At 44.2% G+C, this 72089-nt stretch overlaps 1 long non-coding RNA gene across 1 annotated transcript; it reads left to right on the top strand.

The window, feature by feature from the left end:
- Positions 1-19823: 19823 nt before the first annotated feature.
- On the top strand, positions 19824-45770 carry LOC128094940 (uncharacterized). The gene is made up of 4 exons (XR_008213116.1): positions 19824-20142; positions 40687-40857; positions 41623-41801; positions 44935-45770. It is a non-coding gene; the product is annotated as an uncharacterized LOC128094940 (long non-coding RNA).
- Positions 45771-72089: the final 26319 nt, after the last annotated feature.

Genomic DNA, 72089 nt, shown 5'->3' with positions numbered 1-72089 from the left:
AGGGGCCATTTTTTGCATGTAAGTGTTTCAGAAAAATCGTGTAATTTGGATTCAGTCAGAACCTGAGGGTGGGGTCAGGGCAGCTGCACAGGTGGGGTTCTTGGCTGGGAAAGTTTAAACTTAAACTCTTAATGTATGACCAATTGATGGTGTGGAGAAAAAAAAAGAAAAGACTTTTGTATGTGTAAAACACTTCAAGAGAGCCGTTCTTGAGCTGAGTATCTGGAACGAGCCCCTCACGGCTGTAGCAGAATAGTCACACATCCTGCCCTTAGCAAGTGGCCTTGTTGGCGTCATTGCCTGGACAAAGGACTACCAGAGGACCATTTGGAGCAGCACCCCATCTAAAGACAGCTGGAAGTTAGCCACAAGGGGAACTATTTTTTGGCCTTTCCGACACATTTCAGGGGAACAGCTATTGGCATCACAGCCTACAGTACTCACATCCTTGAGATGGCAAAGGAGAAGGCAGGGGCGTGCTGCAGGGGTCAGCTGATGTGGCTAGCACAGCAGATTCCCAGTGTCTCTTCTCGTTCAAGGCCAGGCTCAGCCAGCACTGCCCAGGGGCTTGAGGAGCAATCTTGAAGGGTGGGGTCGGGGAGCATCATGCTGAAGTAGTTGGAGTGGATGGGAACAGCATCACAGCAATTCTGGAAGGGGAAGCTGTGCCCTTCGGCTCTGGTTAAGAAAGACAGGCTTGTGTAGAAGGAGCTGTGTAATTGGATAGCCCGCAGCCAACCTAGTTGATAAAGTCCTGTGAGATTGCCTGGGATTTTCTCTCCCCTCGTGCTGTTGAAATATTCTTGAATTCCAGTTGGGCGTTCCTTTCATCTGATTCAAACTTAGCCCTGGGGTACAGACGCAGCCTTGCATGTGGGCAACATTTAATATTTAATTCTCAGAAGGAAGGACTGTTCTTGTACAGAGATTCACTATTTTTGGAGTTAAGGAATGAAGTGTTGGGGAGGAGACCTGCTATTACCTGCCGTTCCTGAAGCAGAACACTTCTAATGGGCTCTGTTCCTGAAGGCAGCTCCGAGACCATGCCTTGGGAGCTTGGGTGTTTGTCTTCTTGGTTGCAATTTTTTGAAAGTGCTGGGCATCCTGACCCATTGCACAGGTTCACAAGTTTACACACACTGGAGAGGCCACTTAGACTTGAAGCCAACTCCACAATCTTGTAACCTTACCTGCAGTTTTTACAACAGATACAAACTAAGCTCCCACTAGGTGCCAGGCAGGAGGGTGAACCTGAGAGAAACAGTCTCTGTTGATGTGATACTTAGTTTGTGTTAGTCACCTTTTTACGCTGTGATAAAATACCAGAGACAGTCAGCTTAAAAGAAGGAAGAGTTTATCGGGTAATATGGTGGGACTTAGCTGCTTCCTTCATGGTGGCTGGGACAAACAGAGACAGAGGAAGAGACTGGGGTCCCAATATTCCTCTCAAGGGTCAGCTGCCAGTGACCTAACTTCTTCCCATGAGGGTCTACCTTCTGAAGGTTGGTTCTGCCACCTCCCCAAACTGCGATGGATCAGTGACCAGTCCTTTAGCATTCAAGCCTTTGGGGGACATGCCAGACCCAAACATAGTCTAATGAGATAGATTATATCCAAATATATTCACATTCTGGGGAATGTTTTGAGGAGCAAGGTACTCAGAAAGCGGAAAATGCTAAATATATTTTAGGAAGAAGAGGCAGGGATGGTCTCTCTGGAAGGGTCAACTTTAACATGAAGAGAAGCCTTTATAGCTTGGTATAAAGAGGAGATGGAATGCAATGCTCAAGGCAAAGCACTAGCCGATGCAAAGGTCCGGAGGCTCCCAATGACAAGAGTGTGGCATAGCAATGAGAGTGGCTGGGTGTAGCGGATAAGCCACAGGGTTGTGTAGGGCAAGGGAAGGCGGTCCAGCTTATCCAGAATTGGTGAAAAGCCCTGGAGGGCTGGAAATAGTGTGGCGCCTCCAGTGTTGAAGAAACCCTAGCTATGGTGGGGAGAATGGATAGGATGGAGATAACAGTGAAACTCTGAGAAACCTTTGGCGGGAGATGACAGGGGCTTGAATGGGGGAATGGCGGTCGCCTCAGTTCATGCTTGTTCTATCTTCCTCCGTGGACTGCCCTCCTGGGGACTGACACTTTTGACTTCTTCAAAATTCATGAAGTAGATTGTCCCCAGTGACTCTCTCCACATCCCTGGGAAGGAAGCGGGGAGTGTAGGATGTTTTCTCCATTTGTCCGACAGCAAAAAGATCTTTTTTGAGTTATTGGAACTTTCTGGCAGAGCCCAGTCTCTTGCACTCTGAACCTTAGGGTCAGATGCTCCATGAAACCTGCTCTGATGACATCTTGGCTTCTTGCTGTCACGTTGGATCCTAACTTTAGGGAAAAATAACTTTTGTAAGGCAAAAGTCTTGACTGAGGAAAAAATATAAAGGCCACACAGATGAAAGGTTTTTTCTTTGTTTTTTTTGTTTTGTTTTGTTTTTTTCGAGACAAGGTTTCTCTGTGCAGCTTTGCGCCTTTCCTGGAACTCACTCTGTAGCCCAGGCTGGCCTCGAACTCACAGATATCTGCCTGGCTCTGCCTCCTGAGTGCTGGGACTAAAGGCGTGCGCCACCACCACCTGGCTAAAGGTTTTATATTAGCTATTAATAATGAGAGAACCAGTAAGACGTCATACGGCTTTTTCTAAGACTAACAAGTCAGAATGCGGGTGATTAAATAAAAACATTAGGATAAGACTGTAGAGTTAGATATTAATGGGTTAACAGGCTGTACTTATTTTTCTAGGTAGAAACTTTATTTATATTGGCCACAAATTTGTGAGTTATGAAGTAACTCCACTGAGTCACACAGGGAGATGCATTGAGTACATTCTAGAACATTCTTGGATGGCCTTTGAAAAGTGTGTCATCACCTCTTTTTTCCCCTCTTTATTCCCAAGTTCTGGGTAATTTTAATGATATTGCTGCTAGTATTCCTATAACAAACATAGCTATTAGGAAACAAAAATGTTAAAGTATAATTCAGTTAGGTGTGGTGGTGTATGCCTATAATACTACTTGAGTACTTGAGACCCAGAGGCAGGAAATCTGGAGTTCAAGGCAGCCAGGGTTGCATAGTGAGTTCTAAGCCAGCCTGGCCTGCATAGCAAGACTCTGCTACAAACAAACAAACTTCCAATGCAACCTTCCCAAGATGAGCTGAAATCATTTACTAGACTCTATTGAGATCTGTTAGTTCTACCTATAGACATGAAGAATCCTCTTCTAGGCTATGGGAGCACAGAGCTTAATAGAAAACAGCTCCTGCCCTATGGACTTCACAGTCTAGACAGAGAGGCAGACATATAAATGGATACATTCCAATTCATGGTGATTATGGCTTAGCTGAAATGTGTGGGCTCCCAAGGAAGGAACTGTGCCCTTATCCAGAGAGAGAGAGAGAGAGAGAGAGAGAGAGAGAGAGAGAGAGAGAGAGAGAGAGACATGCCACAGAGCCGCTTTCAGCCATGCCTTAGGGGATGGCAAAAGGTGCCAGATTCAGAAGAGCTGGGCGAGGAGGGCCATTCAGACAGGATGCCAGTGACCGGCCTGAGAGCTAGTGTGATGTGTGGAAAGAGAGTTGACTGATCTCAGAGTCGTAATTTTCTCATCAATTCTCAGAGCTGGTTCCTGAACTCTGTAACTGAGAGTGGGGTGGGGTGCGGATGGAACAGGGAAGGAGAAATTGGAGTCTCTTGGGCAAGCTTGCAAATTTTACTTTAAATATTAGGTCAAATTCGCTATAAAAACTCTATTTAAAACTTTCTGAAGGACTTTGAAGTCCCAGAGAAGCAGGAAGTTAATTAGAGTGGCTTTGATATCTGAGGGTATGTTTTAACAGCTGCTTAAGACTTTAAACAATAAGATCTGCTGTGGTTTGGGATGTGTCTGGGACAGTCAGCGGTGGCCAGCGCGAGGTATCCCCACATCGCAGAACGAGAGCAATTGGCTTTAATTTTTCAAAGAGTTCAGGCAAAAAAGTTCCCTAAAACCCAAGAGAGAAACTTCTAAAGAGGAATATCATTCCTAAAGGATATGTTTTGGGGGTAAAAGATGAATTGGGCTGAGAACAAATGATCAGTACGTCATCCTTGGAGGAGCCCGGAACATGCCATGTCTGTTTCTGGACAATTCCCATGGGGTAGATTTAACCAAAGATATCTGTTAACAGCTGCTCTTTGTAAAGGGGTCCAAATGGACTGATGTCTGTGAGGGATTCTTTGGTGATCCAAAGATTGTCCAGCCACCTTAAATTTTCTGGGGATTGACACTGTGGTTAGATTAACACATGACTGGTTTTCCTGACCAACTCTCTCAGTCTTCCTAAGTACATAACGGACTTCCAACAATGTCTTCCTCAGTCCTTGTCCCTGGTTGGATATCCTCCATGTTGGATAAGAACATTGGAGAAATCTTAGAATGATGTCTGTGGAAAGTGGTTCCAGTGACTATAAGAGGGTCTGCTCTGGTGACCTCACGTTGCTGTCGGTGGTAGTGATGCTAGTGTGAGATCAGCTACATTGGAAGATACAATGTTTCTATTATAGGTGCGATGCTCATCACTTTATACCCATTTCCAAATGATAGCTGTTCTATTCCCATTTACAGATAAGAGAGCCAAGACTCAGGAGCTTCGGTGATGTGTCTTTGCATCCTGCTAGCCACAAGTCTCCCACCTTCTAGCTATTTATAAGAATACTACATTGTAACCCCCTTTTCCTCATATGCAAAAATTGAGTATAAACATCAAAGCAGTCTGGAGTGCTTTGCATAGTGGGCCAAGGAGTGACTGACAGGTGACTATACCATCCCCTTCAGCAGAGAAAAATTTATCTTCCTAAAATACTGCTTTGCCATGACATCCAATCTTTCAAAGACTTCCCATGTGCCACAGAAAAAAGGTCCAATTGTTCATCTTGGACAATACAGGCCAGGCCACCTGGATGGGGAAGACTAATTGCAGCTGGCTTGCTACTGGGACAGTGACTGTGAAGGTTGTTTCTTCTTTTAAAAACCTGAAAGAAAAGGAAAGAAAAAAGGAACAACCTTGCCAGCAGTACATCTTTTATGGAGAAATTCTTGTATTTATTATGAAAATAATACAAGACCATGCTCTAACAGGACCCATGCTCATACTGAATAGACCGAGAAAAGAGTAGCCTGGGTCCCTCCAAGGATATGCTGATTGTTTTTTTTACAAGGTCTATTTCTAATACAGAGGCTATATGAAGAAGAACTTGAAAGCATTTGTTTTATGGGTAGGGTGCATTTATTAATGAGAAAATGCCATAAAATGTCCAGACCACAGACAGGGCCTCAGAGCCAGAAGCCAAAGCTCCCTGGGTCATTTTGTTATAGGACACCTAGGAAACAGTCTGATGGGAATAGGGGAGGAGATTCTAGTTTAGGATTAGTGATAGGACTTCAGCTCATCCCAAACCACTGTCTCTTACGGACTGTGTAAACTTGAATGAGACTTTTCTTTTCAACTCTCAAATTTTGTTTCCTTGTTTAAAAAAAAAAATGAGGATAATAATTTTGGTTACCTCAAAAAGTTATCATATATTTTTGTAGCATTGTGGTTTTAAACCCAAGGTTTTGCATGTACTTTGCAAGCTCTCTGCCCTTGGGCTAACATCCCTAGTCATTTTTTTTAACACTATTTTGAGAGTGTTATCTGGGCTGTCTTCAATCTTGTGATCTTCCTGCCTCAGCGTTCTAAGTAGCTGGGATTACAGGTGTGTAAAACCCAGTTTTCCGTAGAGTTACCTCGAGGGTCAAATAGAACAGTATGTATAGAAAGCTCTGAGCAGCTCGAGTTCCACTTTTGGAGAGTGGAGTTATGAAGATGGATGGTGATGATAGGTGCTGAAATGTACATTTACTCTAATAAAAAAACTGCGGAGAGCTGTCAACAGAGATCTTAGAATACAGTGAACACTGAGCAAATATTAGCTATTTATATTATTACAGCTGAGTCAAGAGGTTGTGCAAATGGTTCTTAACATACTCTAAAGCTGTGTTCTTGGAAATATTAGAAGGGAAGTATGGTAAAGAAGGTAGTGGGATGTGGGGGTGAGATTGGTAAAACACTTGCCTTACTTGAGTGGACCTGGGTTTGATATCTAGAACCCAGGTAAAAATGTGTTGTGTGCATGTTATCCCAGTGCTAGGTAGACAGAGATAAGAGGACTTCTAGGATATGCTGGCCAACCAGGCTAGCCTAACTGGTGAACTTTCAGCCAATGAAAGACCTTATTTCAAAGGAAGGACGTGGATGGCCTGCCTAAGGGTGACATCATGGGTTGTCCTCTGGCCTCCACACACGTGCATGTGCCCACACATACATATGTATATGCATACATATATCGTTGCAAAAATAAGGGAGGAAGGAGACTTTAAACACTCTAGAGGACACAACTGTCCATCATCCTGGTCTGTGTTTGCACAATTTGGCATCCCGGTCATAGACAGAATGAAGGGTGGGTGGAAGGAGAGGAAGAATAACAAGAAAAACTGAAGAGAGACTCCTGCATTGTATGGTTAGAGATAGAAGAGGGTGCTTTTGCTGTCGGGGAACGGTTGACACATGGGAACTCTCCTTTAGGTTTTTTTTCTGTCAGTTGTTTGACTTGTCCCTATGAAAAAAAATGAACATAAACAATATGAACAACAAAAATCACTTTAGACAAAAACAAAACCAGAAAACCTCAAGCAATCCCTCCTGACTTAGGTTGTAAAGCTACTCCTAGTCCACCCCCATCGTGCTTTGCCATCAGGAACAGTGTTTTCAGAGACCAGAGTCATCAAGAGTTAAATACACTAGTGGTGAGGATTCAGACTCACAAGCATCAGCTTTCCCTGTGTAGAAAAGGATTCTCCAGGGTTTACCCTGATCAGAGATGGCAGAGCTCGGCCTTCCTGGAAGACGCCATTTCGGAGCCACCCTTACATTTCTGATATGTTAGCTACTAACTTGAAATCCAGCAAAGTGTGAAACCAGACGTGCCCAGAGCTGCTTCCTCAGACTACACCATGAACACTGCTTAGCTTTCCCCTTCTCTCATCAAGAGTCTAGTAAGAACCTCTGACTTCAGTCAGCTCTCACGGAGCCTCTCCTTCCCCAGAGCAGAAAGGCCCCTCTCCCAAAGGGAAGAGTCTGTTTACAGTGCCCTAACACATGGGGTGACTCTTGATCTGGGGCATGACTTCTGACTTGGTGCTTGTGTGATAAAAATGAATACCACAATAATAACAGACATTATGTGTGTGTGTCTATGGGCTAGGCAGGTCACTTGATACTTACTTTACATTCTTGCCTTTAATCCTTAAAACTGTTTAAAAACTGTTTAATCTCTAGTTTCAGACCAGGAAACAGGCTTGGAGATTAATGATTTGCAGTGGATGGTATACAGTTTTAAACCCATGTCTTTAAACCCATGACTTAAAGGCATTTGCCTTTAGATGCTAAATGATAGCTTAAATGAACTTGACCCCTTGCCTCAACTCCTTATGTTACAGAACTGGAGCTATAAGTAGATAAATGTAAAACCAGATCATTGCTCTTGGTGTCAGCTGCCCTGGTAACTTATGCTCAGTGCAGGTCTCTTTTGGTTCTGTCTCTAAGACAGGTATTAACTACTTATTCTTACCCGACATGTACCATGGTGGAAATGTTTGTCTGGAGTGTCTCATACATGCTTGTTGGCTGACAACCAACATTGTGGTTATTGGTTAAGCAATTGGCCCTGGAGTCAGACTCAAACTATAACCCCGCTACTTACTAGACTTGTGATCCTGGAAAAGAAAGTTAATTTATTCCAGATTTTGCATCTGTAGATGTAGATAATAACAGCCACTAACTTACAGGCTAGTATGAAATGGAATGAGCCAAAGTCTTAGACTAACAAATGGTTATGCGAGCAGCTACTTACAGTTAATCAAGTGTAGAAGAGTCCTCTAAATAGTACAGATAACAACAAGCTAAGAATTTACATACTGCTCACGATAATATTAAATTCCCTACCTTTGCTTTGACTCTTTAATATTCATGGAGCAGTCATTATGTCACACACTGCACATATGTAGATGTCATGGATGCTAAGAAGACTAAAACAACTGTTTCTTCTTTCAAGGAATATATGTTGGGCCTGGAGAGGTGGCTCAGAGTTTAGGAACACTTGCTGCTTTTGCAGAGGACCCAGGCTGGATTTCCAGTACCCACATGGCATCTCACAATCATCTGTAACTCCATTCCCAGGGAATCCTGTAGCTGGAAGTTTTTCCAGTGCTGCCTGGCCCTGTGGTTGGGACGAGTCTCTCCCACTGAATCTCTCCCACCTGTGCCCCTCAGCTGCTTGGTCCCAAGTAAACACACAGAGGCTTATATTACTTACAAACTGTACAGCCTATGGGTCAGGTTTCTTGCTAGCTGGCTCTTATAGCTTAACTCAACCCATTTCTATTAATCTGTATGTTGCCACATGGGTGTGGTGTTACTGGTCTGCAGGCATGTTGTTGCTCCTTGGGTGGCAGGCTGTCTCCTTTCTTTACCCATCTCTTCAGTTCAAATGTACTGCCTAAACTTATCCTGCCCTACCATAGGCCAATGCAGCTTTATTTATCAACCAATCAGAACAACACATATTCACAGTGTACAGAAAGACCTATAGGTTATCAGGAACCACTGAGGGAATTTTAGGGGCTACACTGTATTGTAGAAGGTGAGGTCAAGAGAGCTGAGGAGTGGTTAGGATTGAAGCAGGGAGACCAGATGGACTCCTGAGACACATAAAAACCCCAAACCTGTGAGGTCAAGGTATGATAGAGGGAAGAGACAAGCTGGGTAGTGTTCAGGAGGCAAGACTAGGAACCCTTTAGTTTGGATGGGGTAAGAAAGGAAGAGAGGAGTCTGCTTATTGCTCTTACTGTTTTAAGTCTTGATTGATATACATCTTTCCGGGAACTCTAATTTTATAAGTCAATTCTTGTTCCATGTTTTCAGAAGGATCAATTAGATGATTAGTTGCGAAGGAGATGGAGCCAGTTCTAAGCAGTTAACGGCACAGGCTGGGGTGGGGGCTCCCTCAGCACCCCGTGTCTCTGGCTCAGTTTTTTGTAAAAGCAGTTCTCTACTGGGTTGAAAGAGGACAAAATGAGACAAATCTCTTTTTCCTCTTGATTTATTTCTCTAAGGGACGATTTACTTCCTCCTAGGAGCTGCTGTTCTGGGAACCACTGCTTGCATGAAGAGGCAGTTCTTGTAACAGTGTCTGCCATGGAGCAAGTCCTCAAAACCAGGCGATCTGCATCCAGGATTATGACAGAATGTTTTACCTTTCATTGCTCCGTGTCATGGATCTAACCATCTAGGCTCAACTCTGAATTCTGTGTGAGACTGGAAACAAGACTTCCTCTCTTAAAGCATCAGGTTTCCTCCTGCAAGATAGGGATAAGCATAGAATCTCACAAAAAGAGGCTTCTGCATGCTAGGTTCATGTGTAGATGAGATGAAGGAATGGATTCCACATGTATAGCCCTGGCCGTAGCTCCCCACTTAGCATACTAGACTAGGAAAGGTAGGATGACTCTGTCTAGTTTGCTCACTTTGTCCCTGTACCTGAAACAATGCTTTGCATACAGTAGGTACTCAAATGGAGTCGAGTGAATGAATGTATGAATGACAGAATAAAGAGTAGAATGAAACTAGAGAGGTAGGCAGGGTGAGGTCATATAGGGCCTGTGGGTTATGATTGATGCCCGTGTTTTATTTTTCATATGGCAGGAAGTTCTAGGAATTTAACAGAAGAATGACAGGATCTCCTTTGCTTTTTCAAAACTACTCTGGCTTGTGAGCTGAGAAAGGACTAGCACGCAACGGTGCATCAAGTAGACATAGAGCTATTGCAGTGACTGGGTGAGAAGAATCATGGTGCTGGTGGCAGTGTCGATGCAGAGAAAGGGACGCATCTACAGTATGTTTTTGAGGGGAGTATAGTAGGACTTTACTGATGTAGATTTTGGGGCAGACACTCAGATTGATTTCCCAATATCTATTCTCCCTTTCTTCCTTACAAAGATAATGCTACATATAAATTATGTAACATCTATAATGTAAATATTTGGTGTGACCACAAGCTTAATTAAGTAAATCTCTATACTTTAAAGCTTCTCTAGGATTGGCTGTATGGTATACTTTTGGCTAATGAGATGTAAGGGGTGCTTGCTGGGCAGAGATTCTGGAAGAGCCCTTTAAAAGGAAGTGGCTTCAACTGCTAAATGAATCCCATCCTCCATTCATCTTTCTTTTGTTCTTGCTTGAATTCCAGAGCTAGTGTGGAGCAGCTGCCTTGAGGGCAAGAAGCAATAAGCACAGGGCAAAGTTACCCTCAAAGCACACAGAAAGTTAAGAGTCTCATTCCGGACTCACAGTGATGGCCCTCATTTATTTTCCTATCATTGTAATAAACTCCATGAGCAACATGAGGAGGAGGAAAAGGTTTATTCTGCTTACATGCCCCAACTACAGTCTATCACCAAGGAAAGTCAGGCAAGGAACTCAAGCAGGGCAGGAACCTGAAGGCAGGAACCAAAGCAAAGGCCAGGGAGGAACCCAGATCCCTGGCTTGCTCAGCCTTCTTTCTTGTACACTCCAGGACCACTTGCCCAGGGGTGGTTTGGCTCACAGGGGGCTGGGCCCTCCCACATCAATCTTTAATCAAGAAGATGCTCACAGGCTTGCCTACAGGCCAGTCTGATGGAACGGAGCACATTTCCCATTGGAAGTCCCCTCTTCCCAAACGACACTGGCTTATGCCAAATTGTCACACACAAAACAAATGAACCAAAGAAAGGAAGGAAGGAAGGAAGGAAGGAAGGAAGGAAGGAAGGAAGGAAGAAAAAGAAAACCAAAAAACTCCAACCCAGCAACCAACACAGCTGCCACCTCACCCAGAATATCTATCTGTGGACTTTATTACTGAGAAAACAAAACAAAACAAAACAAAACACCAACACAACACAACAGCAAAATCTACCTTCTTTAGTTCAATCACAGTGAGTTACATCTGCTCCCAGCTGCAGAGATCTACGATGATCTGTTTAATCACATTGAGGTTGGGCATAGATAGGTTTTGTGTGTATGGGACTTTTTGTTGTTTTTATATTTTTTTAATTTTTTTTTTATTTTTACAGAAGATGAAGACTCACATATGATAGCAAGTTGTAAACTCAATAAAGAAACTCATACTTCCAAGTCTAACTTCTGATGATGATGAGTCTCATTTCCTCTGGGAGAGATCATCATCATCATGAACTGGACGTGCGAGAACTGCTTTTCTTGTGAGCCCAGAAGGACGTTTGCTTCCCATATTTCCATCTTCGCATCCAAGCAACGGGTCTGCTGTCCTACTCCCCTGGAGCCTTGGGAAAATGCAGCACTTATATTTAATGAAGCACCAAGCCTATCGCAAGGAATACCACAGTAGATTTCAACTCCTGATGGTGTGCTGGGTTTGGAGTATATTCCATCATCCCTTCTGCACATGAGTCCCTCAGACAGGCACTATGAAAATTCAGTGTCTATTACTCCCCATTTTGCAGAAGGGAAACTATGCCTTTATGAGAGTTCTGGACACACATATGCCCCTGAACATGTGAACACATAAAACCACCCCATTCCCCCAAATCAATCAGCTAACCAAGCAAATAAATCAATAAAATAGAAAAAGTTGGTCTGGAAAAGTGGGGAAATTGGAAAGTGTACAATCCTATGTTCATGGGCTCACCAAGATTGAGACTTGCTAGGTGACCAGAAAAAGGCTTTTTAAGAATAATTTTGAGAGCTTATAGGTTAAAGAACCTAAGAAACGTCAGAGCTGAGAAAGAATGTGGTACAGAACCCAAGGTTTCCATCCAATGAGGCATCAGGCAGAGAGGGTAGCTCTGCCTAGAATTGTTAAAGGTTTATTTGGGAAACTGAGTAGGAGAGAATAATATGTTTTGGGGGTGAGCTCATGATGGCTGTGAGGTGAAATAAGAGGAAAGGACAGTGTGTTTCGGGGGGAGCTCATGATGGCTGTGAGGTGAAATAAGAGGAAAGGACAATGAAACCCTGCTGTGTGCTGATGCTCAGGCACAGCACAAGTTGATTCTTGAAATTTCCTATCGGGATCTTTGGCCTGGGGTGCTAATGTTCTATGATGGAGGTCTAGGTTATAGGAGAACAGTAAGTCCTGGGAGAGGAAGACAAACTCCTAATATTAATCAACTCATATATTTATTCATATTTGATATACAATCACCATGTACCAACTTTAATCAACTCATACTTTTATTCATATTTGATACACAATCACCGTATACCAAGTTCTAGGGATACAATGGTATAAAAATGAACAATAGACTGATATTATTACATGCGTACTCTAGTTAGTGGTTTATTCGTACATGAGGATAACTAGGGAAAAATTGATGGACAAGATAAATTTATGTAGTGACAAGTGGTACAAAAAGAGTCAGCTATGAGGGCCTGTCACAAGCTAAGGCAAGCTTGTGTTGGTAGCACTGGGGCACCAGTGGCCTTGCCAAAGCTGCAGAGTCTCAGGAGATACCCAGACCACTAGTCAGAGCCTCCATTTGAATGGATTCATTTGCAATCTTCATGATTCATTTGCAGCAGTCTCATGCTGAGAAGCACTGTGCTTGAAAATGCCCCCGAAGGGGTGTTAAGGCTATGTCTGAGCAGAGCCTGAAGGAAGACCGGGGAGGGGCCCATTCCAGGCACAGGGAACAGAAAGTGCAAGGGGATCGGGACAAAGCTTGGTGTGTTCAGAAAACAAAAAGAGCCGCCTTCTCTCTCCCTATCTGGCTAGTACCCAGCGGTCGGACTCCAGCCTAAGCCTTCCTCTTGGGGCCTTCCCTTCCTCCTAAATGCCCTTTCTGTAGGATCCATCCCACCCAATTCTAGTCCTTACGAGAGCCGTGGGAGTGCCCTTTGCCCAACACGACAAAGATGGTAGGACAGACCAGACACTCTATAACTTTGTTTAATGGCTATTCAAAGGCAAACAAGAAGCTCAGAAAGATGGCAGAGGTAGGCTATAGCAGTGGTTTATACTGCAGCTTGCTGAGGGCCAAAGCGAGTGATTTCTGAAAACATCTGGTCTTAGCTTGGTGGACACCCCCCCACCCCCACTCTTAGTGCTGTCCCTTCTCACACACTTCCTTCCTCCTCACCCTCACTGCTGTGCCATGTGTGGTCAGACTTCTTGAGTATTTCCTTTTGGCCACAGAGTCAGGGTCTACCAGAGGATATGTGCCGAGGCAAGTATGGACAATGTACTCAATGCAATGATGTCGCTGATGACAAACGGCCGTTGGAGCTTAGAGAGGTGCTGGACACAAGACTCTAGAAGGCTGTAGGCAGCTCCGGTTGAACTTCTCTGAAACAGGAAAACGTTTCTTTTCAAGTTTAAGGAGATGGTGGTAATTGGATAGTCAAGATGGTAGCAGTTGGTCATGATGGATTAAAAAAAATTGTGTGTTCACATGGGTGCATACGTGAGTATGCACATGCCTATGGTAGTTACATGCACATATAGGCTGGAGGTCAACCTCAGATATTATTCCATTTCAGTTTTTGAGACAAGGTCTCTCAATGTAACTGGGAGTTACTGATATGGCTAAGTTGACTGGCCAGAGAACATTAGGGACCCTTCTGTCTCTAACTCACCAACACTGGGATTACAAGTGCATACCACTGTGCCTTTTTTTTTTTTCCCCTGAGACAGGGTTTCTCTGTGTAGCTTTGGAGCCTGTCCTGGAACTTGCTCTGTAGACCAGGTTGGCCTTGAACTCACAGAGATCCACGTGCCTCTGCCTCCCGAGTGCTGGGATTAAAGGCGTGTGCCACCATTGCTTGGCCACTGTGCCTTTTTTTCTCTTTTGGCCTTGAAATAGTTGTGGTGGTACACAATGGTGACAGTAGTGGTGATTGTGGTTGTAATATTTATAGTAGAGGAGGGTGGTAGTGGTAAAATGGTGATAAAATGGTGGTGAGATGGCTGTAGTGATGGTAGTCTGTAGACGAAATTCGGAACAGTCTTATTAAATAAGAAACACAGAGCCAAATACAGAGTTAAAAGCCCAAGCGATCAGAGCACTAGTGAACAGCCTTTAGCTTACCACTCGGCTGCCATCCTTCCCCTGAGAGAGAGACCTTCTCCTGTGTGACCTGTCTTTCTATTGCCTTTCTGTTCTACCTTCTCATTGGCTCTAAACCCAACCTCATGATTTCCTCATCACTGCCTGTCTATACAGACCTCCAAGTCTCTATGGTTGGTACTGGGATTAAAGGTTTGGGTCACGCTTGACTGTGTCCTTGACCACACAGAGACTCTGCCTGCCATGTGATTGGATTAAGGGCGTGTGCCACCACTGCCGGACTTCTGCTAAATGGCTTGCTTTTAGCTCTGATCCCCAGGCAACTTTATTTATTAACATACAAATAAAATCACATTTCAGCACAAATAAAATATCATCATAGTAGTCGTCACAACAACTGTAGTCATAAAGCAGTCTACTCCAGACAGGGGCCACAGCACACCTGGGCACATGAAAGACCTTTTTATGTTTGAAATCTGGGGAAAGTTCACTTAGAAGGATGGTGGCAGAAGAGAGGGACAGTCAGGGCAGAAGTAGATGTAGGCTAATACACACTCCTGTCACTAGTTCTTTAAGTAGGTGACAGCCTTGGTCAGTTTTGGTTTGCAGGTTGTTCTGTAATGGGGAGGGAAGGGGACATCTCCTGTTGTATAATAATTGTCCAGTTTAGAGACCAACAGGGAAGAGCCAAGGGAGTGTATGAAATATATGCACATCCATTTTCCTTTGAATTACTTTCCCAGACATCAGAAGAACTTCCTTCATGGGGCATGTTAACACTGAAATTACCCAAAAAAGTTACTTTGTTATCTTATTCATGTCCTTCTACTTGATCATTCATTTTTTCCTTTTAGTTATTCAACATACAAGATGTACTTATTTATCCATAGGGTGTGATGACCAAAAAGAATTGTCTCAGTTACTGTTCTATTGCTGTGTGGAGACACCATGACCAAGGCAAGTTAAAGGGGAAGACATTTGATCAGGAGCTTGCTTACAGTTTTGAGGGTTAGTCCATGTCATCATGTGGTGAGAAGCAGACAGGCATGGCACTGGAGCAGTAGCTCAGAGTTTTACATCCTAATCTCTAGGCAGTAGGAGAGAGAGAGAGAGAGAGAGAGAGAGAGAGAGAGAGAGAGAGAGAGAGAGAGAGAGAGTCTGGTATGGGCTTTTGAAATCTTAAAGCTCATCCTTTGTGACATACCTTCAACAAGGCCACACCTCTTAAACCTTCCTAAACAGTCCACCAACTGAGAACCAAATAAGTATTCAAATATATGAACCTAAGGGGCCAGTCTCATTCAAACCACTGCAAGAACCATACATGACTTCTTTAGCTTTCGGGAAACTTGCAGTTTAGAGGGCCCCCTGGGGTAGACCTGGAAGCACAGGGACTTGAGAGGAAACCTGTGTATTGACCTTGACTTTGGAGCTCCTTAGTGTGTTCATTCATGTCCTAGAGTCCTTACTGTATTCATAGTATTGCATTCAAGAAGCGAGGATAAGCAGAATAGTTCTTGCCTTCACAACAAATAAATTTACATCTAGGCTTCTGAAGACCTCCTTATTGCTCATTTACTTTAACTGTGGTTTATGGGTGGGTGAGCAGGGAGATGTTGACCAGATGGTATGTAAGGTCCTCTACAAATTTAATGTTTTAGAACAAAAGGATTCAAGATTTTGGGGATGAGTTTCATTATAAATGAATCCAAGTTTCATTCTGATTCTTCGTTAACTTTGAGATCCTCTAAAAATTAATTACAGAAGTTCCCCATCTCCCACACCCATTACAGAATACATTATCTCAAATCTTGTCAAAAGATTACGGTGGCTTTGTTCTAGGGGCTGTCAGTCAGTTTTCAAACATTGGTACTATCCAAGGGGATTTCTGGACCTTGAAGGACGTGACATGGGACACTGTCATAGAATGAAAGAGCCGGTTGTCCATGCTAGGAATGCGGTTTGAGTGGCTGTGGGAACAAACTTTCTGTGTAACTGAGATCTCAGCCCCCAAGTGTGTCAAAGTGACTTTTCTGACACAGTCCATGTCGCTTGGCTCCCTCCTGACGTCTGTTTTTCTTGTTCTCAGGAGAAGAAATGGCCTAAACATCCTTGCAGGCCAACAGTTGAAAAAATATTTGTTTTGGTTTGTTGAGCACTTTCCCTATTAAAACATGAAGATTTTTTGAGGAGAAGGGAGATCACCATTGTGTGCGTTTGATTCATTTATGCTTAGCAAATCAATTGTTTCTAGGAGAGACATTATGTTCGAGAAGGCTATAGAAGGCTTTACTGCCCCTTTCCTTTCAAACAGGAAGTTGCATTTGGTCACAAGTAAACAAATGTGAACTCTGGAAGGTTTGTTTAGTTTCTAATGCTGACTTCAGGACCTGAGAACAGAGTCTGTACTTGGCAAAAAAAAAAAAAAAAAAAAAGCCTTCTCCAGGATCTATCTAGGCCAAAATATTCTGTGCTGAGGACCTGGCCTCTGTGCTCTGGTAAACATCCTCCTCTGACCAGCTCCCAGAAATCCACTGCCAAAGCTCCTCTGCAGCTTTGCTTGCTTATCGGGAACATTCTAATGCTTATGGCAACTTGGAAACACGCTTTTAGTGGGACAGAGCTTCCTGGAGGGTGGCCACTGGTGGAAAAAGCCTGAGGTTTGGAAATCTCAGGGAAGGGGAATGCAATTTTGGGTTCTTTGTACTGGGCATGGCTTAGCCCCTCTTTCCCACATGACTGCCTTGTGAAGAAACTCCTGGGAGACTGACTGTTACTACCCAACCGGTATAATGAGGTTCAGTCCTTCCTAAGACTGAGCTTATGAAATCCTCACACAAGCCCTAGGAGGAAGGTGCTACTAAGGCTTAGGAAGGGTAAGGGCCTTGCCTCCCATCGATATGACCTAGCCACAAAACAAAGCCCTCTCCTTTCTCAGCACCTGGTTTGGAGAGTTAAATGAGCTCAAGATCAGTGTTTGAACTCCAGCATGTTACAGAAATGTTTGGAGGAGACCCACACCATATCACATTAATGTATGATAATTTACTATTGTAGTTCAAAGCAGTGGGCATGTAAGATTTAGTTTGTAATGAATATGCTTAATATTAGATGTCTGGTTCTAGGAGCCATTTAAGAAAGCTGAGAGAAACCCAGGTTGAGTGTGAGTAGGAAGAGATGCCCTAAGAGAATATGGGGTGACTCTTGGGAAGCTACTTTGGTTGGGGTGCGAAGGAGTGAGAATTACATAAAGAACATTTCAGACTTGGGGAGTGAGAATCAGCTCTCTTTCTACAGAGGTTTCACTAGAAGACATATGAAGACATTCTAAGCATACACAGATCTTCCATGGACGATGACACTGTGCTCTCTGATTATTATAAACCTAAGAGTTATTTGAAGAACTTAAACATACAAAGAAACATCTGGCCTGGGTATAACCTTCACTGGGAGACACTGGTGAAATTAGTAAATACTGAACCCCAAATCCCGCTGTTTACTCTTCCCTCTCAGTCAGTTTCTAAGCATTTCCTCTAGTCTTACTATTCCTTCCACGTATCACTGCTTAGGGGCATCTGTCAACTCTGCTTACACACAGGCTTACTAACCTCCACTACTGCTCTGTTAGAGCACCTAGGTTAAGCCCATTTCATAGATAAGAACAATGATACTGTAGGTTAATTGCTTTAGCCAAATTATACAACACACTGGTAGAGAAAACCTGTCTCGTAGCCACTCCACCAAATAGCCCTTTAGAATAGAACAGGACTTCCCAAAGAGTTTTAAGCCAGTATTCTTGACTTGTTTAAAATCCTTACGACATGTTAACAGCTTTAAGTCCTGTGGTGATAAAGGAGACCTGAACACCTGGCTGCATTTCTTTTGTTCAGCCTAACAGGGACCCAGACCTCTGGCTTCCTTATGGAACCCTTCAGCCCCTGCTTTGAAGTGTCTCTGTTTTGCTCATTGAGGAGAAAAGATCAGCATCTCTCATGCAAGGCCTGGCTCTGGGCCCATCTCACTCTTGCAATGAATTTAGCAACATCTGCTTTGCCCATTAAAGTGATTTTTCTCTTCCTGGCCCCGAGCCTGTACGCTTGCTGCAATTGATTACTGGCAATTTCCTTCTCCAACCAGAGGATTCGGTGAACTCTAAATTGAATTGTTGCTCACTTGTCTCCTTTAGTCCAATGTATACGGCTAACGTGCAAAATGCTCAAGCCACTTAGTTCCTGAATCTATAGGCTGATGATTCTGGCTAAGCACAGGGGAGGGCCTGTCAAGTGACAGTTCCCATTTTTGAGCATAGCTGCCCAGGGCTGTGGTCACCTCTGGGTTTCTCAATTCACACCTAGGAAGGGGGAAGTAGGTGGGGGAGTCACCTTGCTTACAGCTAGGCTGCTGAAGTGTACAAACTCTCCCTTCTGAAGTCAGGTTGCAAGCACCATGGACTCAGGATAGTAGCTGACTGGTACCCTTACTAGGAGATACTTTAAAAATCAAAGTTTTAGTTCTAGAAGTACCTTCAGGAAGATGGGAGTGATTGTGCTCCTTTGAAAACAGCAGGGTCACCCTGTACGATTAAGTAATTTTCCTCTTTATCAAAGCAAAGCTGAAGGTGAATACCTGGCCCACGGCTCTATCACTTCTCTGATTGATTGGCAGGTTTCTAGTTTGCGATTTGGGTGGGCTGACTTCCAGAAAGCCCGCCTCTCTCTTTCACCTCTCTGTTCCTAACACTCCACACAGTGCCGACACAGTGAACATACACAGTTTGCCCCCCCCCCCCCCCCCCCCCCAGGGCAAGAATGGGTGAGTGGTGAGAAATGCAGCTTGGGAGACGGCATCTTGACATCTTCGGTCCCCAGAGCTTTGCTGATGTGTTCTCTCCTCCCTGGAGAGCTGAAATGGCTTCATATGAAGATGAAGATTTATTGGTTATTTAGAGAAGTGGCACTCACGAGTCTCCTCAACCACGCAGGAGGAAAAAAAAAAATCAAAGGAACTAACCAAATGACTGCTGTTCATTAGAGCGGTTAAAGTTAGGTGTCTAAAAATAAGTCAAAAGGCAGCGTGAATGATTAAGTCTAGTAACAGTGGGGATAGCTGGAGACCATTTGAGTCACTGCATTCTCTGTTTCTTTGAGAGCACAGCCCCCCTTTTTCACCACAGTGGCTCAGGGCAAACCCATGGTATGGGCAGACTCTTCTGAAACGGTGATTGACAATAAGGTTGCTCATTGCTAGACCAACATCGTCGGGATTAAGTTTGAGGCTCTGTGCCTCAACTTTCTGGAAGAGATCTCCCGTATTGAATTATGACCGTGAGAAATATTAGCAAAGGCAGAAAGAGCGGCTTGGCTTGAATCGGAGGGCCAGACCTCTTAACCGATTAGGCTGTGAGCTGAACTCCCAAAGTGAAAGTGTTAAGGATTCCTGGGGCTTTGGGGATTCTAGGAAGGTCTTATTTTTAATTTAATCTCTGAACATTGACAGGTGGCTCCTTAGGCCTACTGCTGAACCGGGCTGCTGAATCACGGGGCCGGGGTGGGGTGGGGTGGGGTGGGGGGGTGGGGGCACAGGATGACTTGCACTTAAGGAAGAGGCACCCCACACTTCCTCCAGCTGTGAGAACCTAGCAGAGAAAAGACTAGGAAACTGGCCCAGCTGTCTGCCCCGGGTTTTCACCATGCACTTACAGGTCTGAATACTCGGAGTGCTCTCCCCTCCCCCTCCCCGTGACGGAGTGAGACCTGGCGCTGCTGAGTCACGTTGTTTCGCTTCTGCTGCCCACCACCAGAGCAGCTGGGATGTGGAGTGCACTCTTCCCCTTTCCAGGGTTTCTGGCAGAAGTGGAACAGGACTTTTCCAGAGGACGGGATCACTCCGAGACTCAACTCTTCAGGTCGGGGCAAAGTCTAAAATTCCAGGTGCGATAAAGCTTTGGGGTTGGGCATTGCTCTACAGCTCACCCAGAGCTAACCCCACCTTTTCCCTTCAGAATGCTACCGCCAGTCACCAAAATGACAGTTTACCTTAAGCAAATGCTGACATACAGCAGGCCCTGTATAGGTGCGGCGCTAGATCCCCAGACAGCTTCATGAGGCAGGCTTTATATCTTTCTTTTACTAATGAAGAAACCAGCGCTCCTAAAATTGATTTTCTTCTAGGCAAGGATTATTGAGCATATTGGGCATTGTGTGGGCAATGCTGTGGATACAATGGGAAATGAGATAAACACAGCCCTTCCTGTAGGGAGCTGGCATTCGGCTACTAATTGTGGCAGCAGCGTCAAGACTGGAGCGTTGGTTGGCCTGACTCTATAGCTTATCTAGACTCTATGTACAATTCCTTATGATCTAAGATACCTCCTGGGGGCATGCTGGAAACTCAGCCTGCTCAGAACAAACACTCACTGAGTAGGTGGGAGATGAGCTAGGTTGACCCTTGAAATGTTAGACTCCTGTGAGAGGTAAACTCACACTGGCCGGCACTAGGGTTGTCTTCTGCCACACCCTCAGCTGTCCCCGAATAAGTCTGTGTTTGGATATCAGAGAACCAGCAGTCACATTCTGGTTTTCTTCTGCCCGAGAATGGTGTCCCCAGCCTCGCTGTGAAAGCACAGCGTGTACTGTGGTAGGCAGAGGAAGTCTCTGAGCTCTTTATATGTAGTGGCTTTAATTCTTTTCTCTCAATTTTCACACGCCCCTGCACTTCCTGCTCTTTCCTGAGCCTGGAAGCGGAAGTACTGAAGTCCTGAGACAAACTGTTCTTATGGTTTTTAGAGGCTGGCTGAAACCAGAAAGGCCAAGGCTTCAGAAAACCAAGCCTTTCTGGATTCTCTGTCCAGGAGACAGGGCTGGGGGCTGAGAGCCTTCACATTTCTACTCCTTTGGCTGGTCTGGGCTCAGCAAGGCCAATTTGATTGGAGCTTCAGCTTCTCTGTTCAACCACAGATAGATTACTGTCTTTCATTTCCTGTTTGTAACTGAATGGAGGGGTCACTAATGAGAGTCAGTACTGAGATTGAGTTCTTGATTAGCGTTTGATTGTACACTGATTTGCTCACTCAACAGATACTTATCAAACACCTATTATATCCTTCATGAAGAACCCATATGAAGCTTACATTTCCAAAGAGACAAGCCTGTGTGAAAAAAAAAAAATACGTTTCATGATAGAAGAGGAAATTTCTGTGGTGCTTTTGGTTGGATGGGGGAGACACTGCTGTTTCAACAGGATTGTCAGGAAGAAGGCCATGTTGAAGAGATCTGAAGGCGCTGAGGGAGCAAGCTGGTAGGTGGGAGGCAGAGGGTTCTAGGCAGAGAACACACCAAGTGCAAGTGTCCTGAGGCTGGAGCTCCAGTGTGCCTAGAACAGCAAGGCAGCCAGTGGGCTTGGAGCACAGTCAGCAAGGGTCAGGGAGGAAGGCGACCATCAGAGGGGAAATGGGGTCAGATGTGCCCTAAAGACTTGAGAACACAGGAAGTCTTTCGGGCTGTTCTGGGAGTGAACTGGGGAGCCTCTGGATGGTTTTGAGCTGAGGGGAGATGTGACCTGGTAGTCGCTAACTGCTTTAGCTATTTTTGCAGAAGCAGAAGGGACCTCCAACTGACCTGCCTACGCATGAGGAGCAAGGGATGATGGATGCCAGATGTGATGGCGCCCTCTTCCCATCCATGGCAAGGTGTTGCTCTCATTTATTTCAGCTGAGGCAGAGGGGGCTCTGACAGGGTTAGTGACTATCAGCCCAACAAGCTGCCAGAGGAGGAGGTAGCAGGCATAGTTCTAGAAAGTTCATGCAATGTTCCTTCTCCAGGTTCAAGGAAAGAATCTGTCCTTTGCTTTCCCCGGCATTCTGCAACTGCTTGCCCTTCTCATCTTCAAAGTCAGTAATAGCCTGTTTCTCTCACTCCTCTTCTCTTTGTCAGTCTCTCTCTCAGTTGGAGAGGAGTCTACTCTGAAAGGGTTCCTGTGGTCAAGTTGGACCTATCCAGATGGTCCAGAATGAACGCTTCTCAAAGTTCCTCTGTGCGTCAGGCAACATAGTCACAGGTTCTGGAACATGTATGCACCTTCAGAGGGATTATTATGCCTAACACAATTCTTGAGCACTCCATGATCACTTTAAGTAACATGACAACCTAAGGAGGAGAACATTGTTCTAGTTTTGGGCCCAAGATTAAATAGTGCCTATCAGAGAAGTTGGAAAAAGCCAGGACAGCTAAAGTTAAACCAGTCTTAGCTGGATTCAATGCAATGAATTAAGGACTATGTTAAGTCCTCAAAAAGTGTAGCTGTGGGAAGAGGCTAGGGAGTAGACTGCGCAGGTATTGAATATAGCACCTCATCTGTGCACGGTAAGGTCTTTCAATGGAATTTTGAGGATTTTCACAAATAATGTACTTTGACTCATGCTGGCCTTGACTCTAAGCCTTCCACAGAGTGAGTTTAACAGTTGCTTATCTTTAGACCTTGGAGTCCCAGCAAAGTGTCTCACCTACAATGAAGGCTAAAGAAATATTTCCACCATGAGCTGAATTTCTCCATTCTTCAGGCCTTACTTCAGGAGCTTTAAAACATTCTTGGTGCCCTTGTGATATTTGTTGTATCAGTTATGGATTTGGTTGTACATCATTCCTGTGCCTTGCTCGGATGGATGGAACACCCAGAACAATCCCTTATAATATTTCCAGGACTTGGCACAAGATAATATCGCTCTTAGAACTTGGCAATAACTCTATAAGGTAGGATTTATCAGCTCATACTATAACAAAGAATGAACCCAGAGAAACGTTAGCTCCTCTGATGTTATATGGCTGCTTCTGGTGGCATCTTAGTTGAAAAGTAGGGATTCAGAGAGAATTCCTACTTCCATTGGTTTCTTGGGGAAGTTAGGATACTTTACTACCAATCCACTGGTAGTAGTAGAAATTTGTTCAAGAGGCCCAAAGTCTGATACCAACTTCGAGAAGACATTCCCAAGTCCCTCTGGAGCCTTAGATGATGTTCATGCCTTGCCTCTTCCAGTTTCTGTTGGTTGCTGGTATCCATGTCTTATGGCTTAATAAGCTAAAAGCTATCTTCAAGGCCAGCATCTTCAGATCTCTTCAGGCTAGAGTTCTGGTTTCATCTTTGTTACTATGATAAACCATAGAGACTAAAGCAATTTAGGGGACAAAAAGGCTTATTTGACTTATACTTCACAGTCACCATCCATCCTTGAGAGAAATTAGGGCAGGGATTTGAGCAAGAACTTGAAGAATTAAATATGGAGGAATGCTGCTTGCTGTCTTGCTTGCAGGCTTGTGCTTAGCTGGTTTTCTTATATAGCCCAGGACCACCTGCCTAGGGATGGTGCTGCCCATAGTGGCCTGGGTCCTTCAACATCAATTACTAATCAGAACAACCCACCACAGATTTGTCCACAGGCTAATCTGATCTAGGCATTTCCTCAGCTGAAGCTTTTCCTTCAGATGACTCTAGGCTGTGTTTGCTGACAAATTAAAGCTAGCTAGAACAGCTAGGTTTTTGTATTGATTTTCCCCTATATCTCCTCAGCTTTGTTGGTGTCAAATGTTTCTTGAATAAGGACAAGCATGATGGCATTTAGGACTCACTTGAATAATCCAGGATAAACATCACATCTCAGTATTCTTAATGTGCCCACATTTGCAAAGATCCTTTTTGTCCAGAATAAGGTCATACCTATGAATTCCAGGAGTTATATGATCAGATATATTTTAGAGGCCATTTCTCAGGCTTCTGCAATGCGTAATGTTCTTAACAACAACAGTAACAACATAGCCTTCTATCTTGATGTTATGTCGCTGCTTATGGGAGTAATTTAAGTACCTATTATAAAGTTCCTTACTAAAAAACTCTTAATTGTACAATTGTACCATTGGTGTTTGGTATTGGTTTTTCTTCTGTCCCTAAATTTGCATGTGTAAATAACACAAGGATCATTCACCTGGCCACCTCTGGTCACTCCTGGTTTCCTCTTTGGGCCAAGTCTGGCCTTTGTGAGGCCAGTGTGGATGCCTAAGGCACGTTTTTGCATCACACTACTTGCAAGTGTTCCCTCTGCCCAGGAGCCTCAGCATGTCTGAGAAGCCAGAGAGCTGAAGTTATCTGCTTACCCTGGGAGTTTCCTGTCTCTCTCCCAGTCTAAATTAATTCCCAGGTCTTAAAGAATCTCCCCCCAGTGTAATCACTTTGATTCCCCAAATTTACACTTGTATTATACTTTCATTAGGGAGTCACAGTAACTAGGGCCTTGGTGGAGATAACCTTCACCTCATTTCCAGGCTCTAGTGCAGGCAGCTTCGCTCATCTTTTAAGCTCTTCATTGCCCCCCATCCCCCACTCCCCCACCCCCACCCCAACACCCTGCCATTTCCATTACTTTAAGTAGAATATATTCAGTCTGCTCTTTGGTGCTGGTAACATTATTGTTGCTGAATACCCGATTCTCGCTGGCACCCTCTGGGGTTTCTGGAGTTTTGTGTCCCCCCCGGGGGGGGGGGGTAATCAGACAAAGACATATGGCTAGTAGCAGAGCCAGAGCCAGTTTATTAAGAGTGTACTTGCAAGAGAGGAAGTAGGCCAGAGCTGGGAGAAAGGTTAGTGCTCAGCAGCGCACCTGCCTAGCACACCCTTTTCGTGTGCATGTGTTAGCTGTTCTATGTCGGCTGTGGAGGAGGAGGCTCAAGTGTTCTTCTCTGCTGCCAGGCTCCTCTTCTATGCTAATTTTGACCTCACTCTCTGCCTTACTCTCTGGCCACACTCTGAACTCCCTAATCATCTGCTTGAGCTGCCTTCTATGCCCCAGCTGAATCAACAGAAGGGACTCTCTCCCCTCTTGTCTCTTCCTGGTCCCTCTATCCTGTCGCTCAAGCACTCATCCCTCTCTGGAATGTTTCATATTCACCCCCGCTTTTGTGTCCTTGAAATTCTTCTCTTCTCCCCCAGCTTATCTCAAATGCCATCTCAAATCTCCATGAAGTCTTTTGTGACCTTTCCCCATAGGCGTGACTTATCCCTCCTTTGAGTCGCCTCTCTGGGGCTTTGTGCCCCTCCTCTTTGGGGCTTATCCCATTTTACAGTCATTTGTATGCCTGCCTTTTCTTTCCTAGTGAATTATGCTTTCCTCAGAGCAGGCACCAGATCCTGTTCCTGCTGAGGTCCCCCATGGCCTCCATGCACACATTGCCTTCCGAATGCTTGGCAAGAACATATGCGGTTGCTTGCAGTCAGTACCATAGCTGCTTTAGCTCCTTGCCTGCGTGGATGGGTGAGCAAACGTCCAATGAAGGATCAGCAGACCCACTACTATTGTCATGGACTACGTACACTTTAATTTTGGCATTTGTTATTTCAGTGAGCTGCAAACATTTTTTTTTGATGTTTTATAAATATTGCTGTTTCATTGTGCTACTAACATAATTTCCTTAGTATCACTTTGGATAGACTATTTTTACCTTGTCTTGTCTTAAGCTGTAAATCCCATAAAAGTAATAGGTTTGATATGATATACACGTTCAGTGATTACCAAATAAGCATCTTTACAATATAATAAATAGTACAAGATCTGTCCTTTGGAAAAGTGCTGACCTGAGACTCTAATGGGACCTAAACAGGCCCCTGGGATGTTCTCTCTCCACTAAGCAATATTGTACACCCTGATGGGTTAATTTAAGTGTAAGAGCTAGTCAGTAATAAGCCTGAGCTAATGGCCAAGCAGTTATAATTAATATAAGCCTCTGTGTTTACTTGGGGGACACCGCTGGCCAGCCAGCCGGGACACAGAAAAATTTCCAAGTACAAATGGTGCCCAGACATGGGGCAAAAATTTCCACCCCAAACCTGAGAAAGCTTTAAAAAAGGGTTCTAAAATGGAGCCAAGAGCAGCTTCCTAGTTGTGTCTCTCAGGAAAGCTGTGATACAGAGACACTGAGGCCTACGGGCTTGAGCTACAGTATGGTGGGTTTGTGGTGTGTGGGCTTGACCTACAGCATGGCAGATTACAGCCACAATACACAGTGGTGTCTCCAAGCTGTGCAGTGCACTCTGTGGTGAATTTAGCTTTTGCTAGTACAAAAAAAAAAAAAAAAAGGTTTTTGGGTTACATATTGTGGATGGAGGCATGGACCACTGCTTCCCAGAGTCAGTGATGAGCATAGTTCCCCCAGAGTTGGCAGTAGTTCCACCATGTTGGAAAGCTGAGGTGGGCAGAGCCAGCAGCCAAAGCTGCCATTTCAGTCCTAGTCATTCTATAGTTTAAAGCAATAGATTCAGAATAAGACAGATTCAGATTAAATAAACCTCTAAATGGTTTACAATGTGTATAAAAATATACATAGGCTTGAAAGAGAGAGGAAAAGGAATATAGACAGTTATATAAAGAAATAGAAAGTTTTAAAAGATAAAGTCTTTAAAGAGAAAATAAAAATAATATAAAAAATAACCCACATAAAGATGGAAATCACACAGAGAGTCTGGATTACATTGTCTTTGGAATTTTTAACTGCTGAAAGACATTTGATTGTAAAGGCTACTGAGTTAAATCAATATATATATATATATATATATATATATATATATATATATATATATATATATATATTTTAAAGTTATCTCGACTTCAAAATTTATGTCTAAGGATATGTTGCTTTGGAAAAGAGGTTCTGCTTTTGTTTCCATAGAATATGAGAACTTATGGATTTGTTCCAGATTAAGATGGATCAGATTTGATCAAGCCAGACCTCCTGAACCTTAACAGATGGTACCTATCAACAAAGGTTATAGCTGGTCTTCCTCGGACTTCCCAGGACATTATCCCAAATTTTCTCAGGATCCCCATAAGACTACCAGCACCCTATATCAGCAGAAAGTGATCTAGAAAACTATGCCCACATTCCCAAAAAATGGATTATGGATGTTTGTCTTTGTTTAGGTTGTTGGTTACAAATTGTTATTGGTCACAGTCAATCTCTTTCTAAAAGAAGAAAGGGGAAATATGATATAGAAATATAGGATATAGATATGATAGGATAAAAGGGTAGATTATTGAATCTACTTTTAAAGAGCAACAATTTGCTTAAAATGTTTTACATTGCTATGGATTTTAGTTTATTGATACAAATTTAAAGTTAATTTTGTTATACTATGTATATTTCTACTCTTGTTTAAGGTATTATGTTTATACAGCTCACTTAAAATTGTAATGTATAACTAAGAAATACAGATTAATAATTAGTCATCCATGATAATTAAACTTGTAGTCATATTAGGTATGTTTTCAAGGTCAAGTAGAGATATATTTTAGATAGACAGGTCATCTTCAAACACTTCAAAGACCTACAGAATATGGCATTTAAATGTTTTTAAAACTTAGACTTTTTTGGACAATGAAACACATATGCTCCTGGCAGCACCGATTACTTCAAGGAGAATGATGGGCATTAAATAAACTCATATGGAGTTTGCTTTCTTTGTGGTGAAAGTTAGCCACTGGGCAAAAAGTGCCCTTTCGTAAACTGATTGACAATATGTTATATAAGCTGGATATGCAGGACCCATAGGAAGGAGATCACTGAACTTTGCAAGGCAAGATGGTCCTTCAGGTTCTTGCTTTGCAGAAAATACTGCCAAACATTCTATAGGACACAGAGAGAAGTGACTGAGAGACTAGGCCTATAGGCTGAAGATGGATGCCCCAACGTTACAGAAGAACATTGGGTGACTGTTCAGGCAACCAGCTGTCTTTGTCATTCTAGATTTTTGGAAATTGCTTACAATGCTCTCCTGTTTACTTAGGTAATATTACATCCTTCTGGGGTCTTTGATGTAGTTGAAGACTAGAGAGTTATAATTATAATAGTTTTACTTAGTCATGATAAAAGATGAGTTAGATATGAAACCTTAGACTCACAAATACAGGATAAATAGAATACTTTTTTTGAATTTGTCAAATATAAGTAGACTAGATGTTGTAACTGTAATTCTTGCTTGATAACTGTTTTGTTATATATAATTTTACTATGTTAAAGTTAAAACTTGCCTTTTTAATTAAACAGAAAAGAGGAAATGCTTTGGGATAATGCTTTTGTACACTGATTTAATAAAACGTTGATTGGCCAGTAGCCAGGCAGGAAGTATAAGCAGGACAAGCAGACAAGAAGAATTCTGGGAAGAGGAAGGGCAGAGTTAGGAGTCACCAGCCAGACACAGAGGAAGCAAGATGACAAGGCAGAACTGAGAAAAGGTACCAAGCCACGTGGCTAAGCATAAATAAGAATTATGGGTTAATTTAAGTGTAAGAGCTAGTCAGTAATAAGCCTGACAGTTATAATTAATATAAAGCTCTGTGTGTTTACTTGGGGGATGCGAGTGGGAGAGATTTGCCACAGGAAAACTTCCAACTACACATCCTGCCTTCTGATGGGACTTAGGTATGAGACATACAGGGTCTGAGATGATACTGCACATCTCATCAAGCTAGGAACCACATTTGTCTTGCCTACCTCCATGTGGCAGGTACTGAGTGATAACATATTGAATTAATATCTGTCGAAAATATCTTTAGAACCTATAACCATTCATGCATATATTCAAGCTTCCATGTATATATTTTTAAATTATTTGAGAATTTCACACAATGGAATATGATCCTATGCATCCCCTATTTCTCCTCTCCAAATCCTCCTGTATTCTACCCAATATGACCTCCTACAAACTTCAGGTCTTCTTTTTGTGTGTATATGATAGCCCATTAAGTCCAGTTACTGTTGTCCCTATGGCCATGGGTGAGGGGTGATTCTCTGAAGCATGGGAAATCTATCAGTGGTCACACCCTCAAAGCGGGCAGAGTCTCTCTCCTCCAGCGGCCATCAGCTGTCAACAGCTCCTCATTAAAGGGTGGGGCCTGGAGAGCACACCTGGCACCTGGGCAGGACTTTGGCTGCCTTGATTTTGTATAGCTGCTGTGCAGGTAACCACAGCTGCTGTGAGTTCGTGAGTGCAGCAGTTCTGTCGTGTCCAGAAGACAGGGTTTCACAGCACTCTTTCCCATCCCCCAGCTCTTCCTTCCTCCTTCTTTCTCCTCTTCGATGTCCCCTGAACCTCGGTGGAAGGGGAGGAAGTTGGCAAAGATGTCTTACTTAGGGATGAGCACCCACAGCCTCTTATTCCCAGCACTTTGACCAGTTACATGTCTATGCACTGTTTCCTACTGCAAAAAGAAGCCTCTCTGATGAACGCTAAAAGTAACCCAGGCATCCGGGTATAAGCACACATGTTTAGAAGGCAATTTGGTGGTATGGCCAGTGAGCAAAATAGCATTAGCAGATTTTACCCTCTGACCTGCCTAGCCATGGCTTCTGACCAGGATTTATTTCAGTACCAGGCACCAAATTCCCTACTGAGGAGCAATCCTCAAATCTAATTGAGAATAGTCATATAGTGGTGCCTGCCTCTGTTGCACCACTGGGCACATCTGGCAGATCAGCATTGTAGCACACAGGGTCTAGAGCTGGGTAAGACCATTGTTGTCTTTCCCCCTAGTGATTGGCATAGCACCTTCTGGCAGTATGAAAGTCAGAGGGAGGGCGTGTCCTGGTTGGTTTGTGATTGATTTCTCTATGTCCTGCAGCCAGAGTGTGTGGTGTCTCCACCAGTCAGGTCTTACAGTGTAGTTATGGTGAATAACCAAGGACAATGGCAATAGCCTGCATTGTTTTGGAGCACTCTTGGGTCTTCCTGACAATAACTGATAGGGAGGTATCCCTTCTCTTCACTGTGATTTTTCACTTAGTAACCCATGCCTTCTGGGAGCAACATCGTCTACCCATGAAGGATACTTTCCTAATTCTTTTTCCAAAAGTTTTATTTAGAGATTCACTTACTAATAGTAGCTTTCTATAAGGCTTTAGCATAGATCCTGAGTTTTGGTTAAATTACCCACTCTTCCATCTTCTAACGTCTATTGCTATCTGATTCTTTAACCCCAGCATTCCTTACTCTTCTTTCATGTCATATTCTACTATCTTCCAATTCTATTTTATAACTGGGTTACGATAGAGTAGGTTTCCATATCCTTTTTTCATGTACCCTTCCTTTGAGTTAGCCCTCCTCCAGCCCTCTGGTTCCTCCCACGCTCCTGCACCCCTTCCTCTTGACCCTTCCCACCCTGAGCATTTCACTCCTCTGCTTTCATTTTCCCTACTCTCCCCTCACACTTTCGTATGGCTCTTCATTACTCTGGCTCTCTCTCGGCTCCTCATGTTCTCCTCAGACTTTATTGAATAAGGTGCTATGGTGTGAACGTGTTCCTCCAGAGTTCCTACGTTGGAAACATAATCCTCAAACACATATGCTAATGGCATTTGTAGATGTTGCCTTTGGGAAGCAATTGATGTCAGATGAGCAATGGGGGCAAGGCCCCCATGATGTTACCGGTAGCTTTATAAATGGAAGAGAAACTCAAGCTATGTTTTGGCATGTGATGCCCTCTACCATGTTAGGATATAGCAAAGGTACACTTACCAGAAGCCCTACCATGCTCTTGGATATCCCAGAATCCAAAACTGTGAGTCAAATAAGCTTCCATTTGTTATTACCTAGCCTGAGGTATTTTGTTACAGCAGAAAACGCAAAGTCAGTTTTCCATCACGTTGGCCTTTGGTTTCACCCCTGAACCTCAGGAAGTTGTCACTGAGCTGCTCTGTGGGTGTCAGCCAGTTGGTTGCTTCCTCAGCTGCCTCTTTTGGGGGTGACTCTCTTGGCACTCTGTGGCCACATGCCTGGGAAGCTCTTCTTAGCATTACAGAGATGGATAAGTTCCTCTTAGGGCATCAGATATGCGCCATGGCCAGTCACAGGAGAACGTGTCTTTTGAGACTCTCTGGAGAGTTTTTGCTGAAGAGAACAATTGCTCTGAAGTGACATGACAGGCAGGAAATGCAACAACCCCCCCCCCCCCCCCCCTTGTCACTCCAGGGCAGCCAGCAGCTCCCAGCTCCTGCTTTTCCCCTACTCTCATCTCGGCGGCTGCCTTTCCCTCACAATGAATGAGAACACGAAAATGATTAACAACTTTGTTCGTTCTTCAGTGTCGTTTCATTTTAAATCGGGGCTGGGACAAAATAGGCCTTTGAGTGTGAGAGGCAGGTTTTAACAGAATTTCTTTGGTGGTGCTCTCTGTCTTTACCTTCACTGACCAAGTGCACTCCCCTGATTTGACAGGTTGTGGGAGAGGATGTCTGGTGTGAGGGGTGAAAGGTATCCGCACATCATTTGGTTCCCCACTTCAAGCAGCAGTGAAGGGGGGATAGAGAGGAGAAGACAGGGTGGGCGGCCTCAGGCTCTGATAAGAATAAGTGATGGGCCTCTAGGTCAGAAAGCTCAGGGTTTGAACCCCAGCCTAGCCTATGTTAGCTTGTGCCTCTCCACATTCAGTTTTCTTATTCTTAAAAGGGGGAAGAATTCATTCCTCAACGTTGTCCTTACAAGGAGGGAAAGCGTTTCATCTCGGGGTATGATACATAATTGGGGTTCAGCAATATAAGCCTCCTCTTTCTTTCAGGATCCCTACAATATGTGATTGAGTTATCATGGCAACTTGTTCTCCTTCATCTGCTCAATGAAGAGTCCCAGGGCTGTGAACTACAGAGGCAGAATGGACTCATGATGCAGCTGAAATCTTTGTGAAGCTGTGAGGGACAATCTTGTCATGATGTTTCCGAGGGCTTTTCTAGCTTGGGCAGGATTTAGTTGCAAGTTCTTTGGCCCGCCTTTCAGCATATACATTCTGCAACATGGAAGACCCTGGTCTGCCGTCATAGTCACGGTATCCCTATGATTTACAGGAAACATCTGAATGAAAAGGAGGACTATTAAAAAATCATACCGGGCACCAGATATGGTGGCACTGGCCTATATCCCAGTACTCCAGAGGTGGAAGCAGGAAGATCAGGAGTTCAAAGCCATCCCTGGTCACAAAGAAAGTTCGGGGACAGCTTGGGCTACATGCGACTCTGTCTCAAACATCCAAAATAAAGTAAAATAACATGACATGACCCCCAGGCAGCAGGTGTAAGTTAGGATTGTCTCAGGGAAACTGGCTATATTTTTGCCCTGACCTCAATACACATATTTGATCCAAAGCTCTGGGCAACTTCTAAGGCTTTATACGTATCCAGCTTCCATGCATTTTTAATTATGTCAGTTTTTTTTTAATTTGGTTAATGATTCTTGTCATGTGCAAGGACTATCTGGAAGGAAAGTTAAGATGCACAGCACAGGTAAGGGCTATGAAAGCCAGAGAGGGAGTCAATCTGGGACACAGATAATCTTGCTGTTTCTTACCCCAACATACTTCGTGCCTCACTCCCTCCAGGTCTGCAGCCTCCATGGTACCTGCTTCGCATGGAAGAAACAGGCAGGGAAGAGGTCAAACCGATGCAACTCCCAGGAAATTTAGCCCAGTTTTGACGTCTGCTGCTGGGCTCAATGGCCGGCTCTGCTGTTCTAGACACATGAAGATGCAAGATAAAGGGACAACTTTCTCCTGTCCTCAGGACCAAGGGAGTTGATTCGAGATGCTGTCCGTAAGAACCAAGGGAGCGCTCCAGTTTTTCTGGAAGCTGGAATGCTACAGCTTCACAAAAATGCTGCCCTAGGGGGCTGGAGAGATGGCTCAGAGGTTAAGAGCACTGACTGCTCTTCCAGAGGTCCGGAGTTCAATTCCCAGCAACCATATGGTGGCTCACAACCATCTATAATGAGATCTGGTGCCCTCTCCTGGTGTGCAGACATACGTACAAACAGAACACTGAATACATAATAAATAAATAAATCTTAAAAAAAAAAAATGCTGCCCTAATAAGTGACAGACACCCAGGGGCTTCTCAGAATCACAGGCTATATGCTTGAAAGGGCCCTCAGAGAAATTGTAGACAAGGAAGAAGGGGCTCTTGGCTTCTGTCTCTGTCTCGCGCTCTCTCTGTCTGTCTCTCTGTCTCTCTCTTTCTTTCTCTCTTGCATGTATATATGTGCATACTGTACATGCTTGGTACCCAAGGAGGTCAGAAGAGGGTGTTCGATCCCCTGGAACTGGAATAACAGACAGTTGTGAGCAACCATGTGGGTGCTGGGAATGAACCCAGGTCTTCTGCAAAAGCATTAAGTGTTCTTAACTTGCGGACTCATCTCTCCAGCCCAACTCTTGGCTTCTAATCAACACACCAGGGCTTCCCTTTCTGCTGAGGAACTTCAGCATCTTCATCCACTTGGAAATCGTGGATAGCCAATGATCACAGACTGATAGGAATTACTGGGAGGATGGATTGAGGTGGTGGACTTAATGTAGCACATAAACCCTGTGCAAATGCAAGGAAGTGTCACTATTGGAGGCCTTAGATGGGAGCCTGAAGGAAGTCAGGAATCCAGTTCAGTGAGGTTGAGTCCCTTTGGATGTCAACGCCCTGTGTGGAATGGAGAGATAAGTGGCCAAGAAGCTCAAGTTCAGGGACAAAGGGGAGTCAGGGACAAAGCAAGCAGACGAAACATTTTCAGGGAGCTCATTTGAGTCTACGCCAGACGAGAGGAGGAAAGTGGTTTGGGGTTTGTGTTTTCCGGGCAGCAGGGTCTGTCTCATCTTTTATTTCTTGTGATTATGGATACCTATGAGTGTCTTGGTCTCAACATGTTTATCTTAGGACCCTGAGACAAGAACTGATTACTCTGTTCATCCAGTGTCAGTCTCCCTTGAAATGCTTCTTTGAGTTGAATGTGGACTGCAGGCTTATAATCCAGCACTTGGAGGTGGAGGCAGGGGCCAGGAGGAGGAGGAGTTCAAGGCTGGCCTGAGCTGCAAAGGGAGGATTTCCACGTCATCTGGGACTATGTGAGACCATCTCCAACAAAGCAACACAGGCTGTCTATCCTGAGCTGACACTGGCTTGGCAGTGGGGCATGGCAAAGTTACAAAAGGATTTGAGGGCTACAGAAAACCTATCTGAAGTAGAGGAAGGCAGAGGCAGAGGCTACCCACTACACCAGGAAGCGTGCACAATCGAGCTGGCTTTAGGAAGAATCCCACTGTGCTGCTCATCAGCTCTGCATCTTGGGCTAGTAATTTAAGCTCTCTGCACTTCAGTTTCTCATCTATAGAATAAGGTGAGCAGGCCTCGTACAGCATGAAACTTAAACAAGCCAGTGGATGTACCGTGCTTAGAAAGGTGCTTGTCACACAATAAACCCTGCTTACTTGTTTATTAAATAAAAGCAAATGGGAGAATGAGTGAGAGGAAATGGGAGAGACAGAAAGAACACGATTCTCATCACTAGACATGGTTGATTTGAGTCCTGACTCCCCAGCACTTTTCTATCAATATTTATGTTTATTTAACTATAAAAGTCAGATATACTTAAGCAGAAAATAAGGAATACCAGCAGAATGTTAATAGTGACCTTGATTCTACCATGTAGAGATGGCTACTGTATTTGCACCTAAGTCTGGTTCTGATGCTGGAGGCTTATTGGCTTACAGCATTTGTTCTGACTTTGCGTAGCCCTTCGTGAAGTATCCAGTTGTCATTCAAGAACAAGACATGAGTATCCAGTAAAGAGTCTATTGGATACAGAACTCAGGGGTCTTAGTCCATACACCTCTTCCAGTTTCTGTTCCTGACTTCCAGGAGCTTAGTTCTCCAGTGACACAACATGCCAAGCACTTCGGTAGAAACACATCACTCCCCCTCTATAATTACTTGGCTGCTCTGGCTATTGTCGAGTGCCAAGTGTGGCCACTGAATGACAGGTAGACAGGTATTTGGGCCTGGTGCCCATCACCCTATTGCTTGGTCTGAGGGTTTCTGTTGAGTTCTTCAGGCTGTGGGTGGGTAGCAGAGTTGAAGTAACAGGAGAAGTCTACTGGGCGGTGACTTGGCAGCTCAAGGAAAGCTGTAAACGAGGCTGTCAGAAGGGAACTTTGTGGCAAACCCGGTGAACAAACCCGAGGTGTGAGGCGGCCAGAACTTGGAAGAAGCCAACTTTCTCTCTGACTTGGTGGTTTCCTCTTGTTGGTTTTTCCGTGAAGTGGTTAGATGTGCTAACTATCGTCCAAACAGAATATGGATGGCTTTGGGATTGGGATGTAGTGACGGCCAACAGTGGTAAAAGGGAGGGCTATGAATGTACACATCTACAAGTCAGAGTGTCTAACAGGCCTGGAGCAGTGTTGACAGCATAAACAAACCAGTTCCTGGTCACCATTCCCAAGCAATGGCACAAAACTGGGTTACTTTGTCTTTTTAGTGACTTTGTTTGGAACATCTCCAATTGCCCCCTCTCTGCTTTTGACTTTGAGGGTAGAGAGGGCCTCTGACATAACACCGTGCCAGCCATAAACAGACATCGAAGGTACAATTGCTCTTCTCTCCCACATTGTGGATAAAACAGACCTGAGTATGGGTGGTCAATCCAATTATATAAATTTATTTCCTATTTTCTTTTTAGTGAATGCCACAGCAATTTACATCAATGACAATGTTACAAACCAGACTTATAGCTTCTGCTAAATCTCATGTCAACATAGCCAAGTAGCCTCTTTAATCAGGATGACTATTCTGATTTGCTTCAGGCCATCAAAGCCATGACTCCCACTTTAAGCCAGTGATTCTCAACCTGTGGGTCGTGACCCCTCTGCCAGCCCCCCCCCAATCTCCAGAAATATTTACATTGCAACTCATGACAGTAGTAAAATTACAGTTATGAAGTAGCAACGAAATAATTTTATGGTTGGGGGTCACCACAACACAAGGAACTGTATTAAAGGGTCACAGTATTAGGAAGGTTGAGAACCACTGCTCTAGGCAATAAATATTCATTAAAATCCCATTTCATTTAAAAATGTTCCAGTTAGCCGGGCGGTGGTGGCGCACGCCTTTAATCCCAGCACTCGGGAGGCAGAGCCAGGAGGATCTCTGTGAGTTCGAGGCCAGCCTGGACTACCAAGTGAGTTCCAGGAAAGGCGCAAAGCTACACAGAGAAACCCTGTCTCGAAAAACCAAAAAAAAAAAAAAAAAAAAATGTTCCAGTTAAAAGTATAAGTTATACAAGGGTCCAAAAATAAACACACTCCAGCACACAGGCATACTGTGCGGTCTCTCTTAAAGAGCCCTGTCACCTGGGCCATGATTGGATCATTTCCATTGCTTCAGCAATATATATGCCTTCCCAACCAGGGATTACTAACTCTTAATGCATTGTTTTCCAAACTTCGTTCAACAGCAGAATTTATTTCTGGAGATGAACAGTTAGGGTAGCAATGTTTAAGACAGATGAAATGGAGCTTTTCCTGGATGAAATGGGAGTGGAGAGTTTAAGACATTTGGTCTTCCTGATGAGTGCCATGGTCAGAGTCTACTGCACCACCACATGAAAGTGCCACCACTTTATGCGTCAAGGACACCTGGTTTCTTGCAAAGCTAGACCACAAGTTAATAATGAAAAGACCCAGAAGGCCTCAGCCTTCATGCTATGTTAGGCTCTTCCCACAGTCTTAATTTTATTCTTGACAATTTCATATGTATATATAATGTGTTATGATCATCTTCATCCTGTTACACTTTCTTCTCCCCTCCCACTTCTGCTGACCTCCTTCCGGTTCTCGACATGTCCCTCTCATGTGTGTGTGTGTGTGTGTGTGTGTGTGTGTGTGTGTGTGTGTGTGTATGTATATGCAGGTAGTCACTGTTGTTCATGATTACAGTAACTATGTCATATTAAGATGGTATTCCACAGTGCTCCTCTCCTTCCTTTGACTCTTGCAGACTTTCCATTCCTTCTTCCATCATGGTCCCTGGGGAGGGTGATAGAGATGTCCGCTTTAGGGTTTGAGTACTCAACAATCAAACTTATTCTCAGCACTTTGATCAGTTATGAATTTTTGCACTAACTGCTGCTCTCTGCAAAAGGAAGCCTCTCTGGCCCAGGTTGACAACAGCACTGATCTATGGGTATAGACACAACTATTTAGAAGGTGGTCTACTCACATGTACATTTAGCAGACTATCGGTAGTAAATTCCTCCCTGGGGTCTGTGACCTCCTTTGCTATAGGCTTTGATTATATCTTAATTCTTTTGCTTTTTTTTTTAAGATTTATTTATTTATTATGTACACAGAAGAGGGTACCAGATCTCATTACAGATGGTTGTGAGCCACCATATGGGTGCTGGGAATTGAACTCAGGACCTCTGGAAGAACCGTCAGTGCTCTTAACCTCTGAGCCATCTCTCCAGCCCTATATCTTAATTCTTGAAACCAGTGACAATTTGGAATTTAGTTGCTTGCTTCGTCTTCCCCACAGAACATGGCTGAAGAATGGTCATCACAGAACCCAATTTTTAGCAATCATTGGTCCTTTGGACCCTGATTATGGTAATTCTCTGATTTCATTGCTTTCCTTTCTGGGCCAATATTAGCCTACTCCTGGCTTTGCAACTGTGATTTGAACTGCGCCACCCCCTCGCATCTTGAGCAGACTATCCTGGGTCTCCTTTGCTGCCAAATCCTATTTTTCAATTCCCCACATCTTCCAAAATACCTTCATTCAGTGTGTCCCATGCATCAGTGCATCGAGAGCCCTCTTGGGCGTGTACGCCATCTTTGCCAGTGCCGTTATTTCAAACCAGATCCAGTCTTTCCTCAGGAACAGACACATTTCAACCACAGTTGACTCACCGGTCTGAGGACCCCCATCAGTTCTTGGTTCTGAGGATCAGTTGTTTTTCTTGGTACAAATCCAAAACTTTGAGGGTAGAATTCAGTATTAAGCTGGACTCTCTAGAACATCATTACGGGGCTTTGGTCACTGAGACACCAGAGGATGTTGTCCTAACACAGCAATTCCATTCAATGGCCTTGCACCCAGCCTGGTGTAACTGCTGTATTGTACATCTGAAGTGCCCTGGAGGTAGGGGAGGTTCAGCAGCGATGGATGGCTTTGCCAATTGGTTTACTTAGTTACAGGTGTTTGAAATGGAATGAGATTTTCTTGACAGATAATTTGACAAACTAGTAATGACTTGTAGATGTATAGACATATTTAAACAAAGGTTTTCTTCAGTCAACTATTTCTTGCTTGGGACATTTGTGAACAAGTCATTTACACTTTGAATAAAGTAAGCATTTATATGCATTGCACAATGTATGCAGAGAAGTTGGCTGGGTTTTTTTAAAGGGGATATTTTTTATGCATTTAGGAAACAAATTTTTGTTATACCATTCCCCAGACTTTGACCGACATATTCTTTTAAGAGGGAAGAACCAATCAATATTTGAACTTAAACCAAAGGATAGCGTTTCTTGGCCTTGGCATTATTGACATTGGGTCCGACTGTTATTTGCCACTGTGGGTTGCCCTGTGTGTTGCCAGTGTTAGCAGAGCCTCTGATTTCTATCCAGCTGATGCCAGTAGCGGCCTGTCATCATCATATTGTCAAGCATCTTTTGATGGAAGAAGTCACCCCTGGTTGAGAACCACAGTTATAGAAAGGGAGGGGGAGTTGGAGACAGGGCAGGCTACAGCCGCACAGTGATGTCAGCTCCTGTGATGATGACAGTTCAGACTTGTTTGCTGAATGAGACCTCCTCCACTAACCCTGGACCTCCCCTAAGTTTCCTCCTTTACATTTATTCTGTTCTAAGGCATAATGTCACTATGTTGTACAGGCTAGTCTTGAACTCGCAGGCCTTCTGCCTCAGCTGCTCCAGTGCTGGGGTTCTAAGCATCCATCACCATACTGGACTTCTTATTACAAATGTCCTAAAGAACCCTCTATCTTAAGAATTAGCCCTATATAAAAAGCATACAGTGTTCTACAACACTGAGTAGCTGATATTATTTTTTCTTCAGTTAAAATAAGTAATTCCAGCATGTACTCATACCGTTTACCTTTTGCTATTTAACAAACTAATCCAAAGCTCGGTGGCTAAAAACTATTTGTCAATGCTCACGTATTGTGTTGGCTGTGGGTCAGCTGATCTAGACTGAGCTGGCTGGGCAGCTCGACCTCTAGATGTAGGTCTTGAACTAGCTGGGACTACAGTGACTGACTGAGCTCTGTTATGTCCATGTCCCCTCTCATCATTGTCTTGGGATTAGTGGGCAATTCAGGTCATGCTCGTCTTGTGGTGATGGCAGAAACACACAAGGACTCCTGAAGCTGAGACACCGAACTAGCAACCATCGACTCTGAAATCATCCCACTGGCCAAAGCAGGTCACGTGGCGGACATTAACAGGAGAAAGATGCATGCACCATCCCTTAGTGGGAAGTACTACCCCAGTGGTTCTCAACTTGTGGGTCGTGACTCTTTGGCACACCTTTGTCTCCAAAAACATTTACATTATGATTCATAACAGTAGCAAAATTCCAGCTACGAAGTAGCAATGAAATAATTTTATGGTTGGGGGTCACCACAACACGAGGAACTGTATTAAAGGGTGGCAGCATTAGGAAGGTTGAGAACCACTGTACTAGCCCATCTAGCAAAAGGTGATTTAGCCTGGAAAGGGTAAAGAATTGTACTCAAGGACATGACCTGGAAAAACCCTCCCCTTTGCAATATATTTTACTTTTGCGTAATTTCACACCGGAGCTCCTTAATTTTGCTAGAGGCCTCCATAATGAGAGAATATGCTTACAATACCATTTTAAGAATGGAATCAACTGGAAAGGCAGAATGAACTGAGCTCTGAAAATATATCTTAACTCCAGTGAGCTCAGTCTTGTTGGAAGTAAACAGCATTATTTTTCTGTGGTTTTACAAAATGGAAAAAAAAAAAAAAAAAAAAAAAAGAAGCCAGATGTGTCCGATATGAAGGCCAAGAGAGAGAGCGTTTTCCAAGATGTTTGTGAGATTAAGATGTAAAAACACTGATATTTAAGGGCTGGCAGGTGGCAGATGTGTTGGCCAGAGGAATGTTGAATGAAAATCTCTGGAATGTTGGAGCAAACTTTTACGTGTATTGCCAGGAAGTGTATGCTGCTTGCTTTCCTGCCTCTCTTCAAAGGGTCTCTTGTAAGCCCAGTCTCGCCTGGTCCAGGTAGGGAGGCTTGGCAACAGCTGTAAGTGGAAGTGTTCTCTGAGCTGTGTTCTGCTCCAGCCAGACCAAGCCCTGCTAATATGTAACTCGAGTCTGAGCACTTCTTGTATGCTTACATTGGTTTCAGCATCATTTTTAGCGGCTGAAAAGAGCAGTTCCAAGTGCTCCCCCATCCCCTTGGTACTTACCATAATTGCATGAGGCCAATTACCAGAGTGGCAATCAGTCATGTTGGGGGATTTGAAAGGGCTAAAATTTTAAAAATTCACCTAATGACGCATGTACATGTCCTGAAGACAGGGAAGGCGGTGGTTGCAAGGGCAGAGCGTTGTATCGGAAATCACAATTATTTTTGCAGAGACCCTGGATTTAGAGGACAACGCTCTCCATGTTTGCTGTGATCCATCAAAAGTGGGTGTGGGCTGCATACCTATCAGAAGAGCTCAAAAACAAGGAAACAAAGCCAAGACAGCATGGCGACAAGGGCTGGGGCAAACTCTCAGAGACTGTTGAGCCTCTTTGCAAAACAGTGAGTGCCTTTTCTTCTTAACCATTTTGTGTCTGTGTGTTGTGGTGTTGTGCATGTAGTGCATGTACTTATTAGTGTGGATGTGTGCACTGATATGACCGGGTATGAGTGCATGTGTGTGCACATATGTGTAGAGGTTGATGTTGGGTGTCTATCCTAAAGTCTGTCTCCTCTCCACTTTTTTTTTTGAGACTGAGTTTCTCATTGAACTTGAAGTACGAGGACTGGTAGGCTGGCCAATGAGCTCCAAACACCACGAATCTTCTCTCCCTTCCCCTGTCCTGCTGCTGGGGTTATAAACATGAGCTGCTATGCTTGGCTTTTTTTTTTTTTTTTTTCTTTTTTCTGGGACAGGATTTCTCTGTGTAGCCCTGGCTGCCCTGGTACTTGCTCTGTAGAGCAGGCTGGCCTCGAACTCACAGAGATCTGCCTGCCTCTGCCTCCCTAGTGTTGGGATCAAAGGCGTGCGCCACTACCGCCAGCCTTGGCTTTTTACATGGGTACTGGAGATCTGTGCTCCGGTCTTCCTGTTGGTGCTTCAGGCACTTTCCTTGCTGAGCCCCTCCTCAGGCCCACAAAAGAGCTGCTTACTAAGTTAAGCTTGTGGTTGCTATGGGACCCAGGAATCCGACTTTTTGGGAGTAGCCAAGAGAAATGGAGACTATATTCACATACAAATGTCTGTGTGAATATTCCTAGTGTCTAGCTCACAATCATCAAGTGCCCTTTACTTAATGGGTAGATGAACTGTTGATGCTTCTACAGAGCTGAAAGCTACTTACAGAAGAGGATGGAAGATACATGAAAACAAGACCGAACTTCAAAGGCATGATGCTAGGCGAAAGAAGTCAGATTCGGAAAGCTACAGACTGAATGCTTTGGCTCAGATGATATTCTGAGAACAGAAGAACCTATAGAGAACAAGCCAAAGATTGCCAGAGACTGTGAGTGCGGCTATCTTATAAAGGGGGAATACAGGAAGGGGTGAGGGTAATAACAGTGTTCTGTATCTTAATTGTGATCATAGTTTTTTTAGGACTCTACAGATGGGTCAAAACTCATACAACTGGGCATGCAGAGGGGTTAAATTTAGACCTAAATAAGCCTCGCTTAAAAATGATGCATTTTAGCGTTCCTCAGAATCTCCTATCTTCACATTTGTCCGTGTAAAGTACCCACTGCCGTGGCCACCCAACTTACACCTGTGTTCTTGGAGATGATTCCTTGTCTCCCTAGCACCTGTTGAAAGTCCAAGCTTAGGGTCTGCTTCTTCTAAGTGGTTCCTTAACCAGCTCTCACTTGTTGGGATCATGGAACACATCCACCCTGAATTGAGACCCTCCCCTGTCCTCTCATCCCCTCTCCTCCCCTCCTCTCCTCTCCTCCCTTCTTCTCTGATTTACTTTCTCCCCTCCCCCTTCTTCCCTCCCTTCCTTTTTTTCTGTTCGTCAACAGGGTCTCGTGTATCCCCAGCCTTGAACCTGGTATATAGCTGAGGGCGACCTTGAAAGTTTGCTCCTCCTGCCTCCACCTCCTGAACGATGGGATGCCAGAGGTACGGGCATGTGCCCCCATGCCCAGTTTATGCAATGTTAGGAATTGATTCTAGGGTCTCAAGTGTGGTAGGCACTCACTCTCCCAAGTGAGCTATAGCCCTGGCACTGAAATTAAACCTTAAGTTACTGTTCTGAGACTTCGCTCTTAGGGATATTGAAAGCACACTCCCGAGGAGGGGATATGCAGCTCTTGGCCCGAAGCTGTGTTTTTCTTGGCCTGCACAGTTGTTTAAAGAAATTCAATTAGTTGCCAAGATTAAAAAATGAGAAATTTCATATAAAAATCCAGAGTTACAACTTCTCTTTAAGAAGTAGGAGGATCTGGTAAAATGGACCTGAATTCCACATGGAGCCGGGGCTGAGATGCCCTGGCCCTTGCAGCAGGCCTATGCCCTCCACCTCTGAGGTGCTGCTTTTTTGCACAGAGGCCTCCAGCGGCCCTGCCAGGCTCTTAGTTTGCCTACACAGCAGTGATACAGGACATAAGAATTGTACTGTACTTCTTTAAAATATAAATATTGTTGGGGTGTGTGTGGACCATGTGTGCTGGGTCGTTTTTGTCAACTTAACACAAACTAGAGTCATCTAGAAAGGAAAACACAACTGAGAAAATGCTTCTGTCAGAATGGACTCTGGGCAAGTCTTGATGGGTGAGTGATGTGGGAGGGCCCAGACCACCGTAGGTGATGTTGCTCCTGGCCAGGTGGTCTTGGGTGGTGTAAGAGAGCAGGCTGAGCAAGCCATGGGGAGCAAGCCAGTAAGCAGCACTCCTCCATGGCCTCTGCTTCAGCTCCAGCCTCCAGGTTCCTACTTGAGTTCCCGCCCTGACTTCCCTTCACGATGGACGGTAAGCTCTAAGATGAAGTAAACCATTTCCTTCCCAAGTTGCTTTTGGTCATGGTGCTTGGCATAGCATGAGAAAGCAAACCCGGACAGCATATGATTTGAAATACAGGAATAAACATATTGCTTGGTGAAAGGTGCTGTGGGATGATCTGTATGTCAAATGTGTTGCTGATTGGTCAATAAATAAATCACTGATTGGCCCGTGGCCAGGCAGGAAGTGTAGGCGGGACAAGGAGGAGAATAGAGCTGGGAAGTGGAAGGCTGAGTCAGAGAGACACTGCCATCCGCCATGATGAGAAACAGCATGTAAAGATGCCGGTAAGCCACGAGCCATGTGGCAAGGTATAGATTAATAGAAATGGATTAATTTAAGCTGTAAGAACAGTTAGCAAGAAGCCTGCCACGGCCATACAGTTTGTAAGCAATATAAGTGTCTGTGTTTACTTGATCGGGTTTAAGCGGCTTGGGACTGGCGGGTGAGAGAGATTTGTCCTGACTGTGGGCCAGGCAGGAAAACTCTAGCAACAGAAAGGAATGAGTTTGCCAGTGGCGTATGGTGCTTGTGATGGGCGTGTGCTGAAAAGATCCACATTCAGACTGTTTCCTGAAACAAATGCCTGCTCCACACTTAGCCATGGCATGGGTAGGAATGTTCATGTGCTCAATCCTCCCAGCCAAAAGGCCTTTGAGTAGTGGAGTACTCAGTTTGCACAAAAGAGACAGTATGGTGGCCTGTGTAAAATGTGTTACTGGAGAGGCAGAACTAAAGACCTTATAGAGAAGTAAGTTCAGAGAATTTTAAAAGTGTGTGTGTGTGTGAGGGGGGGGGGAGGGAGAGAGAGGGGGAGGGAGAGAGAGGGAGAGGGAGAGAGAAGGGGGTACAAATTGTTTAAAGTGTAAGTGGACCTTCCTAAGTCATTGATAGCAAAAGATGTGGGAATGGAGCCTATGCCCTTCAGTCAGTGATTTTCAAACTCTTGGGATGGTGTGAAGGTGTCCATCTCACTCAGAGGGTCCCAAATATATCAGTGTTCCCGATTACTTGGACACATCTTGAGTGACAAGTCTGATCTACACCTTCTCCAAAGAATTGGACATGATTTCCCAGCCCCAATTTAGCTTTTAGACAATTTGCTCCATGTTGCAGAGTACCTCACAGAATCAGGAGTTTGGGTCTTTTACCAAAGAATGTCACCCCTCTTGGACAAGGGGCTATTTAGGAGGTGATGGGGTTGGTACTTTGGGAAGAAAGTGGTTTTTTCTTTTTTTTTTTTTTTTGTGCGTGCGTGTGTGTGTGTGTGTGTGTGTGTGTGTGTGTGTGTGTGTGTGTGAGAGAGAGAGAGAGAGAGAGAGGGGGGGGGGGGGGAGGGAGGAAGGGAGGAAGGGAGGGAGGGAGAGAGAGAGAGAGAGAGAGAGAGAGTGATTGACTGGTTGGCATTCCCCAGGATCAAGTATGAATGACAGGATCCTTCTTGCCTGTCGTCTCTGTAGCCCTAGGCTAGTCACCAAGGTCTCCTGGCTTCCCACCAGCCTCCTGGAGGTGAATTCTTGACCTTGCAGGCTGTTGTGAAAGATTGAATTAGAACCCGTGAAAGCTGCAGGCTCTATGGAGGAAAGGTATTTCCGCAGAGCCAGGCGATTTACAGTCACTCTCATCTTTTCATTCTGAGTTCAGCTGAGACGCCAGGCTACGCATCTGAAAGTCCGTCTCCATCATCCACGACTCCCTCATGGTTCAGAATACTTCGAGGAACATCAGAGCTCCCCGCGGAAGAAGATAAATTATGCTTCTTTTGTACAGTTCTCGGAATTTCTCAGGCAGATACCGCTTCTGGTTTTAGTATGGTAGTTTCCTCACTTCAGGAAGAAAAACTTTTTTCTTTTAATTGTCCTTTTTGGATACAGACTGCTGCAATGTCTGTTTAAAACTTCGTTGGTGCTGGTTGGAAAGGAATATACTTTTTCTAAATCAGCATTCTTATGGCTCTGTCCAATAGGAATATAGTATGTCCGGATACACAATTAAAAGTATTTATTTTTTTTTATTTGTGTGTATGTTTGTGTGTACGTGCACACGTGTGTGGGTTCCTGCGAAGCCAGAAGAGGCTATCAGATCCATTGAAACTGGAGCCAAAGGTGTCGTGAACCACCACGCGGGTGCTTCGAATTGAACCTTGACTGCAGAGCCGTCTCTTCAGCTCAGCTCTTCAAGTTATATAGTGGCACTAGTTTTAAAAAGTTAAATTAATTTCACCCAGCACTGGAGAGATGGCTCAACAGTTAAGTGCATTGGTTGCTGTTCCAGAGGACCTGGGCTCAATTCCTAGCTCTCACATAGTAGGTCACAGCCGTCCATAGCTCTCGTTTCAGGGCATTTGAGGGCCTCCTTGATCTCAATGGGCACTGCATGCATGTGTTGCATATACATATATGCAGGCAACACACCTGTAGATGGGAAATAAAAATAAAATGAAAAAAATCGTTTCAATAATGTATTTTATTTAACCTAGATATTTCTGAAATACCCTTTCAATATAATTGATGTTAGAATTACTAATGAGATACTTTGTCTTTTTTTTGTTATTGTTATTAAAATATAAGGAATCTTAACAATAACAGTGTGTTGTGAATTTTCACTAGGAAATACTTAGCCTGTCTTTGGTTCCAAAGTTTGCAGCTTTTACATATTTTCACATTGGCCCGAACAGTCTTAAATTTTCTTGAGACCGGATTTTCAGTTTTTAAGTTTTAATTCCCATGAGAGAATAAAACAGCATTTAAGCATCTCTTCCTTGGCCACACTGTCATTTCTAGGCCCCGTAGACACTAGCCTCTAGTGGCTATATTTGATAGCTAGGGCAGGGCCAGACTGAGGTGAAGGCTGCTGATCCATGGGATTTTCAGAAGTCCTATTCCCACACCCGCCACTGGTAGCTTGTGTGTGTTCCTTGTCGAGGGAGTCCCAGCAGGAAGACGAACCCTGTGAAGATGATGGAAGGCCCTTCCTCAGTCAGCACACATGATTTGCCTTGCACTCTCTGGGGTCCTTCTTTATCTAGCCATTTGCCCCTCAGAATGGCTCATATTCTCTAGAAGGAACTTGCAGGTATCCAACCGGGAGCCACCAGACCGAAACAGCACCTATCCAGCCATGACATTGTGTATCCACTTGACAGATAGGTATGCAACAAGTTTTGATGTCCAGCCTTGCTAAACTCTGGGGAATATTTTAGCCATGAGAAAGGATCACAGGGTTACTGTCTTCATAAAACTTGATATCTAGAAGTGGGGGACGTTGAACCTAATCGTAGCAGCATGCTAATATAAAGTGCTGTTCTTCATGAGACCACACAGTTAGGGACTGAATTCAGTCTGGGGTTTTGGTGAATCCTCTTTAAATATTTGAAGTTTTTCTTGGGCCCTGGTGGGTTTGGGAAGTGAGAAGTGGCAGAGATTTTTTTTTTTTACATCAGGGATACAAGTATAATCAAGAGTCACAAGCAGAGTGTGATCAGTTAGGAGGGATAGAGAGAGACGAGTAGAACCTTCAAGGCCTCCGGGAGGAATTTAGTCTTTATCCTTATAGACTGGAGGTCACCAAGAGCTATAGCAAACTGCATGTGCTCCCCCGGGATTCCTCCTTGGGGTTTTATGAGATGACACGTGGCTGCAGATCTTCTGTGTGATTGCCACCTCAGGTTCAGCCCCAGTGGAAAATGACTGGGGAAGAAAAATGGTACCTTTGTGTTATTGCTGACTCACCAGCAATGGGCTCCAGCAAGTTCTGAGAAAGAAGCAGTTCACGAGGACATTGAGGACAGAAGCAGTTTTAGAGCTCAGAAGGAATGCATATCACATATCCCAGAAATAAAATTTGGATGTTCCAGCTCCAATTGTAATCAGGTCTGCAGGAACTGAGGCTCATCATTCTTATATCATCGTTAGTGGTACTTGCCGTGGCTTGAATGTCACATGCAATTCCTGTTGAAACTTAATCCCCACTGTGCATTATTAAGAGGCTGGAAACTTAATCTAACTGTGGCTCTGGGAGGTGGGGCCTTGGGGAGGTAATTAGGGTTAGATGAGGTCATGGGCATGGGACCTCCATGCTTGCATTAGTGGCTGTATAAGAAGAGGGAGAGCCAGCAAGCTCGCCGTGTCTCAGCATGTGCTACCCTCTGCTGCAGTGTCCCCGTCCTCAAGAAGGACCTCACAAGATGCAACTCCCTGACCGCAGACCTCCAGAACTATGAGCCGAATAAACTTTTATTCTTTGTAAGTTACCTCGGCCGTAGTTTTCAGTTATGGCAACAGAAATTGATGAAGATAATGCTGCCACTAAGCATCTAGTACCACAGCTATTATTTATCCAGGGCCTATTGTTTTCTAGCTGTATATGTTCACACATGTGTGTAATTAATCCACAGAAAACCCTGCCCACAATGTAGATATTATTCCCATTTTATTTGATATGTAATGAAAGAGAGGTATGCTAAGGTTAAATGACTTGTCTACAGCTGAGAAGCTGATTTTGGGGCACAGGTCTGCTTGATTTCAAAGCACTGGTATGTTCTTGTCATCACTAGTGCCTGGTAAGTAGGGGCCAGATGATTTCAGGCTTGAGCATGGGTAAAACAGTATGGGTGTAGATAGGAATGGATTCACTCATGCCTGTGAGAGAAGCCAAGGATCAGGAGCCTTACTCGGATAGGTGATACTTAACTGAGACACTGGTCAGCGTCACTCTCTAATTATTCCCCCCAATATGTGCTAGTCCCAAAGCCATGTGTATAATTCCATTTTTTTCCCTCGGTCCCCTTTCATCTGTTTAGGTCTTAAGCCTTTCTTTCTGCTTTGCAGACCCATTAGTATCTCTATTTGGTTGAGCTGAACTGGATCCATTTCTGTAGACAACAGTTCAGTGGTCTCAAGCTGGGCACAGCCTTCTTCATCTGTGAGGGATGATGATGTGCAGGTAGCGTCTCCTGACCCAAAGGTAGATACATGTTCTAGGCGTATACAAGCAAGCAAACAAGCATCCCTGATCAAATGGAGCCTTTATCTTAGTAAGATGAACAGACAACCAAGTAAGACTTACAGTCCATGGTGCATTTAATGACAGTACAAAGTAAGGAGGAAAATGAGACGAGAGTGTTCAAGGAAGTCGGGATGGAGGCATCTGAACTGGAGCCCTAAAGGAAGTGAGGGGGAATTGAAGGAATCTGGGGAGAGAGCCTTCTAAGCATTGCAAGCAGCCAGACCAAAGGGCCTGAGGCATGGTTGGGCCTGGAGCATAAAAGGAACAGCAAAGTGCTTCGGCTGGGACTGGGTGCAGCTGAAGACGGGGTTGGGGCTCGCAGGACTTTGTAGCCGCTTTGGTTTTCCTATGAGCGAGGGTTTGTAGTAGAGGAGCAGCAGATTTCAAGTATGGATGATAGTGCAAATGCAGGCCTAGAGGTGGGCAGGAGAGTGGGTATGGATGATAGTGTAAATGCAGGCCTAGAGGTGGGCAGAAGAGTGAGGACTCACTGCAGTCCTGTGTGGGAGAAAGGATGAAACTTAGACATGGATGGTCAGGGGAGGCTGTGAGAAGTAATTGAATGTTCTCTCTTCCTCTATTTCTCTCTCTCTCTCTCTCTCTCTCTCTCTCTCTCTCTCTCATCTCTCTCATCTATCTCTCTATCTCTCTATCTCTCTATCTATCTATCTATCTATCTATCTATCTATCTATCTATCTATCTATTTATCTGTCTGTCTATCTGATACAAGGGATCAAGTAGCCCAGGCTGGCCTAGAACTCACTATGTAGCCGAGGATGTCCTTGGATTCTGATCCTTCCACTTCTACCTCCCAAGTGCTGGAATTACAGGTGTGCATTACAATGCTCAGCTGATTCTACAGACATTCTGAGGAAGAGAGAGTGTTTGGGGCTTGCTGATAGATGAACAAAAATAGACCATTTAAAGTAATTTTATTTTCCCATCCAGAAGTTATTTTAGCTATCTTCAGGCACATGTAACAGGCCATCTCGGTCATTTATTGTCCTAGATATTTCTTATATTCTTTAAATGGTATTTTAATTTTTTAAAATTGTTCAAGTAAGCCATCATTCTAACCTTCTTGTAAAATATCATGCAGAGCAAAATGAAAATCTCTTTTTGTGCCTCCGTAGTTCTTATCCAAGAAAGAGCTCATTCCTAAGATGTTTTGATTTTTTTTCCTGTGCTTGTACATGACATTCATATAGCATAAAGCTGAGGAGTTAGGTTTTTTGTTATGAAAATGAAGGCATGATCTCACACTGACTTTTTTAAATCCAAATATCTTGAAGATCTTTCCATATCAGAACACTGAGACCCACTTCCTTCTGCTAAATTGCCAGGGAGTCCTTCAAAAATGCATCTGACTCATTTCACTTCTCTCTCCTAATCATTCCCTGAATTAGGGAATCAAAGACAGACACCCACGCACATGCCCTAGGCAGAGTCTCTTTTCCAGAAAGCATCCACAAGATGACATTTAAGGGTTCAGAGAATGAGCTTAGCGTGCACAGTCACCTTCCTGAAATGGCCTTCCTGTTCTGGCGGGGTCACAGCTGCCTTGATCATTTCTGTTTGAAAAAGACTCTGCTGTGTTACACTCTCGGCAAGTCTCATATCCCCCTCACTAGCAAAAGTTAAAGAGTCGGGTGCAGGATGGCCTGGCCTTGGATGGCCTGGCCTTGGATGGCCTGGCCTTGGATGGTAAGTAAGCACATTGGCCAAGCCAAAGGAAAGCAGAGGCTGCAGCAAGAACAAGTGTTGTGAATAGAACAGGGATCATTTTGTGTGCATATCTCCCCCGCGGGGCCCCCCCCATTATTAGATCACTGCATTTATTAGTCTTTGATATAATTTCATATCAACAATACACAGACTTACAGCGGCCAGTGCATTATGAAAAACAAAAGGACTTACTGTTCATCACCAGAAAGCTCCCACCTCTGAGCACTATTTTCATGGTTATAAGAATAAGATGTCTACAGTCTATCTAGCTTCCCCTGTCCTGAAGGTACAGGCTGTTAAGGTTTACGTAGTCATCACAGTACAAGCTACTGCTCACTTCTTTCTCCTCTCTTCCTTGAATTCACCACACAACAGGTAGGAGGGGAAATCAGACATAGTCTATGGGAAAACCACCTCCAGGGCTGCGCTTTCCAGTGCTGGGGTTCCTGTGTGCAGGGAGCCCTGTTATAATGCCAGAGAACTCTAGTGAATGGAGGCTATTTTCAGACATGTGGGACAAGGTGCGAAGTTCACCGGCTTTCATCCGTTTTATTCTACTGCACCCACTCACATGAAGGCATAACCATACCTTCCTCTTGTATTGAGTCACTTATTTTCAGTGAAAGGCAGCTCGTCGATCAGCATGGCAGAGAGCAACTGAGACTCAAAGTAAGGAGAAAGGTTGCACCAGAATATTCAAGTTAGGAGACACAGACAGTGGGTAGGAGAAACTGGGCCCCATACACACTGGAATTCAGACTTTCTCAGCATAGCTGTGTTGGGTGTTTATTTTGATACCCTTCCCCTTATTTAGGACATGGTGTTGGAGACACAGGCCTGGAAGACAGGGCGAAGCCTTGCTCTTGCTGCCGAGTGGGATGCAGTTCTCCAGGTTTTGTTGAAAAAATAAAAAAAACTTAGTAGTAGACTTACTATTGCTTTTGAGGCAGCAAGAAAGCCTGTTTGGATTATTGTGATCAATAATATTTAAAAAACATAAGAGTAGTGCTATAAGGTGGGAGTTGGAAGAGCTATTAGAAAGAGTACTTCCCCTTCAAGAACGTATAATCTAATGGCAGGGACAGAATGTGCAAGAAAACATGGCATCTCCAGGCAGCAAGTGGTATCCACTGCATGAGCAGAATAGGACATACATGGTGGAGGTGCTCAGAGAGGAGACAGTTCCATGCCCTAGAGTGAACACGAGATAAAGTTTCATGAAAAATCAATTTAGTGTGTAACTTAAAAGGAGCTGAAGCTAAGAGAAGCTGAGATAAGATAAATAGAGGTAAGGGAATGTTAGGCAGGCGGGAGGGTCCTAGGGGTAGAGGGAAGCATGAAAGAAGGGTGTCTGTAAATATTACAAAGGAAGAATAGAAAAGCATGGCTGTGTCAGGGAAAGAGAGGAGAGGCAACAGACGTTGTCCAGCTATAAAGATAGCTTTTAGGGGGGAAGAGATGCCAACTGACTGAAGTGGGCATTTGTGGAAATGTTTGGGGGACATGATTTGAGGGACTTGCTAAGTTGATGCCGAGAACACATGAGGGTTTGTCTAGCTTGAGGGCAGTTGAGGCTAGAGTAACATATCTGAAGTCACTTGTGGGCCCATTAAGACGATGTGACTGAGATCCTCAAAGAAACTGTAGCTTGACTGTTGCTCATGCTCACTATCAGAAGTGGATGGGGGAAGTAGACATGAGCAGAGACCTGGAGTGCTGGCCTGAGTGGTCTCAGTTGGCGGAAAACAGAGCAACTTCATACAGTGAAGCATACTGTGCCTTTCAAGACTGCCTCAGCAAAGCTAAGAGTGAGCACGGAGAAGCAGCCCCTGAAGATGGCTGACGTGAGAACACAATTCAACGGGTCTGGAGCAGGTGTGCTGAAATAAGTGTAGGACAGAAGACTAGCAGCTTTTAAACATCTCTGCACAGTGTGATCAGTTGCAGGGATTTAAAAAAGCGCACATTCCTAGGCTCCCTACCAGGAAAAAGGAGGAGGAGGAGGAGGAGAAGGAGGAGGAGTAGGGGGAGAAGGAGGAAGAGGAGGAGGAGGAGGAGGAGGAGGAGGAGGAGGAGGAGGAGGAGGAGGAGGAAGAGTAGGAGAAAAGGGCACTCAGGTCACCTCAGGTGTAGGAAATAGCAGAGGGTCGTTAGCCTAGCGAGGTGAATAAACAAGACCACAAGAGAGACTTCCAGGTGGTAGAAGGAACAGACCAAAGAGAGAATTCAAAGAAGGGAAGCCAGTCACACATTCTTCAACCGTTTCCAGATGAAACACTGGGAGTTCTTTAAAAATGGACCCAGGCAAAGAGAGATGGCTCAGTGGTTAAGAATGCTTCCAGGTAATTCCAGCTCCAGGGGACCTGACACCTTCTTCTGGCGCGCACACACACACACACACACTAGAAATAAAAACAAATCTTTTTTTTGGGGGGGTGGTTTTCGAGACAGGGTTTCTCTGTGTAGCTTTGCGCCTTTCCTGGAACTCACTTGGTAGGCCAGGCTGGCCTCGAACTCACAGAGATCCGCCTGGCTCTGCCTCCCGAGTGCTGGGATTAAAGGCGTGCGCCACCACCGCCCGGCCTAAAAACAAATCTTTAAATTGTATTCCACTCCCTTCAGAGCTTTCACGTTCCGCCTTAGGACACTGTTGAGTAAGTCACCAGCACGGTCATCATTGCAGCTACCTGGGAACCTAGGTTATGAAAGTTTGGAGTTATGAAATGATGGAGGTTGTGCGGTTACACACGAACCTATCTTTGGAAAGTGTCTGTTTCACAGTTTCTGTGAGGATGCACTCTGCCTGAGTCTTCAGGGGACTGGAGTTCAGAGGAAGGAGTCACTCACATCTCTTTCAACACCCTGCAAGTCATGCTGATAGTGGAGGGGGGACACCCCAGGGCCTTGGCGTTCCAACCACGACCACGTTGCGGCAGGAAGTACCAGGTCACAAATCACATTTCACACTTCTCTGCAGCTGCTTGTCTGGGCTCTGTCTGAGATCTGGTCTGCAGTCTCCTCCCTCTGCCTTTTGCCTGTGTTCTGCTGTGACCTGGGGACTGCGCTGTCTGACTGCCATTGCAGGTTATCCTTGAATCTTGTGTGTTCTTGTAAGCGTAGTGATCTCAGTGGTCTAGGCTGCTAATGCTGCCTCTGAAATTTGTACTGTGTGTATGTTATCTACCTAGCATCTTTCTGTGGAATGTACCTGCGTCAAATTTCTATGGAAACATCTGTTTCAATTAGGTAGCATATTCTTTCTCTGAGACAATAAAAACATCGTTGCTAGTAACGGTGTCCATTATGTGCTGGGCACTGTTATAAATATTGTACATACCTTATACACTTCAACTTAAAACACTCAATGACACAGTTATCATGATCCACTTTCTTGTCTTCCTTGTCCTGCTCACATGTGAAAACCCCACTGTATGGGCCTCTGGAATCCTCTAGGAGCTGGCTGCCATGATCTCATGGAGCATATGAGTCAGTCCTAGATGTCTGTGTCCCAGAGTTTGAGGTACAAGAAAACCATTCATTATTCATTCATTAGACAGCCTAAATATTACATTCCTCTGTAGCCATGCTTTTGTGTGTGTGTGTGTGTGTGTGTGTGTGTGTGTGTGTGTGTGTGTGTGTGTGTGTATGTATGTGTGTGTGTGTGGTGAAAACAGAGATTTGGGAGTACATGGTTCTAGGAGGGGACATTCCTAAGGAGATAAAGATAAAGGAGAGCATCTGGGGTGATCTAGTCATGGTAGATGGATTTTAAGAGGTGGACCCTAACTCAGACTGGGGGTTGAGCAGGACATTAGTACCTTTGGGCTGAGGTTTATCCTGGGTCATGGAGTAAAACCCATGGGCTTTCAGACTCAGGGCAGGAGGATGGCATAACTCCTGGTACTAGGCCCCAGGGACTGGTGACTGTATTTCTGTTTTCCTCATGGGGAAAACTGTGCCAAGGACTGTGTCTCCACTGGCCGCCTGGTGAGAGCGCCTCTCTTTCTCACTGAGCAGATGCAGTGTGAGCTCTGGACAGAGGGGCAGGCTGGTCTTGATGGGAGAAACTTGCTGGTAGAGCGAGCTCTGGACAGAGGTGAGTTCATGTAAGATACTTAGTACTCTGACTCTCAGCTTCTTGATTTATAAAGTTGGGGAGAAGGATACCTACTTCACTGGATTGTTGGGAGAATGAACAAGCCATTTACTTCCAGCAAATGGTCTGGAGATGCTGATAGCTGAGAGCCAGGCACTGTTTGCACATAAGTGGTTTCCAACTGGGACGTGAGCTTGCTTCCCCACTGAGAACACTGGGCAATATCTAGAGACATTTTTAATTGTCAGTATTTGGGGGAGTTTACAACCAGTGTTGAGTGGGTAGAGGCCAATGATGTTGCTAAATGTCCCACAGTGCACAGGCATGCTCTCTACAACACCCAGTACCCTTAGGTCTGCACGGGAAACTTTTATTAATATGCTAATGAAAAACCTCTCATAGAAACCTTATGAGCTAGGACTGTCACTATTTACTTCTTTTAGGTCAGGGGATACTAGAAATTAAATGACTTAGAAGTTAACTCACTAGAGCATGAACATGAGAAAATCCTGGGATTTGACCTCTGGTTCTTCTGCTCCAGGGTTCTGGTGTTGAACCCATGAGTGTGGGTGGACTTTTTTGGGTGATGGTCAGTAGACAGTGCATGTGGAATATGTTACGAAGTCTCCCTCTCCCTTGCCAGTGATTTTTAAGGTCCAGGCGTCGGCATGACTCAAAAGAGCAAATTAGACATGCAGCTTGCAGGCCCCTCTCCTTGTCATTCTGGAGCACTGTGATATGATCTAGGCTCTTCACAAGCCCTTGAGAAAGTGTCTGCACGTATTTACAGTGTGATGCTACACGTACCATCTCCCAGATAACTTTCCTCATCTCAGATTTTCAGCGTTACATGCTGCTGAACATGGTAGGGTGCTGTTTAAGGCATAGAATCTTACACACAAGCTTTTGAAGTCGGTCTCATTGTTCCCTGGCCCCTATGTCCATTGGTTTGTTTGTAGACTCTCACATCCACAGCAAGAGGATGGGTACACCTGGCTACCACCCAGTCACTTCATGGACCAATATTAGATGGTGGTACTTTCCTTTCCACACCCTCACCCTTTCAGTTAAAATGTGTGTGATAGGATGCTAAGAGAATAAAGAACACTGTAAAATAATTCACCCATTTATTCCTGAGTTCATTGAGCACCACTCTGGGCCAGGCACTGTTCTCTTACAGTCCCACAGAGAACATGACCCTATCAGGTCCCTCTAGTCCTCAGTGGTCTCCAGTTCCTTCACCATCACAGTCTACTCTCTTTGCCTGCCCGTATATTTCTTCACTCTACGGCTTATGTATAGTCCCGTTGCCCACTACTTTCTCTGCAGCTTTATTAGGTTTTACGCAAAGCCTCCGCTCTCTTTCAGCCACACATTTAACCCAGTCCAAATCTCATCTCCTCAGTGAATGCCTCCACAAACTTTCTTACCTAGAATGGCATCTCCTGTCCTGTGGTCCTACAATATCTATGGTCACCATTCTTTCTGCAGCTCTGGCTTACCATCATATAAGATTTCATTTTTATGCATGTCTGGTAGGAGAACAGAAGTGGCCATCTTTTTGTGCATGAGCCACCTTTCCTGGATAAATGTAGTGACTACTCCTCATCAAAGAAACTTCTCTCAAAAGGAAATGGAGACAATTTGTGTCCAGAAGGACATGATGCAGAGATCATGGGGAGCCCAACCTTAGTGGATGCATCTACATTCCAGCTCCTGCCTTTGTGGCTTGGGAAGAGGAGCCACAAAGATTGTAAGAGTCAGAATACTAGGAAGTCTTCCACAAACCAGCATCCTCTGAAAATGACTGCATAAACAAGACCTGAACAGCGACAATATCAATGGTAACCTATGAAGGGGAGGGGAAAAATTTCATGGGGCCCTACTACTAAACAGAGAACTATTGGCAACCAATGACTGCTGGAAGAGAGAGAATTAGCCTTTCCCAGAGATGAGCCCTCTTACTGGTTATTCAGTACAAAGTGGTCAGCTCTGAAACCATACACACATACATAACAAAGGCAGACTCAGCCGGCTGTATTTATATATATTTGTGTAAACACATACATACACACACACGTGTATGTAAGGAACAATAATAAGCAAAAAAAAAAAAAGATGCTATCAACTTGGGGGAGGGGCTTGGGAAGGGTTGGAGGGAGGGTACCTGTGAGGGCCTGGAGGGAGGAAATGGAGGGGGAAAGTGACGTCATTCTGTTTCAATTTTTAAAAGTTAATTAAAAGAATGCAGTCACTCTGAGAGGTAGACACAGACAGGAAGCAGGCATTCCTCTGCCAGCTGTAGCTTTCAGTTCCTGTGCTAGGTCTCAGAGCCCAGACCCAGGCTTTATGCCTGGCTTACCCACTTGGACCAAGTGTGGCTTCTTAGAACAGCCAGAACCCACAGAGACCCTAGTGACTCTCTGTTTGGCAATAGTTCCAAGAATTTCTGGGTTTATCCTCTGCCGATTCTTCCCAGAGTCCGGTCTGCTGGTGAGAAAGAGGAGTGGTAGCAAAAGCAGACCTGACCGAGGGCCTCCTGTGTGCTGAAACGTTTTGCCGAGGGCTGTCCTTGAGTCTTATCTAGCCCTCCATACCCACGTACGGTAGGAACTGTTGCAGTAGCTCCATTGGAGGTGAAGAAATGGGAGCTGAGATAACTTGTCTAAATTCTGTGGTCAGGAGGGCCCAGGTCTGTCTTTTTCTATGACTCTTAACTTTGGATCCTTCTATGCAAGGGTTGGTATTAAAAATGTGAAGAATGGGCTGTGGAGATGATTCCGTGAGTAAAATGCTTACCACGCAACTGTGAGATTGGAATGACAATCCCAGAACCCATGTAAAGCCGGGTGTGGTAGCGTGTGTCTGTCACCCTGTTGCTCCTGTGCTGAGATCAGAGGCAGGAGAATTCTCAGAAGCTCATGGGCCAGAGGTACTGTTATACACAGTGGTGGCCAATGAAGAGACACTGTCCTAAACAAGATAAAAGGTGAGGCTGTTCTCTGAACCTCACACGTGCACCATGACATGTGTATGGACACAGTCACACACAAACACACTTAAATCTGAAGGACAATGACGTCTTTCAGATTTACAAATGACCCCTGGAATTGATGTTTGCCATATGAAATTTTTTCCATTAAAATGAGGATGGTTTTAGGAATGGCATGGTTCCAGCTGGAAAAATATTTAGTAATATTCAGATTTTAAAGATTTAAAATGATGGTTCTTTGGTCCTAGTTGTATTCAGTCCTGAAAGGTCAGTTTAGGGCTGCTGCTCAGAGGGGATGTGGAAGGCACATGTGGGACAGTATTTTCTAGGAATGCTGGTGGGTCAAAGCCTTCCTGTGAAATTTCACAGTGGCAATAAATAATCCTGCCAGCTGTATTTCAAGGCAGATAGTGAAATCTTTTCTTCTGGGGACATGATCTCTGCCCTGTGTTTGTCACTTTCCCTGACTCAAGTGGCCTAAAAGTTCTGATGTTGAGAATATTTGCCATTTCTACTCCCAGGTGGGTCACGAGTGGTGCAGACCAGTCTCTTACAGGGACCGGTTACATGACCTAGATAGACTTGTGTCCACCCCCAGAGGTCCAGGCCGTCATGATTTTTTACTGTGTCTGTTTGAAGAGACAACCTGGTGGGAATAGTGGCAGCATAGCTTGACAATCTGCCTTCTTGTCTCATAGAAATTGAGACTTTGAGAAGCATGAACTGAGATGAAGTGAGCCAATGTTTTGGTCACAAAAAGAAATGCGAGAAAAAAAACAAACCCAAATCCCTTGATGATTCCTAAAATTATATCTTTTCTTTGGAAGCAGTTGTAATTTTTGTGTCTGTTCTTATGAAAAATAATAACAGACACATTGGTAATGCAACTTTATTAGAGGTGGATGAATCCCCAAGGGAGCAAACGAAGGCTTCAGTGAAGCCTGAAGAAGACACATTTCCTGTGTCTAAATCCTCCCAGCCTCTTGCAGTGCGGTCCTGAAGGGTGCTTCATATTTAAAACCTCTGTTAAAAATGTGAATTTCTACACCTTTTAATCTTTGCATTGTAACATTGAAAAAGACCTCTTTTTAGTACCGAATAAGACTTTCACAGTTAAGATTCTTAGAATTATGTTGGGAGAATGTAATTTTGGTTATGTTTCCTTTAGAATTTGCTAATGTAAAAATGAACTTTTAAAAAGATATCAGACTTTATGAGAAATTGAGTTATTCCTCAGTTCCTCAGAAGCTTAATGAATTGAAAGAATCCTTCCCAGGTTCCATGTTAAATGACATTCCCTTTTCATCTTGTTTATTGTTTAGTTCAAAGACAAATGTTATGGATTATGTGACATAAGTTCTGTTTCAATGAAGAATTAATTTTAATTAATTATTCACACAAAAGACATCTAGTGGTCCACCTACCAGATAGACTTGACCCTTCTAAATCAAGGAATGAAGTAGAATAGTGTTGGTTTAATATGTTAACTCTGTACGTCACTGAGATCCAGAGTTCATCAATCTTTCTCCTTTACAGCTTCTACTGTCAAAATGGCCGCATAGTCTAAGACGGTCCCTAGAGCTCCATTTGTATTTGAGTTCTGTTTAAGAGATAGGATGATAGCCTACTGGAAAAGCTCTATTTCTAACCACGAACTTCTTTCATCTCACTGTCCATTCCTACTTGATACAAGAGGTAATATTGTGTATAGCACAATGTAATAATTTTTTTAAACTTGGTATATTGCCCAAGACTTTTTTGGTTGGGAATAAAGAAAGACAAGATTGGAATCTATAGTCTCTGTCAGAAGGTGTGTGCTTTAGACTGGCCAGCCTAGAATATGATGAAGGAACAAAGTAGCCTTTAACCCAAACATACCTGTGTGTGTGTGTGTGTGTGTGTGTGTGTGTGTGTGTGTGTGTGTGTGAATGTATGTGTACCACATGTGTTCAGGAGTCTGCAGAGGTCAGAAGAGAGCATCAGATCTTCTGGAACTGGAGTTAGACAGTTGTGAATCACCATGTGAGTGCTGGGAACTGAACTCAGACCCTCTGCAAGAGCAGCAAGCACTCTTAACTGTTGAGCCAATTCTCCAGCCCCCCCCACCCCCAACATACCTTTCTTGCTCACATGATGTAGCTTTCTTCCACTGATGGCCACTTCCTCTGACAGTTCCTTCTTAGCTTGTGATTTGGGGGATACTGATATGAGGGAAGATACCTAGAAGGGTTCTTGGAGCTTTTCACTGCCCAAGTTGGCAGCAGTCTGCAGCACTTCCAAAAGTGGGCACATCACCCTTCCCAACTGCAGCAGGTCTAGGAAGGACCACAAGGTCATGAGTTCTCTGAGTTATATTTCCAAAGTAGGGCAGTTAGATTCAATATAACGAAGCAATATGGCAGCATGTTTCCAGAGCCATCTGTCAATGGTTACTCTGTCCACAATCACAGGGTCAGGTGCTGGAGGAACCAGCTTTAAAAACAAACCCAGGACAAGAGAGAAGGCTCAGTGGTTAAGAGTGCTGTCTGTAATTCCAGCTCCAGGGGACCTGACAACCTCTTCTGCCTCTGTAGATACTGACATGAGAACACACACACACACACACACACACACACACACACACACACACACACACACACACACGCACACACACACGGTGAGGAGAGAGGGAGAGAGAATGCAAGATGACTATTTGCTAGGCCAAAAGGGATCTCTGCCCTGCAATGGCCTCTGCAGTTTCTCCTCATGAAGTCTGCTTCTCCCTGCCTCCAAAAGCACTTGTATTTCATCATGTGCTGCTACCTCCAAAGAACACTTGTGTCTTAGAAAAATAAATATATAGCAAATTTTCAGATTATATCTTCCTTAGTTCTGTTATAAATTATGTGACTTGATGTTGGCAAAGTCTAAAGTCAAAGCTGACTTTCCCTCCTCCGCCTTAACTCAGAAAATGAGTGGCATTCACTGAGGTTTGTGTCTACAGATGAATTTGCCACCCGAAGGGGACAGCTAAATTCACAAGGGAAAAAACTAGATCTCAATTTTTCAACTAGTTCCAGCCACCAGAGCCACAGTGAGGCATGGAAGATTTAATTTGTATTTATTTATTTTCTTGTCACTAAAACTGGGGCAGACCTTCACTTATGGTATTTATAAGATTTATGACCCTGGAGGAAACCATTATGGTTACCTTCATTGCATTACGTTTCCAAATTTTTACTTAGCATATTCCTTATGGTTTGGAAATCGCATAATGAACCACATTCTGGCAGTAGATGATTGAAAAGGCTGTGGGAAAACATAACCGGAGATCCAGAAGCCTGGGTTCTCGGCCAAGGACGACCCTTATTTGCAGGGCTGCCTCAGACTGGCCCTCTCAGCCTCTGGCTCTCAGATTCTCCCCTATAATCAAAGATTTGGCTTATGTGACTTACGAAGAGCTAGGCACCATGTCCCAGCTCAAGCATCTGTTAGACATAGTTGCCCGGGTCTTTGGAACTGTTCGCTGGAGCTGAGTCAGGGTCAGGTCAAATCCTTTCAATATTGTTTTTCCAGATCTTTCTGGAGTTCCTACTCATGCGGCTATGGCCTGATCAGCATTATCTCTTTTCTACCTAAATATGTTGCTGAAAGTAGATTGTCTTTAAGCATTTAAGGATATCCACTTAATTTTATTTTGACAACCTCTACAAATATCTCAGGATCTTCTTTGATATGAGTAAGGAAGTATTGAGGGTGGAAGTTTTCTGATTCCAGTGTGAAACTCTAATGTTTGGGAAATAGCCTCAAGACTTGAACATTGCAGAGGACCTTGTGTTTACCTGGACTGTGCCTGGCCCCCTCTCTGGTTCCTGTTGATTATGATTTTGGTAATGAAGCCAGGCAGGCTTTCTGGCTGCTTCCCCAAACTGATTCATTAAGAAGCCTGTTTTGTCAGTTAGGAAACTGAGTTTAGGACTTTTCATATGTATTCATTCATTGAGTATAAATTATCTACTAAGAGCTGTGAAGGGAATAAAGTTACTAATACAAATTGTATTTATTTAAACAATGTTATTAATATCACATACAAGATAATACATAATTTTATACATACAAAACACTGAGTTCTGTTATGGCATTTTCATGTATGTGTGTCATTGTACTTGGTTCTAATTCATCCCCCTTTCCCCTGCTCTCTCCTGTGAGCCTACTGCCTGCCTCTATCTCTTTCTCTTCTATCCCCCACACCCTAGCCCATTTTCTGCTTTCATGTCACATGTATTTTATCATCCAGTCCCTTAGGATCCCTTCCTCTAGCCTCATGAAATTCGCCTCTCCTCCCCTCTCTTACACACACACACACACACACACACACACACACACACACCACACACACCACACATATACTTCCACTCACATACACCCCAGACACTCTCCATGTATATAATTTTAAGTCTAGTTTGTGCATATTAAAGAAAATATGTAGAATTTGTCTTTCTGAATCTGGCTTATTTTGCTTAACATAATGATTTCCAGATCCATCCATTTCCTTGCAAATGTCATAATTCCATTTTCTAACGACTTAACATGTCAGTGGTATGTTGATTTAGAGTCCTTTGGATATATATATATACCAACAAGTGGCATAGCTTCAACACACATTATTAAAGCTGGGGCAGAAGGAGCCCCAGCTTTAATAACTCTGCCTGAGTGATTTGGTTTGGGTGGAATCTACCCACCCAATTTATTACCAATTTATTCACTTAAATTTTTACATTGAAACATTAATATAACTCACATAAGACACAAAGCTTACCATCTTAACGTATGTACTTCAATGGTTTTCAGTTCATCTACTTGTTAGGTCCAAAGCAGCACCCTAAAATGGTAGTGCTGGAAACAACATCCTAAACAGAAGGACTTTGGCCCAGTAAACAGAAGGATTATTATTGGGTAAACAGAGGTCTGGAGGTGGGTTTCTGTTTACCTGGAGCCTCCCTTAAACCACCAGAACCTCCCTTAATCCGACCAAAGGTCAACTACCTCGGGCACTGAAGCAGCCTGTTACCTGCTCAAAGATCCCACCCTGCTGGCTGTCACACATGAAACCCGCTTGCTTTTCCAGCATTTGCTCTGCTCTCTGTACCCCCACCCCAAAGATATAGCCTTGGCAATTTGATCCCTAAAATACCTTTCTACTCACGGAGTGGTCTAGTTTGGTGGCTTTACTGTACCTTTACTTATACTACTAAGTTGGTTTAGTTTGAACAATCTTAACCATCATCTACTTACAGAACATTTTGACCATCTCAGAATCTATGTAGCCAGTAAATAGGTCCGGGTCAATTCTAATCTACTTGCTGTTCCTGTGAGTTTGCCTATTCTGGGTATTTCATATAATGAAGTACTTAATGTTTTTAGTATTTCACTCTTTTCATTGCTGAATAATATCCTATCACATGGATATATCATTTTGTTTATCTTTTCATCAGTTGATGGACATTGGGAATGTTTCCCATCTTTTGTCTATTATGAACAATGCTGCTATGTACAAGTTTTTGTTTGCACATGTATGTTCAATTCTCAGGTAGGTACTTCGGAGGGCAGTTGATAATTCTCTATTTTCACTTTTGAGTTGCCAAACTGTTTTTCCAAAGTACTTTACCATTTTATATTTCTGTATGAATATCTGTAACCTCAGACAGTATCTTGACTTCCCTAAGGCTTAGGTTAGTAGCTTCCCCAGCTTTTAGATGAAATGCTCAACTGGTAAGAAAGGCTGTCCTAGGGCTGACCAGGGCTGGGTCCTAGGTTTATTCATGGATTCAGCCTCCTAGGGACACAGACATGGGAGACATGCACAGAATCACCAGTCTGTGAGACTTCCTTTGGAATCTCTAACAATGGAAGGCCACCTGGGTGACTTGGCAAAGGTAGCCTCTGCCCAGAATGAAAGGGCAGGCAGAATCAACTCCTCTCAGTACTAGTTGAACTCTGGGTGCCGATCCTTAAGCTAGAACCAACTTCCTGTTCTCCATAGCAAACCAGTGACTCAGGTTTTATTTTCTTAATGGGGAAAATGTGTGAACCTCCAGCATTTCCTGTCTCGCTGAAACAAACAATTTTCTTCAAAACCATCTAATCCCAGGAGTCTGGAGCTGAGTTTATAACTTAAACTGGGAGAGAAAAGCGTCCTAGGAGTTTGTGTCATTCTTGGTCTGTCCTGGAGCCATCATGTCTATGTGGCTCTTTCTCACTGACCACAGTCCTTCGAGGTGGGCCAGGCAAGCTCACGCTATCTCCACGTCGTGCGCGAGAGCTGATCCTCTGTGACGTGGTCCCATCGGCTCCAGGTCACATGAATGAGCCAGAAGGAACTTCACTTAAGCCGGTCAGTCCCAAGTGCTATCAGTTTGACTGGTGCCAGTGTGGGACAATTTTCACTCGTGTCCTCACAGCTTTTGACTCGGGTTTCTGCCCTGAATTAGTATGCTTTGTGATAACGAAGCGACAAAGTGAATCGGAATACTCACCATTTAAAGAGCTGCACGACGCTTTTGAAAACAGGATGAAAAGAAAGCAATGGTCACGACTCTGTCAGCTTGAATTTCTGTTTTATTTTTGTGCATTGGATTTTCGTGTTTTCCTTCATATACAGATTCCTTCTGTACAGTTGCACTCATAGCATGCGTACGACTTCTATTTCCAGGCCCGGGGATGTGTCTGTGCTCTTAGGATTGTTTGTAGTGCTTACTACAGAGAAAGGTCTGTGCAGAGCCTTCTTAGGAAAGGAGTGAGAGTGGCAACCAGGCACCAGTTAGAAGAACACCACATCTCTTGCTAGACCACATCCCTGATGGTGATTATTAACAGTTTATGTAATTGTAAATGATTCTAAAAAGCAACTAAAAAGTGCTTATCACTATTAAATCCAGAGACAGAACTATAATGTGTTACCCACATGTACACCACACACACACACACACACACACACACACACACGCACGCACGCGTGCGCGCGCACACACACACACAGAGCCAGTTGAGTATTGCATGTATGCAGTGCTGTGGTCTTTTGTTTTTCTGCTTTGCCATCCTTTATGCACTGTCTCCAAGTTCAAAGTCGCAGAATGAACGTTGGCAGTCTAGGTCAAGTGTCTGATTTCTCGCTAAGAAGCAGAAAGCAGAGGGAAAGGCAGGTGCCCTTTCTCTGTGCCCACCCACAATGTGTTTCCCCCCTTAAAGACACTCCGTGGAAGTTCCTTGTCAAAGCAGCTTCTTAGCTATGTTGGGAGCCTTTTTTCCTTAAAACGCACACAGCAATAATTCTTACCTCCCAGAGTCTGTGTGAATGAAAGCTGCAAACTCTAAAGTGTTATGCAAGCTCAAGAGTTAACACAGCCTTGTGGTCGGTCCCACGTAGGCTGACTAGCTGGAATATTTCCTATTTCTGCACTCTTGCTGCAGAAAAAAAAAAAGAATCCAAACATTAAAATTACCTCCTCTCCCCACCCCAAAGCACATTAAGGAGGAAGGAAAAGGGAAGTGAGCTCAGTTTTGTTAAGGCACAGGGAAACAGGGAAGTTTGAAAGTCCTGAACCTCATATGGGCATAGAAGTGATTCACAGGCCCAGGACTCCAGAGTCCTGTCTCTGCCGTTCCAGGAGAGCCTGAGAAAGATTATGCTGTAGAGACTGTCCACACCTAAGCTCAGAGGCAGAGGACCCCTGACATAGCTTGTTTCCCAAGAACCTCGGACCTCTTTCTACCAAGTGGGCAAACTCCCCTGTAGATAGAGTAACAAAACCCCCTTGTAGTTACTTGTAGGGAAAGATCTACCTTTCTTACCCCTTCAGTCTAAGCCCTGGCATATAGGAAACCTTCAGGAAAAAAAATCTACCAAGTACTACTTCTGGTCCTACCCTGAGAGTCAGTCTTGCCTGTCACTCAAGCTATCAAGACACTCAACCTACTGCTGTTGACTGAATCTAAGAATGAGTGCCTTGGAATGACATATGTATTTGAATGAAAAATAGGTATAATAGTATAGCTAGTCTATCAGTCATCTGATATGTACATCTTACACACTTTAACTCGTACAATCTTTTCTATTATGCCACAGCAGGTACTTATTATACTTATTCTACAGAAGAAAGAACAGAAGCTCAGAGAGGGCAAGTGATTTATATCCAAAGTCAGGAAGCTGAGGACAGGAGAATGAAGCTCTCAATAAGTAGATCTGAATGTGCTTTCTCGGGAAAAATCACTGTTATAGCTCTCCCACATATTTTTTTTTATTATTAAGAAATTTTTATTATTAAGAATTTTCCTATTCATTTTACATACCTACCACAGATCCCCCTCTCCTCCCTCCTCCCAGCCTCCCATCCCCCATTCCCACCTCCTCCAAGGCAAGGTTTTCCATGGGGAGTCAGCAGAGCCCGGTACATTCAGTTGAGGCAGGTCCAAGCCCCTCTTCCCTGCACCAAGACTGCACAAAGTGTCGCTCTATAGGCACTAGGATCCAAAAAGCCACCTCATGCACCAGGGATGGATCCTGATCCCATTGCCTGGGGACCCCCTAAACAGTTCAAGCTAAACGATTGTCTCACCTATCCAGAGGGCTTAGTCCAGTACCATGGGGGCCTCAGCTATTGGTTCACAATTCCTGCGTTTCCACTAGTTTGGCCTGTTTTCCCATCATGATCTCCATGTCCCTTGCTCATAGAATCCCTCTTCTCTCTCATCAGTTGGACTCCTGGAGCTCGGCCTGCCGCCCGGCGGTGAATCTCTACATTTGCTTCCATTAGTCACTGGATGAAGGCTCTATGATGACAGTTGGGGTATTCCCCCATCTGATCACCGGAGTAGGCCAGTTCAGGCACCCTCTCGACTATTGCCAGTAGTCTAAGGTGGGGTTATCCTTTTGGATTCCTGGGAACTTCCCTAGCACCCTGTTTTTACTTATTCCCATGATGTCTTCATTTATCATGGTATCTCTTTCCTTGCTCTCCCATTCTGTTCCTGTTCCAGCTCGAACCTCCCATTTCCCTGTGTTCTCATCCCCCATCCCTTGCCCTCTATCACCGCTCCCCCACCCCCAGTTTGCTCATGTAGATCTCATCTATTTCCCACATACTGTTAAGTAGCATTCAGTGATGACTATCATTTCACCTATTTTACTTATATATTTTAAAAGGCTTATTTTTATTTTACTTGTATGAATGTTTTGTCTCCACATACATCAAGTGCACCATGTGAGTGTGGTGCCCTCAGAGGCCAGAACAGGGCATCAGATATCCTGAAACTGGAGTTGTGGAGAGTTGTAAGATGCCAGGGGTGGTGGAAACTAAATCCATGTCCCTTGCAACAGCAGTAAACATTCTTTACCATGGAGCCATCTCTCTAGCCCCATATAAATTTACTTTAAGTCACACCCAGTGGCCTTCATTTCATCTGTAATGCCTATAAAAGATCTTAGGCAAATGATTTTGCATTTTTAGGCTTGCACTTTCTAATCTTAAGAATGGGAAAATAAAGCTCCCTACTGCATGAAGTTCCCTTGAGGACAGATGAGATGAGGCACTCACAGTGCTTGGCCCACAACAAGTTTTCAGTATATTTTAATCATCAATTGTTAATTTGATAAGTGGCCCAGGCTGGCCTGGAACTCACTCTGTATCTGAGGCTGACCTTGAACTCGCAATGATCATTCTCCTTCAGCCTCCCAAGTGCTGGGGTTATAGACCTGCACCACCACGCACAGCTTTGAAGTTCACAGCGATATGCATCAGGATCTTCAGTGCAAATATCCTGTGGGATATTCTGAAAAAGTTCCTCAAGTGATTGAGTTTCGAAGTTGCTGGTGGACTCACGGCCAACTGTAACACACATCCACTAAGAACAGGCTTGCTCAAGACATTGTAGTATGCACTATGAAGAATGTTGTAAATGACTCATAAAGTCAGGGGAGACTGTTCTTCCTTCTGGCTGGTTGCCAAGGAGTTTCACTGAGGTGATCATAGCTGGACAGGGCTGAGAGTCTCAGCAGGACCACCTTGAGTAGATGGTAGCCGAGTAATCAGTGAAGACAGGAAGCCCAGAAGTACAGAGAATGCCGGTGGGGATACTTTTGGCTGCAGCATAGACTCTGGAGAGAGCCGAGAGAGGACTAAGGGCTGCTTGGAATCAGAGAAGGTTGGCCTTGGCTCCCTGACCTTGGGGTTTTTTACTACTAAAATAAATGGGAAGAATCATGATGAGACACTGAGATTTCTTGAGGCAGAGAGTGAATTTTAGGAATGGCTCTTCCAGCTGGTAAGTCTTGTGCTCTGATGAGTTAGAAGTTGAAGATTGCAAAGGCAAGCCATGGTGACATCTACTGCATGAGGCTAGGTCTCAGAATGAGAGCATGGGCCAAGCAGGACACTGCCAGGTGGCCAGGGCAAAGGAGCGATTATGTAAAACTGATCAGATGTTGGGGGCGGGGTGGAGAGAGGAAGAAGAAGTGAAGAAGACATTGAGTTTGAGCCTGGGGGAGGGGAAGAACTGTGCTGCACAGAGAAGAGGAAGTTGGAGTCTGAGTGGGCTGGGGGAGGGGGAAGCCGGTCCAACCTTGAGCTGGAGGTGCTACTGGGTACCTATATCCCAGAGCTATGTGGAGATATGGTACTCAGGGAAGTGGGGTAGGCTTCACACATACAAAGAAGCTACAACATGAGCCCCTGGCATTGCCGGGAGTTGTTTGGAGCTCTGGCTGGAGTTAAGCTTTGTGGGAAGGAAGAACGAATATAGAATTTTAATGTCGGTCCTGTGGATGTGTTTCTTGGTTGTGGGCATCTGTGAACTTAAGGCACTGTGGGCAGATTATTATGTAGTTTAAGAAGTCTACAACCTAAGTCTCATATTACTTAGACCCTAAATAAAGTCATCTGTATAGAAGTGGAGCATACACTCCCTCTTGGAGCATACACACAGTACCGAGCACCGAATTTGTGTTCCTGACGGTCACACCTCAGACTGGACTGTGGGCTGTTTTTGTCGTGGTTAGACCGTTGATACTGTTTTACTCCACATAGAAAAATGAACTTCAACTTGGTAAAAGACCTGAATACAAGAACTAAAATTATGAACTCTTAAAGAAGAAAACAACATCAAAAATGTAAATCTTGGTGTTAACATGCCTTGGAATGGGCAATATTACATACAGTACTTAAAGTAAAAACAACAAAAAACTAGATTCTGTCAAAACTTAAATTTTGTATTTCAGGGACACCTCATAGTGTGGCAGAAAATGTCAGCCAATCTCACATCTGATGAGAGTGTGGTATTCAGAGTAAGCGCAGAATCTCAGAACGCAGCACCACAGGGCAAACAACCCAATTCAAACTGGACAAGTCACCCCAGTAAATAGTTCTCCAGACACAATGTACAAACGAAGCTGATTATGGCGCATAACTACAGCCCCAGCGCTCAGAGGAGGATGAGGCAGGAGGACTGTGATGTCAAGACTGCCCTGTGCTGCATCATGGTCCTCTGTCTCAATCTCCTCACATATTTATGTACAAATGGCAGATGCAAAACATGAGGCCATCAGAGAAATGCAAGCCAGAGTCACACGGAGGAACTATTTCACATCTACTACAGTGGCGATCATTACCATCATCACCACAATCATCATGAGATAATAACAGAGGTTCGTAAGAACAAAGAGAAATTGTAATCATTATACATTGCAGGCGGGGATGTAAAATGGGATAGCTAGTTTTGAAGATCAGTTCCCTGTGAACCCCCAAACTAAGTATATAGTTAACATTTGGCCCAGGAACTCTTCTCTTAGGTATATACCTGAAGAATTGAAAACATATTCTCACACAGATATTTATAGTAGTAAAATAGAAATAACCACAATGTCCATTAACTGATGAATGAGTAAAGTAAAGCCAATGCTCTTCCTGGTGCTTGACTCTACAGTATAGGTATGCGTAGAGTGGCACAAAAAGGAACAGAGTACTGATACATGCTGTAACATAGATAAACTTGGAAAACAGTATGTAAGTCAAATAAATCAGCTACTAAAGGCAGCATCTTATATAATTCTACCTAACTGAAATATCTAGACTAGACAAACCCATAGAACTGAAGAGAAGATTAGCTCGCAATTGGCAGGTGCGGGAGCGAAGAGGGATGAGAATGACTGACAGCTTTGCAGTGTTGTATGGTTTACTCTTGAGGTAAGAAACATTTTCTAGAATGAAGCAGTGGCGATGGCTGCCCAACGCTGTGGATGTGCATTTACAGTAGGGGACAACGTAATCAATACAATTTTCCTTGTGTCATCGTAGCTTCTAATTGTCTTCCAGTGATACGGAAATGCCTATTACCCAAGAAAAGAGATCCTACAGAAAGAACAGAGATGGGAGGGTAAGGGCATTTTGTCACAACAGGTGTAACAAGAGAGAATCAGGAGATGGGGCTGGAGAGGGATGTAGGCTCCAGAACATCAAGTCAGCCTATGGGTCACCAAGTGAGTTTCACACATCATGTAGAGCCAATGCTCTTCCTGGTGCTTGAACAGAGAGATGGGCTTGGTTGTATAAGCACTGGTGACATTAAACAAATATTTATCTGACATGAAGGGACGGGATTTCAGAGAACTGTGGGAACACACACGGCAAGTTCTCCTCGGCATGAGGCAATCCAGGAGTGTTGGACGGATTGTGCAGGCATTTGGGGTACACTTACACAAGTCATGCTGGGGGAGGTGTGGTGAGCGCAATAGGAAAGCTCAGCCGTTGGTGGGCCTCAAACATCCCTATGGAAGGAGCTGGCAGAACAAGGGAGAAATGAAGCTTGTGGGCTGAATTTTGAGGGCTGTCTGTCATGCTTCATTCTTCCAGATGCTATTGGAGAGATGACACTCATGACCTTTCAGGAATAGATGATGGACTGGCCCAGCAGGTCTTGCTTCCTCCATCACGTGAAGCAAGTATGCAGGGTGCTTCCTGGCTCTTTTCTCCATTCTTGGGGAGGCATTTGCAAAAGTCATCACAGAATTTCATGGGTCAAGGTCACTTCTTTGCTTTAGTTTGTCCCAGTGGGAGTTGTCAAAGCTGACTAGATCCTAGAGTTTGTACCAGTGCCAGGGAGAGAAGAAGACAGAGCACAGAGCAATATTGTTAAAGACCCTCCCCCCTCATAATAAACATTATACTCCTCATGGGAGGTGCAAATTTGCTTTATGAATATATTTAATGCTATTCTTTTATCTTTCTCCTTTCCCCATATTTCTTCACCATTCATCCTTACCTGTCCTGTAGTAGAGTCCTCACGTGTTAGTCACAGCATGGCTAATTCAAGATGCTAACAAAAGCATCCGAACAGCTGTTCTGATCCTCATGCTGTACTAACTGCTCTTGGTGTGCCCTAGCGGTAGAGAAAGGCTCAGAGGGAAGTTCAAGCTTTAGTTCTGATGGGCAAAGCTTGATGGAAAGGTTGCTCATTGCAAGCCACAGCATAGCTTTCCAAAATGTATCCTTCTGACTCACGGCACAGGGTCCACTCAGGTTGTCTACCAGTTGCTTCCAGAGCCTGGGGTTCATAACCTTTCTATAGACACAGATCTCCTCAAGCTCTGGTGTCAGAATCTGTCAAGGCACCACCCATTGGCAGCTTCCTATGAGCAGGTGTGCATGGGACTCTGGAACCTGTGTTTTGAAATGTGTAATTTGAGGCCCTCAGGGGTCACAAGCACAATCTTGGAAATGGGGAGTGATTTGAGGCAAAAGGGACTATGATTCTGAATTCTACCTCATGAGAGGAGAGAACAAACTCAGCTGACAGCGTGTCCTTAGTGCAGGCTGAATGTGTGTGTGTGTGTGTGGGGGCTTGCCTGGGAAGAGGCAATGCAGAGATGTCATTCACCTCCTTTTCACTGGCTTTCTCCCTGCACAGACTGTTCTTTGAACTCCATGGCTCTGCTTCCTGTTTCCTTGTCAAACTTCTGTTCGGTAAGCATTTGCTGAGGGCTGGGCAGGTGCCAGGCTCTGTGGCTGGGATGCAGTGGCAGGTGGAGGGCATCAGATGTGGATGACACTTGGGCCGGAGCTCGGGAAGTTCCCCCTTTTAGTGAACAGCAAAGGACTAGACAGGACTTCTGTCTAGGATTTGAGGACTCAGGAGAACAGGGCTACTTGCAGCAGATGGAAAAGAAGTCTAGTGGGCAAGAATGCCCAAGGCCAACACGAACTTTCAAATGCCTTGAAGATGAGGGCTAACCTTTCCCCCTCTTGTTCCTGGGAATGCCCCCCAAAGTCCCCGTGTAGCCATAAGTTTCTCCGACCCCACCCTGCAGTTCTGCAGCCAGCCCAGCTAGCTCAGTCTGTAGAACATGAGACTCTTAATCTCAGGATTATGGGTTCGTGCCCCACATTGGGCACCAAATGTAGCTGGAAATCTCTCTGGTCCTCTTGCCCAGCAGTCCAGGTGAATCTCTCCCATCCTTGGGTCCCACAACCACTTATAAAATAATTACACAGAGGCTTAATATTAATTGCAAATTATATGGCCTATGGCTCAGGCTTCTTACTAGCTAGCTCTCATAACTTAACTCAATCTATAACTATTAATCTATGTGTATCTCCATGTGTTCTGTGGCTTTACCTGCATCCCATTACATGTTGCTCCTTGGCATCTCCCCTTACTCTCCTTTCTCCTTTCACTATCTCTCTTGGATTTTCCCTCCTGACTCCATCCTACCCTGTCATAGGCCAATGGAACTTCATTTATCAACCAATCAGAGCAACATATATTCACAGTGTACAGAAAGACATCCCACAGCATTTCCCCATTACTGTCTAATCAAAAAGGAAGGTTTTAACTTTAACATAGTAAAATTACATATAATAGAACTGTTATCAAGCAAGAATTACAGTTACAATATCTAGTCTATTTGTATTTGGCAAATTTAAAGAAAACATTCTATCATCTATCCTATA

The sequence above is a fragment of the Peromyscus californicus genome, unplaced genomic scaffold (genome assembly GCF_007827085.1).
Source record: "Peromyscus californicus insignis strain IS unplaced genomic scaffold, ASM782708v3 Scaffold_4__1_contigs__length_199733344, whole genome shotgun sequence".
NCBI classification, from domain to species: Eukaryota; Metazoa; Chordata; class Mammalia; order Rodentia; family Cricetidae; genus Peromyscus; species Peromyscus californicus.
Note: the sequence above shows the minus strand (reverse complement) of the source record. Positions and strands in the feature narration are given on the sequence as shown.